The following is a 72,089-nucleotide window of genomic DNA, read 5'->3' as shown; positions in this document are numbered from 1 at the left end:
GTAAATGTCTCCAACCAACTGGAAACATGAGAGAAATTAGCCTTAAGATAATTAGAATTAGTTGAAGGGTTTTAGGGATAAAGATCTATCCTTTAGGGATGTTGAGAGATTTAGGGGTTTGTTGAGGAATTGAAGGGATTGAGCATTTAATTAAAAGATTTTTAAAAATTGTATAAATAGGAAGGGATTTTAAGAGAAAAATACATTGAGTTAGTGGGAGTGAGAGAGTGAGAGGTTTTCTGCTTGGATGCCTTCGGGCAGATTGTAAAAGGGCCAACAATTGGGAAATCAGGCCAAGTAAGGAGACAGATTGTTATGTAAGTGCTATGTGTATTAATGCAGAAATTTATTTTCTGAAGATTAAATCTCATTTCTAAGTTATGGGTTGTGTAATTAAGTTTGGTTGGTGATTGATTGACTGTGTGAGATGGTGCATTAATTTCAAGTGTGAAACTGGGTAAATCGATCACAATTTAGATCGATTCAATACAAGGAGAAATTGGGTGTAAATTGACTTCTGTAATCACTAGTTGAAAGACGCACAATTCTTGTTTTAATTCTGGAACATATATATGGAATTCATTGCATAAAGGGTTATTGAAATTCGATTTGAAGAAATCATTACTGAATCTGATTTTTACAAGAATTGCTGATGTCTGAGGGACGCAGTAAGTTAATCTCTGAACTTTGAAGATATATTGAATTATATGTTGTTGGAATCCAATCTTTGTTTGTGTACAACACTGATAAATCGATATAGAGAAGCATTTTCAAACTTTGGTGCAGAATGCCTGTGTGAGAAAAGAGCATTAATTTTCTGGGTTAAATCAATTTAAAAGCCTGTATAATTTAGCTTCAAAGCAATCCAATTCCGGTTTTGAGAAACAACAGTTTCTGAGCAGCATTGGAAATTTAATGTGTGATGAAAAATTCAGGTATGTACAATGTTGTTTTCTAAATTAAATGAATACGGTCAATTAGGATAGTTTGAGATCGATTAAATCAATCCACAGTTACTGGTTATAAACAGCGCAGCAAGAACATCAATGAAATACGGTTTTGAATTCACTTACACTGTGATACTTGATTGATTGAAACCGTGTGAAAGCCTGAAGTTTTGAATCAAATGTATGGTTATGAATGATGAAATCGATTTTAATATTAACTGAGTTTTGGATCTGAATGTATCATGAAGGCGTTGTGAAAGGTGACTACGCAGAGATTGTCGATGTTGAAGTTCAACAAGAAATTGAAGACACTATTTTTTTTTATATAGAGGCCGAGGTTCTGAAACCACTGGCATGGGAATTGAACGGGTTTTAAAAAAAGGACAGAACCCGTAGCATTGAGATTAAGATCAATCTGTAGGCATTTATTTTTGTTTTACTGATCTATAAATCTGAACGCTGTGATTGCTATAAATGAAAGTTGCAGACTCGTATTTATCAATTGAATGATCGAAGAACGAAGAGCAGTTTGACTGAATTGAAATGTCAGAGGTGCATAGTGAGTTGAAGCGGCTGTAGAGCCAAAGGAAAATGGGTGAGTTAACAGCTAAATGCCGGATTTGAATAATTAGTGCATAATGGGTACAACGGGAAAATGGTTTCATGAAATCGAAATTAGCTTCGATGACGGTTTAATGGCATAGAGAACGGAATTATTGAATTGCATGGTGTTTATGAGGTAAGCCCAATTGCATTAAAACCTGTAGCATATTTATTAAATGGAATGGTTACCACGAGACAAATGTTACTTGTGATTGGTGATAAACAGTGAAGAGCGCATATGAAATCTGGGTGTTTGAATTTAATAGAGATAAGCTCTCATATTATTATGAATTGCCAGGTGGGTAATTTTATTGGAGTATTAATGTGAAGTGTGATTTTAATTACAATTAGAATGCAGATGAAATGGGAATGCTAATGGTTTTTTTGTAACCATTGTTATATTTGTAAAATTAAAGCTTCCGCATGATTGAATTTGCCAATGAATGGACTTTGTTGAAATGATGAAACGGGAAATGCATTTTTGTATGCATAACAGAGTAGAGATTCTGGGTTTGGCGGGGTAACCTGCGTCATTTTTTTGGTATCAGAGCTTGGATCTGTTGAATTGGAAAATGTTTATTTTCTAAATGAGAACTGAAATGTATTTTTGAATGTTTGATGAATGATTGAAAGATCAGATTTTTAAATCTGATATGCAAACTACACAAATGCAGTGAACAGGATGGCAGAAACGAAAGGAGGACAAGATCATGCAAGATCTTAAGAGGTGAGATGATTTTTCTGATTTGAAATTTGTAAATGAAGTTTATGGTTGCAGAGAAGATGATGGCAGTGAACCTGGCATTCAGCTAAAGGCTGAATAAGGAGGACAATTGCAGTGTCCTGAAGAAGAAGGTGAGTTGAAGAGATAGCCTGAGGAGAGCAGAGAGAGTGCTTGAAAGGTTCCAGAGGCAGTGACCCAAGTACTTACCAAAAGACTGAGTGAGGAGAGCTTGGTGAGGTAAGTGTTAGCAGAAGAGATTGCTGTCGTAGAGGCTAGTACAACTCATGGTGAGTGAGAAACTCATGGAGAAGATGATCATGGAGGATCAAAGAAGAGGTTCAGAGGAATGCCACAGAGATGAGATGACTGCAGAATTTCCAGAAAGAGAGATTGCAGTAATAAAGGTACAATTTCAGGTACTAGAAGAATGGCTGCAAGAGCAGGAAAACCATAATAGAGGATGGATCTTTCCACTGAAGGGAAAGAAAGTGAAGTGGTAGAAGCTACAACAGAAAAGAGATCGACAGATAAACATGCGGTTAATGGAAGAGCTAAAGAAGCTCGAGTAGATGATGGATGTACAGCTGAAGTGTACGTAACTCAGAGCAGCTGAATTGGAAGAGGAGGTTTCCATTGATCAAATAGAGGAGGAGATCATTGATGATTTCTTGAATTACTGGGTAGATCCAGATCAGCTGGATAATGTGAACTCTTGTGTTTTTATAGCTGATAGTTGTGATGTCATTACAGGTTTTGTTGAAGGGGATGCACAATCTTGTGAAACTGTCATAAGCATGGAAAAGAATCTCTCGGGAGATAAGTACTTTAAAGAAGAATGCAGTGATGCTTTTGCTATTACAGTACAAGAGGAAGTTCATGTGAATGAAGAAGGTGATCAACTAGAAGAGCTGGTATATGAACCGACGATTAAAGTTGTTGAGACTTGTAGTTTTCAAACTGACAAGTTGTGTATGAATGCAGGGACTGTAAGTGATGGTGATGTTATGCTTCAGCAATGTCACAGAGAAATTGCATTGATAGAATATTTGTTGAAAAATTCAGAGTATGACAAGGAGATGGCAGAAGAAAGAGTTCAGTACAGTGAACGAGTGCAGAAAGATATCATGGAAGCAGATGATGTGAGAGAAAGATTGGTTGACAGTCTTGAGAATTCTTCAGAGGATTCTTTGGGCAAAGAGAATCAGCATACTGATGTGCTGATAGTGGAGGAGAATTCAGAACAGCATACTGAAGTGCTGGGAAAGGAGGACAAGGCACTGATGCCTTCTTATTTTTATTCTAACAAGTGTTTTGTGAATGCAGGTATTGTTGCAGAACATTTGACTCAGCTGAGCAGTCAAATGAAGGAAGAAGAAGTTTTCTGTTCCAGAAGACAAGAGGGTATGGATGATCGGGTGGCAGTCAGAACAGAAACAAGCAAAGAAGCAAGATGTCAGCAAGTGACAGTACAGATAGAGAAAGTAAAAACTGAGCAAGCCGTCTTAGCTCAGCAGGCAACAAGAAATCAACAGCGGGGAGATTTATTAGACCAAGAGATTGAAAGTATCAGAAGACTGATGACGAAAGAATCCCGGAAGAGACCAGCAGTAGCAAGACAAACGAGAAACAACAAAAGAAAGACTGTAGCAGACTTGGAAGGCAGAGCAAGTGGAGCATTACAGCACAAAATATGGAAACCTGGAGGACAACAACAGATAACAACAACAATAAAGCAATTGAAAAGCAAGGAAATATTACAAAATAAAGTTTGGGATCCAAGAGGAAACAATTATCCAGACTTATGACCAAGTGGTCATAAAATTTCTTACATGGGGAGTCTGATGCAGGAGCATCCAGCACAATATTATCATTGTATTTTAGTAGAAATAGGGGTCTCATATTTTTTGAGAATTTATAAATTCCATGTAAATATTAATATTAGTTTTGAGTGATTAATTATGTTTTTAATTAATTATTTCTGAGAATTTGTAAATGTCTCCAACCAACTGGAAACATGAGAGAAATTAGCCTTAAGATAATTAGAATTAGTTGAAGGGTTTTAGGGATAAAGATCTATCCTTTAGGGATGTTGAGAGATTTAGGGGTTTGTTGAGGAATTGAAGGGATTGAGCATTTAATTAAAAGATTTTTAAAAATTGTATAAATAGGAAGGGATTTTGAGAGAAAAATACATTGAGTTAGTGGGAGTGAGAGAGAGAGAGGTTTTCTGCTTGGATGCCTTCGGGCAGATTGTAAAAGGGCAAACAATTGGGAAATCAGGCCAAGTAAGGAGACAGATTGTTATGTAAGTGCTATGTGTATTAATGCAGAAATTTATTTTCTGAAGATTAAATCTCATTTCTAAGTTATGGGTTGTGTAATTAAGTTTGGTTGGTGATTGATTGACTGTGTGAGATGGTGCATTAATTTCAAGTGTGAAACTGGGTAAATCGATCACAATTTAGATTGATTCAATACAAGGAGAAATTGGGTGTAAATTGACTTCTGTAATCACTAGTTGAAAGACGCACAATTCTTGTTTTAATTCTGGAACATATATATGGAATTCATTGCATAAAGGGTTATTGAAATTCGATTTGAAGAAATCATTACTGAATCTGATTTTTACAAGAATTGCTGATGTCTGAGGGACGCAGTAAGTTAATCTCTGAACTTTGAAGATATATTGAATTATATGTTGTTGGAATCCAATCTTTGTTTGTGTACAGCACTGATAAATCGATATAGAGAAGCATTTTCAAACTTTGGTGCAGAATGCCTGTGTGAGAAAAGAGCATTAATTTTCTGGGTTAAATCAATTTAAAAGCCTGTATAATTTAGCTTCAAAGCAATCCAATTCCGATTTTGAGAAACAACAGTTTCTGAGCAGCATTGGAAATTTAATGTGTGATGAAAAATTCAGGTATGTACAATGTTGTTTTCTAAATTAAATGAATACGGTCAATTAGGATAGTTTGAGATCGATTAAATCAATCCACAGTTACTAGTTATAAACAACGCAGCAAGAACATCAATGAAATACGGTTTTGAATTCACTTACACTGTGATACTTGATTGATTGAAACCGTGTGAAAGCCTGAAGTTTTGAATCAAATGTATGGTTATGAATGATGAAATCAATTTTAATATTAACTGGGTTTTGGATCTGAATGTATCATGAAGGCGTTGTGAAAGGTGACTAGCAGAGATTGTCAATGTTGAAGTTCAGCAAGAAATTGAAGACACTGTTTTTTTTTTTATATAGAGGCCGAGGTTCTGAAATCACTGGCATGGGAATTGAACGGGTTTTAAAAAAAGGACAGAACCCATAGCATTGAGATTAAGACCAATCTGTAAGCATTTATTTTTGTTTTACTGATCTATATATCTGAACGTTGTGATTGCTATAAATGAAAGTTGCAGACTGGTATTTATCAATTGAATGATCGAAGAACGAAGAGCAGTTTGACTGAATTGAAATGTCAGAGGTGCATAGTGAGTTGAAGCGGCTGTAGAGCCAAAGGAAAATGGGTGAGTTAATAGCTAAATGCCGGATTTGAATAATTAGTGCATAATGGGTACAACGGGAAAATGGTTTCATGAAATCGAAATTAGCTTCGATGACGGTTTAATGGCATAGAGAACGGAATTATTGAATTGCATTGTGTTTATGAGGTAAGCCCAATTGCATTAAAACCTGTAGCATATTTATTAAATGGAATGGTTACCATGAGACAAATGTTACTTGTGATTGGTGATAAACAGTGAAGAGCGCATATGAAATCTAGGTGTTTGAATTTAATAGAGATAAGCTCTCATATTATTATGAATTGCCAAGTGGGTAATTTTATTGGAGTATCAATGTGAAGTGTGATTTTAATTACAATTAGAATGCAGATGAAATGGGAATGCTAATGGTTTTTTTGTAACCATTGTTATATTTGTAAAATTAAATCTTCCGCATGATTGAATTTGCCAGTCAATGGACTTTGTTGAAATGATGAAACAGGAAATGCATTTTTGTATGCATAACAGAGTAGAGATTCTGGCTTTGGCGGGGTAACCTGCGTCACTTACATTTTAAATGGAGGTCAAGTGACAACTCAAAGATTTCGTGGTGAAAGATTAATGTTTACAAGATTTCAGAGTGTATGTAGTCAGACAAAGATTATCTTTGTTGTAATATGTGTTTTCAATGTTTTTCATGTAAGCATTAAGGGAGGGTATTGGAAGTAAGGCTTCCATGTATTGTTGTGAGTTGTCATTATGAGTTTCCAAGCGTCAATCTACAAATTATTGTTTCATATGTATGAGTTGTAGTCATGATCTAGATGTGTGGAAATCAAAGATTTATATCCTATATATGTGTAATTATTGTGATCAATAAGAGATATCACATTGTGTGTTTTGTGTTGTGTGTAATCACTCTTTGATCTCTCTATTTTTCTAACAGAAAAATACTAGTACTTAATTTTCCATGATGTTTATTCTATAATTTAACTTTATGGTTTCAAAATAAAAGGTCTCCATTGTAACTTTTTATTAAATGATAGTGAGTTTCTATTTTATCTCTAATTTAACATTATATTTTTTAAAAGAAATTATTTTCATATTATTGAATTTTTATAAATAAATTGTGCCAAAATTTTCGTAGAATTTTTTAACAACATAATTAATTATACAATTTTTTATTTTTAAAATATATTCATTAAAATTTTAAAATTAATAAGAAAAAAATAATAGACAATATATTCAAAAATAAAATAGATGAGAGTATGGTTATAGGAAGTCAATAACAATTAATTGCAAATACAAGTTGTTGATTTTTAAATCATTTCAAGAATATTAGTTTTTAGTGATTTATGATTCCTTGATTTTTTTGATTATTGATGGTTTTTAAATTACTATTGGATAAGTGAGAAACTTAATTATTTTATAAAAATTTAGTGTTTTTTAATTGATTGTAAAAAATTTAAAGTACACACACACACACACATATATGAAAATAAATGATAGGGTAGCATGATTTAATAGTTGTTAATAAATTTTATGAAAATCTTCATGTATGTTGGAAAATCATACGTTAAAATAAATTGGTGATATATTATAACAATATATCTTCTTTATAAATTATATAACATTTTCAATATAATTATTGAAAATGAAAAGAAAATTAATTCTAATAATGTTACCAATAAATTATATAACATATTTCAATTCTCTTTTCTAATCATTTAGTAGTAAACCTTCACAAAAATACTCGAACATTTTGATTGTTATTATTGAAAGTGAAAGATAAAATAATTTCAATGGTTGTTAATAATTGTCATAATTATATTTAAAAGAAATGATACAAATCTTTATGTATATTGAAAAATGGATATATTATTTTAAATAGATTACAGTGCCCTCAGTTCCTCCTCATAATAATTTAATAAAAGACTTTGATCACAAAATAAAATAAACAAATATGACATTAAAGTTTATAAAAAAACATCCACAAATAGAATTTAGCTAAAAATAATGTAATCATAAATTATCTTGTCATAATGTGCGAATTAATTCATATCTTTCAAAATTCAATAATTAAACTAAATAACCAAAAACATTAACTATACCACCTTATTAAAAGACAAATTTATTAGAAAACAAGCTTGTTAATAATCTCATGACAAAGTTATTAGAAAACAAGCTTGTTAATAATCTCATTTTTCATATTATACCTTTATTCCATCCGAATCATATATTACTTACTTCAACCTATTATAATAACATGCATCTAAAATTAAGTTGTCTTTGTAATTCGTGTTATGAAATTAGCTCGTTTATGGATTCAATATTTGCAAACATGAAATTTACTTTAATATGTTGTAGCAACCATTCGCCACGTGTCAACACCTATGAGTCACAAAGAGACCAACCTTCGATTTTTTCATGAACATGCTACTTAGGGTACAATGTGAGTTACAAAGAGACAACCTTAGATTTTTTCAAGATATTAACCTGGATAACTCAACTTTGGATGTTGGAGGGAGGTGTGTGTCGAGCGTGGAGAAGCGACCGAAGCTCAACGAACCAGGCCTTTCGAAGCTCTGGCGTCCATGGCCTTGACCAATCGATGATAGGCAGGTATAATCTAAGAACCAATGCATGCTCGATACCCGCCGCAAGTCATCCATGCATACCTACCCTCCAACGTGCCGATACCTGCTGTTTGCTGTCTAAAACTTCTCGTGTTTACAGACTAGTTTCTTTCTTCTCGGTTCAAAGGAAGTATACTTCTCTTTGGCTGGTCTTTCCCAGTTGTTTCGTTTGTTCCTGTCATAGTTTCCATTTCTCTGGTTATTTTCCTCCTGGTTTTCGTTCATGCTGGCGGAATTCATGCTCTCCCCTCGGCACGCGCCTGGTAAGAGGTCAGTATATTAATTTATCTTTTTAATCCTATACAGCTTCTTACGTTGTTTACATTTCTGCGTTTTTCCCATGTATCTGTCAAGGTATATAGTATGGCTTTCTGAAATTTAGTGATGGTTTAGTCTGGGGATACTACGACGAATTATTCTTATGGTTCTGGTCCTTTACAAGTTAATTCTTGAATCAATCCGCTCAACCTGTTTGAGTTTAGTGGTTACTGGGTGTCTCTCTTTTTCCTTGGTTCTGGTCTGGTTCTCCAAAATGCTTTCGGCATTTATCCTTAAACTGAAGAAATCCATAGTATTTTACAAACCGTGCTCTAACATTCGCTTTAGAATAGGGGCATGGTGGTGCATTGTTGAGATTTACTGCTGCTGCTTAGTTTGCCAAGAATCCTCCTCCAGTTAGATGTTTCTTAATCTCATTCTCTGAGCGACCTGAAGCACTTTCAATCTAGTGCCTGTAATGGCTTCCTTCGGATGGCCAGAATGCGGGATCGGAAAATCTTCTCCAGGACTGGAAATCCCGTAATCTATCTTCGGAATGAAAATTCAAATTTCATTGAGTTCTGGATTTTGTCCTTTATATGACGTGTTTTCGTACTTAAGTGTACAGTCAATCTAGGAACATCCCTCTTTAGTCAAATTGCCGGTGCGCTATCGTCATCCCTAGTTATGGTCCCTGGCTAAAAGTTGGCCTATTAATCTGTGCCCGCCTTGATTGTTGGAGCCTTCCTTCCGGAGTCTTCTAAGCGCTAGTCCCAAAGTCTGATCTGATCCATCCTCACTTAATTCCCCTCAATTGGCATTTATCTCATCCAGGTGATATGTTCAGAAATGGATCAGAGGATGATTAATTTCCTGTACAATCCTGATCTGGAATTTAATTAGGTCCCCAGGGGTTATTCTACCAAGGCGTGATTTTCTAGAATTGAATGGACGTTGGGTCGGATGCATCGGCCACGGAGGCCATGGTCCGAGCCACTATCTTGGCTGAAAAGGCACGTGAGGCTTCCACGTTGTCTGCTGGGTGGCAATCCACCCTGGACGACATGATTGTCAAACCTTCGTGGCAAGAGAAGGATGGGCTCCTCTCTATTCATCCATCTCAGAAAGCATATAGCAAAGAGGAGTCCCACCTGAAGGACGAGCGGCTGCGCGAACATGCGAACCATTACAACAAAGCCAGGAACCCTGTCAAAACCACCTCCCCGCCTTCAGCTATCAATTTGGACAGTTCTCATCTTTCTGAAAGAATTGAAAGCCTTCAGGATCTCGCCTTGGTGGGCAGGTGGCATTTCCCGGAAATGGACGATGCCGCTATGAGAAAATGGCTTGAGGACCGGTGGAAACCTCTGATCGGTTATACCCCCATCATCTCCCTCCTCATGAAAGAGTGGTATTGTTTTCATTTCCTGAAGGCCTGTGACTTAGAAGCTGTCTTGAAGGGTCCCTGGGTTTTTGGAAGAAGTTTTCTAGCTCTCTACAGGTGGTATATTGGATTCGACCCGTTAAAAAACACTCCATCAAATAATTTGATTTGGGTTAAACTCCCAAATCTCCCTCTGGAGATGTGGTCCATGGAATCCCTCGCTGTAATAGGCAACTCCATTGGTAGATTTGTTTATGTTGACCCATGGTGTCGTGGAGAAAAAGACAAAAGGATAGCGTGGATTCTCATTGAGAAGGCATATAAGGGGGGTTATCCAGATCATATTGAGATTGCGTGGGGGCACCTGAAAATTAAACAAAGGCTAGATTTTTGGGGCATACCCTTCAGGTGCTCCTCATGCCACAAAACTGGGCATTTAATTAAAAATTGCAGGCGGCATGCGGCCCCAAAACCAAGGTTGTTTCATCGCAGATCCCGGATAGACTCACCCATTCCCTCTATAAAGAAGATCTCTTCGCCTTCAGCCAGCTTATCGGCGACCGAACTTGTGGATGATCAGGCCCTTAAAAATCTGGAACCCACCCTGTCCCTGCGGTTGTCGTCTCAGGATTTTTCTAATGGGCCTGAAGCCAGACCAGTTTCCTCTGCAAAGGCTGCTTGTTCCAATATTAATAGGGCTTCGTCTAATTTCTGCTCGCCCATTCCTGAACCAAGGGATGACAAAGTTGTTCCCTCTCCTGCGCCCTTTCAGATTAAGGATTTTATCATTGGCTCCCACCCCATAGTGATATCATCTTCATCCCCGACGCCGGACAAGAGTCATCTTCTTTCCTCAAAAAGCAAAGAGTCACCAGACAGGTGTCTTCTTCTTTCCTCAAAAGGCAAAGAGCCTTTGGTGGCGGCCACTCCGTTCAATTCCCCTGAGTCATCTCCAGTTAATATGTGTGACAGTGATATAGATTTTTTACTTAGTAGAAAATCTCTCGAGCTGGAGCCTCTGACCATTCATAAACCGAATAACCCTGCTTCTCCCTTCATAAGTCCAAATTCTGCAAGGAATATTACAGTAAGAAAGAAACACAATGGAGGGAGCAGACATTTTAGGGGGAGGACGATTGTTTCAGATAGCGGAGTAAGGAACTTATCACTAATCGATGTTCCCATATATGATATGACTGAATCACAACCTCTTAGAGCAAGCATGGCTGGTGACTCGTCCAAATGACCTTTATTGTATCCATGAATATTAGGGGTTTAGGCGCAAACCCAAAATTCTTGGCGCTAAGGGACATCTTCCACATAGCTCGGCCAAAAATTATTTTAATCCAAGAAACCATGCACAGCAATCAGGTATCCATATCTTACTTTAGGAAAATGCTTCCTTCATGGTATATGGTTGCCTCAGAGGCAAGAGGCCTGTCAGGGGGGCTGGCAGTCTTATGGGATCCTGAATGGATCAGTGCCAAAGCCTACAAGTGTTTTGCTGGTATTCTTATCTCGGCATTTATCAGAGGTCAAAGATTCCAAATTAATATTTTGAACACCTATGCGCCTTATAAGAACAGAATCCCTTTCTGGGAAAAATTGTTTGCCTCGGAAATTTTTGATATTGAATCTCTGATGATTGCAGGTGATCTAAATGTAACTTTAAGCACTGACGAATGCTGGGGTAACTGCAGAAAAAGAGACTCGCTTGCTGACCGTATTAAGCTGGAACTTCTGAATAGAAATCTTGTGGATATTGCTCCTTCGAAAATGATGCCTACGTGGGATAACGGAAGGTCAGGAGAGGCGTATATTGCTAAAAGGATTGATCGGTTCATAATGCATGTTAGCATCATAGACAAAATGGGCATGCCTATTTCATCCATCGGGAACGCCTTTACATCAGATCACAGGCCAATTTTCCTCAGCTGGCGGGAGAAGGGTTTCAGAATGGGTTATCCCTTCAAATTCAATAGAACATGGTTAGAGGACCCAAATTTCAATAAAATCATATCTAATGCATGGAAGGATCTATCCGCAAGAGATTTGTCCCCCCATTTATGACGTTTAGAGACAAGATGTCTGTTTTGAGAAAGGTGGCAAAAGAGTGGCAATATGATAAAAGAAAAAGGGACAGACAGGCGCTTCAAGAAATACAAAAGGAGTTGGACAGGATTTTAGGGTCTATGGATGCAAATTTTTTTCCTCTTAGCATGAAATGCCATATAAGAGATCTTGAAAAGAAAAACAAAATCTTTTGGAACAGGAGGAGGCCTCATGGAGGCTCAAAAGCAGGGCAATATGGCTGAAGGATGGTGACCGGAACACAAGGTTTTTTCATAAATTTGCAAATGCCAGGCGCGAAAAAAACACAATATGGAGAATTAATGATGGCAAGGGTGGTTTTTTCGTATCTCAACATGATATATCGAATGAAGCTGTGAGGCATTTCAAAAACCAGTACAAAAGAAGGGAAGCTTGTGATTTTCAGGACATTCTATGGGGTATTGAATTGGCTCCACAAATGTTCGATGATGAGAAAAACGCGAGCCTATTTCAGCCAATCACAGAGGAGGAGCTCCTTGGAGTTCTTAAAGCTTTCAAAAAGGATAAATGCCCAGGCCCGGATGGCTGGACCATAGAATTTTTTACTCACTTTTTTGATATCATCAAGAAAGACTTGCTGAGGATGGTTGAAGCATCTCGAATCTCTGGAAATATTCATCAGATCACAACATCCACACAGATTGCTCTAATCCCAAAAAAGGCAGAAGCGGAATCTTTCCAAGATTTCAGGCCGATCTCATTATGCAATATATCCTTCAAAATTATCACTAAAATTATTGCTGAAAGAATGAAAACGACTCTGGCCACCTTTCTTTCCAAGGACCAACATGCTTTTTTAAAGGGGCGCAACATTTTGGATGCAGTTGCTATAACAGAGGAAAGTCTTTTTTCATTGATATCAAGAAAAACGGATGCGGCCATTCTAAAAATTGACTTGCAAAGAGCCTACGATTGTTTAGATTGGGGATTCATTAGATGTTTATTGGCAAAGATCGACCTAAAATCAAATTCCATCAACTGGATTATGTAATGTGTTGAAAATGTCCACTACTCGGTCATCATAAATGGAATGCCTTCTCCTTTCTTTCCAGCAGAAAGGGGTCTTCGTTAGGGGTGCCCCCTTTCCCCTCTTTTATTTATATTGGCAATGAATTCTCTCAGCCTTCAGATAAACAAGGCAGTGGCCGAAAATAGATGCAGGCCTGTCATGATTTGCAGGGACATCTATATCTCTCACAACCTCTTTGTTGATGACGTGCTCATCTTTGCTATGCTATGCAGGGTGTCCTGGATATGCCTCAACGATATTCTTAATAGATTCCAGAGGGCTACTGGGTTACAAATTAATAGAGCAAAATCTACCCTTTTCCACAATGATACCAACATGGAAATGGTGAATTGGATCTCTGAACTGCTCGGTATAGAGTCGAGATCGCTAAAGGAGGGTTTGAAATATCTGGGATTTCAACTGAAGGCCAAGGGCTATTCCAAAGCGGATTGGCAATGGGTGATAGAAAGATACTACAAAAAGATTTCGGCGTGGGAATATAAGACTCTTTCCTTGGCAGGTAGAATTATTTTAACGCAGGCAGTCTTAGTGCAATTAGCTGTTTACTGGGCTCATATTTTCTACCTTCCAGCAAGTATCATACACAAAATGAACAGAGTTTCTGCAAATTTTATATGGGGCGGAAAATCTAATCAGAGGAAACTCCATCTGTCCAAAATGGATAAGATCTCTCTACCAAAGAATCTTGGTGGCTGGGGCCTGTTAGACCTACGGATTTTTGGTAAAGTGCTCCTATGCAAAACGCTGTGGAGGGGTATTTATGGTGAAGGGCCGTGGAGTATCACTATTAAAAAGAAATACATGAAAGGTAAAGATTTGGAATTCTGGTACAGGAAGGGATCAATTGGAGCCAAACAAGGATCTGCTATCTGGCTCAGCCTCCGCAAAGTTGAGCAATACTTCTTAGAGAATCTGAGATGGAGTCTTTATTCTGGCAGCAGAATTTTAATTGGAATTGACCCCATTATGGGTGGGCGGGAATGCTTATTCATCCCTGAAAGCCTCTTGTTCTTTTTTTACAGAAATGGCATTTTTACTTGGGACAAATTAATATCAATCTGGCATGGCCCAATTCCTTTATGGAAAGAAGCCCATGATCTTCATCTACCAGAACCTCTGGTTTCTGTATGGAAATCTGTAAAGGATGCTCTTTGTAGTTATGGTTTCCATCGCTCAGGGTCTGCGGATCATCTTATGTGGATTGTGCCAAATGCAAAGCTGCCGGCTCGTGTTAAAGATATTTACACTGATATGATTAAATTAAAGGCATCTAGCTCCTATTCTATATATCCTATGAGTCTCTGGAAGTCGGGATGCCCTCTCAAAATGATTCTTTTCTCGTGGCTGGTCTTCAACAACAGAAATTTGACTTGGGAAAATTTGAGGAAAAGGAACTGGCACGGACCGAGTAGATGTTCTATGTGCGAATCAGCGGAGGAATCCAATTATCATATGTTCTTCCAGTGCAATTCTTCTCTACAAATCTGGTATGAATTGTCTCTGCTTTATGGTTTCCCTCATGTTGTTTTTGTTTCAATCCAGGTAGCTTTTGAATGGTGGTGCGCTCAAAGAGAATCATGGAGATCTCTCTTTATCATTGTCCTATGGTGCACATGGAAATGGAGGAACGCCAAAATCTTCAAAGACTCAAAAGAACCCCTTAAGTCTATCTTGCATCATATTATCTCCATCCACGATGTTGTGCCATTAAAACAACCCAAAATGAGAAAAGGTCGCATAAAAGAGAATGAAAAGCCCTCTCAACAGGGCTCCTTGTGCTTTTTTTGATGGGGCCGAGCAACATAATATTTGTGGCTGTGGTGTCCACATTATTATGGATGAGAAGTTGCAATACTTTATATCATGGAACAATGGGAATGGCTCAAATAGTTTGGTTGAGGCGAGGGCTCTTGCAGGCCTTCTTGCCTTCTGTGTGTTTTTTGATATCCAGGACATTTCAATTTATGGCGACTCAAAAACAATGATTGACCATGTAAAGGGTGCCTGCCACATTAGTAGTCCTCATTTGACTGGGTGGATGGACAGGATTATGTTTTTCTGGGGGCGCATGAAAGATTGCTCCATTCACCACATCTTCCGTTCCCAAAACGTCCAAGCTGACTGTCTGTCAAAGAAGGGGCTGACTTTAGATTCTGGCTCATGGTCCATGATGGTTTCTGATGGAGAGTTCTCTTGCTTCATCCAGGACTTTTCTATTCCTGGGTTATGAGTCTTTTTGGTTTTTAATTCAGCGTCTTTCTCTTCATCTTTTCTGCTTCCTCTAGTATATATCAAGTTTTTCTGGCTGTCCTTATGCACTATCTCTTTTTGTAATATGTGTCTAGCCATCTGATGCTCTTTTATCTGAAGATTGTTAGCTGTGATTATGGACTGATGATGTTGGCTTCCGTATCCTTTGGGAAGTCCTATTCCTACAGGTTTTTTGTCTCATATATGCTGGCATGCTGGCTATTTTTGAGCCCTTATGTACCATCTGAACTTTTATATTGACTCAATATAATACTATGATGCTTTTTCTCTCTGAAAAAAAAAACCTTAGATTTTTTCAAACATGCGACTTAGGGTACAATGTGAGTTACAACGAGGCCAACCTTGGAATTTTTTCATGAACATGTGACTTTGGGTACAATGTGAGTTACAAAGAAACTTTACATTGTCAACTACATTGGAAAATATGTGTAACAATGGTCAACTTATTGACCATCCTAATTAATATGGTTAATCTTTATTTTATAATTAAATATTTAAATTCACTATAATTAGTAATAATTACTTATAGTTAAGTAATTATAACTATGGTTATTTATAATTTATTTAATAATAGTTAATTAAACTGAACCATGAGAAAACTATACTTAATAGCCGTTAAATCATAGCCAACTACAATTAAATATAGGAAGTATGGTTAACCATAGTCAATTATAATCTATCATAAAGAATTTTAATTTAAAATGGATAACCACGGTCACCATAATTAATCATTTTTTAATCATAATATACCCTTCTCAGTCATAACTTTACCATAGTAAACCAAGGTCAAACATACTAAGTCATGATCAATTAATCTTATCCATATATGTTGGATGTGAACTAACACAATCACATTAATAAAATGGTCAAAATACAAAGATCCACATCATTTTCTACTCTTACACCAATCAAAAACATTTAAAAATAAAAATAATACATGTCAATTTATGCATATTGGTTGTCACCTTACACAATCACATTAATAAAATGATTGAAATACACCCATCCACATCATTTTCTATTTTATTTTCCATAAAATGACTTGGATCAACTTATTTCAAGTACTTTATCAAAGTAGTGTGATAGTTAATACTCAACGACAAGTAAATACAAGTTAGACCTAATTAAAACTTTTACAAAAGAAGTTATAATCGCACATATAAATGATGAATGAATGAATGATAGATATTTTAACGTCCACCAGCCTAAAAATAGTCTATGAGACTACCAACTTTTTTTTCCCTTTTGCAACTCAATCCTTTTCTTACACAAATTGATGATGCGCTGACCCAACCTTTTAAGAGTCCCCTCACTGAAAAGACCATGCCAAGGAATTGATGCTAACATACTGCCACCCTGATGTCTTTGAAAGCATCACATTACAAAATGAAATGCTTTTCCGATTCCATTGCCTCAGAAGTGCAAAACGTAAACACCCATTCTTCCCAAGCTTCTTTAGGTGTGTTCCACCATCCTGTTTCACACTGAAGTTGATGTGAGTTAGTTCTTAATTGAGCAATAAGAATCTTTGCTCTCCACAGAATGCTAGCTCCAATGTACTCTTTTTGTTGGAAATCACAAGCGGGGTTGAATTCCTGAACATAATACTTCTTCTTTCTACCCAACTCTTTTCCCCATATACCCTTACTAAACTTCCCCATAACAATATTCTTTAAATACTTGCTATTTGTGGGACATGCATTGAGGTAAATATTCCATTGTTGCATCCATTTGTTGTTTTGTCTCATCCATGATTTCTTTCTTTCACTAATGTCTTCGTTGAAGATAACTTTGGGCCATCTACCTACTCCCATTTGCTCAACTCTTTTTAGATACCTTATAAGAGGCAACATAGCAATTGCTTCAATGGGAGTTGCACCTGTTTCACTCAACATTATCTCATAAGGAACATAATTTTTTATTTTGAACTTGCTCATGATCAAGCCTTTTTGGATTTTCTCAATTTATTTCCATTTTGACACAGGGATGCTGCTAGCCCACAACTCACACTCATATAATATCACTAGACAAACTAGCAGTCCAAAAAGCACTTTAATCATTTTCCGATCTCATAAATATGTCTCTCTACCTCTGTTTTGAAGTGCATATAATGCTTTCCACCCTCCTAAAATTATCTTCTTTTTGCAGTCCTCCCAATTAAGCTTGTTGTTGAAATTGATCCAGAGGCACTTGTATTCATTTACTTCTTCAAGAATGTTGCCTTCAAAGAAGAACCTATGTTGGCTTTGCCTTTTTTTATAGAGAAAATCATTATTTTGGTCTTAATGGTATTGAATTGCATCCCCACTGCTTTACAAAAATGCTCAAAGACATATAAATGCATCTCTAATCTATGAGCCGATCCATGAGCCCATTCAGCAATCAATACAAGATCATCAGCATAAAAAAAAAAGCTTCATCACAAACTCCCCAACCAAATACCATTCCCCCTTACAGATTGATTTAGCCACTCCGTCGTACCCATTACCCACCGAAAAAGCCCTGTATCTCTCCAAATATGGCAGCGTAGCAGGAACGACCGATTATGGATTGAAAAAGCAGTTATTGCAAAAACAATGAAATCTATTACATCAAAAGAGATCCCATCGATCTCCACCCATTCAACACTTGGGCGTTATTACTTACATTTTTTCCCATCATCACCACGATATGCATCAGATCGCCTTCATCGACGCCTCTAATCGCATAACGCTCTCTTATCCAACCCTGCGCCACAATGTGAAAGCCCTCGCTGCCGTACTGCATGCTCTTGGGGTTCGTAAAGGCGACGTGGTGCTCATGATTTCCCCCAATTCCATCGCCATTCCTTGCATTTACCTCGCTATTCTCTCCATTGGAGCACTCCTCACCACCAATCCGATTAGCACATACACAAATATCAAAAAGCAGGTTTCCGATTCGAAACCCAAGCGTATTTCATAGTACATTTCCCCATTTTCATCACCATTCCTTGCATTTACCTCGCTATTCTGTCCATTGGAGCAGTCCGATTAGCAAATAGACAGACCAAAAAGCGGGTTACCGACTGTTCAGAGTCTGGGGGAAAGTCTTTCATAGTCTGCTCGATTTCCGACTGTTCAAGTTCAACAGGTGCCATTCATAGTACATACGTATTCCGCAATTTCCTTTCCTCTTTCTGTTATTAATTTTGATTTTGATTTGGCATGTGTATGTGTTTTAAGTAAAACGGTAATGGAAGGAAGTTATTATTTCTCAGGGTTATGGATTGACAAAGTCTAGCGGGTCAGTATCGTTCACTAAAAAAGATGAAGAAAACAAATATTACAGAACAACAGGCTTGCTTGCACCTAATGTGGAAGCTAAAGTGGTGGATAGTGGGAAAGCTATGTCTCCTAACCATAACGCAAAGCTCTGGTTACGGGGATCTACAATCACGAAAGGTGTGATCATCTCATCTTTTCCTTATAGGCATGAGATTTAATAATTATGAAGCAACTGCATCAACTTTAGACTCGGAAGGAGGGGGTCTATGTTACATTGATGAGGAGGGCTTCCTTCTCATTGTAGACAGAATAAAGGAGTTGATCAGGTACAAAACATTTCAGGGACCATTTAAAGTTCAGTTCGAAACCCGCAATATTAATTTTCTAGGATTTTTTTTTTTTTGGTAGGTTGCATGAGCAGAGTTAGAGGAGTTACTCCTCTCAAACCTAGAGATTAGTGATGCTACTGTTATTCCGTAAGTAGCATTTTCCATTTCTTGCTCTAATGTACCTACAAAGTTATATGGACAACTGGATTTACCACTTACTGAACTAATAAATATCTCTTAAGTTTTATCTAGAATTCAACATTTGGGCTTGTAAAACAGACTTACTCTGCAATATTAGTTGATGTCTGTATTAGTTTGCACATTGAGCCAAACATTCTTGCATACATGTAACTTAGTGAAGCATGCCATTTATATTTAGGTAAATAAAATTTGCACCATTAGTTACAATTCACTATAATTTAAGGAAGTTTTTATATAAAAAATAGATATGAATAAGATTTAAATGAATATACTTACTAGGAGTTACTACCACTATTATTTATGTTTTTTGAGCACTTATGTATGAGTAAAATTGTAGATGTGTAGGCTTATTAGTAGTTATTACCCACTAAAATTTATGGAAGTCCATGTGTCTAAACAAGCAATTAATTTATCCATTTCACATCTCAATTTATTAGTTCATGTGAAAGCAAGAAAATAAAATTTGATTTGACTATTGGCCACTAGTAATTTAGCATTGACAAATGTAAGTTATAAGTTTCTATGCAATTATTCCCAGAGCATAATTTCTAACTTGAGTGGGAAGGACTAAGTTTCCCTACAACACTTTTCTTTTTAAGTTTTAATTATGTGGATAGATGTACCTAGTTTGAAATAGGGATTCCAAAATTTTAATTTAATTATCAATAATTATTTGGTGGATGGTAGGGATCATAGGGGATTCACTCAGTGAACCTCTAACATATCACGTGCGTTCGTGGCATATTAAACAATGCCCTTCATTTGACTACATATTAGAAAATCCCTCTAAAAATCACATTATTTAACCCCCTACCAATATAAACCCAATATAGTTTCCCAATTTAAAAACCTCTACTTTCACTAGATATTGTAGGTATCTATTTTTTCATTAACATTTTTTACACCCCTTTAAATTTTTTGATTAACTTTGAGCTCCATTTTTTATATTTTCCAATATAAAAGCCCTTTACCCCCTATATATCCCCCAATATATTATGTCATTTTTTCCTCAATATATATCCCCCAATATGAAACCACGTGGTATGATATTGTTCTGCTAGTGAAACCCCCATGGTAGGGATTTAACGTCCAAAGAACATTCTATAATAATTTTCGTAGTATTCACAAATATGGTTTTTTGGACATGCGATAGTGATAAGTCATGGTATTGTGATAAATATTATTTACAAGTTAATAATTTCCATAGTAAGGTGGAGCATGTATATATGTTTAACTCATATATTAATTCTTTTTATAATTAATAATAATAATTTAAACTAAAGTCATTTAATTATTTTTTATGGTTTTTTTTTAATCTTAGCAATGTGAAATATATCATGAAGTAAGTGTTTTGATGTTTATCATGGATTGATGCATATCCATATTTAATATCAATTTAATTTATATGGCTAAGCTAGTATTTGGTATAATAGCATGAAACAATCGAGAGATTTCAAATATATATCTTTATTCTCTTTGGTCAATCTCACCAAGGCAACTAAACAATAGGTTTTTTTTTTAACATTTTACAATGTAGTTTTTAAATTATTTAAATAGGCTTCATTGCATTCAAATAGTATGTATTACCCAATACCATGGACTTCTAAGCCACTAATGGTAAGCCCATCAATCATTTAATCAAGATTAAACTAATATTCACTCTTTTAAATTCGATTTAGGATAACCACGTACTATCTCAAAGTTTAGTAACTAGGTATTTGGGAACACACCATGTCCCTTCTTATCTAGGTAAAGTACCGAAAAAAGAGCTTATAACCATATTCCCATTTACATGTGATTAACTTACATGTTTCAATATCCATATACCATATACTCCTTGCATCATTATCCACATGCCATTTTCTCTCTCCACGACTTCCATCTTCAACATTTGTGTTTTCCTTGCTTTGATACCAAATGTTAAAACTAAGAAACACAAACAATAACATAAATCCAATAATTACCCTAGAAAATCTTATTGAAAAACTGATTTTTTGTGTGCAAGAAAGCTACTTTTACCTTGGCCAAGTCAAGCCAACACAAACCACTTAAGACACTTCAAAATGGAGTATCCCAAGATTTTAAGCATGCTTCATTATATCATATCACAAGTCAAGTTTAAAGGGGGAATGTTGGATAATTTTGACTCAATCACAAAGAAATTAAGATAACCTTGATTCTGTTATGATTGGTCTACCATTGGTTGTGTACAAAACCATGGTATTTGTCCAAGGTATATGATATAATTAAGCCTCCTTAAATGCTTGTTGTACTCCATGGTTTTCAAATGTTTTCACTAATACACAAAAACTTCTGCCTTTTTCACATTTGGATATAATATCTATCTGTACTTGCTTTCCTCTTTCTCTCTTTATCATATACAACATGATTTAAAAATACAAAAAATGTTCCTGATCTTCAATGAGACTCATGTAATCTACAAAAAAAAGTTTTTAGAGTTGTAAATACATTTCAAATTACCAAAAAAACTAATAATGACAAAAATAACCTTAACATTCCTTCATATTCTGATGTTCCTGAAGAGTTGAAATGTTCCTTTTTCATAAACAGAGTACTTGATCAAGCCTGATTTAGTGTTGCACCCTTCTTTTGACAATAAAGTTGTTACTTGATTTTGTTCTTTGTAGATGTGAGTGAAAGATACCCTTTTAAAAACCTTATTCAACAACCTTATCCTATCCATCTAGTTAGAGAACGTTAGAGCCTCGTAATCATTTACAAAATTAGCCCATTCGATAATCATTTTGGAGTCTCTGAAGACATCGATCTCATCAATGCCAAGCCACTTGGCGCAAAAAATGATTCCCCACAGAGCAAGAAGCTTTGCTCTATTGTTTGTATCTATGCCATTGTACCATCTAAAAAGATAGTAATCTCCTAGTACAATGTACATCCCACTTCCACATACCTCTGAAGATGAGGCCTCGTGAAAAAAACTAGCAGGGAAGTTTGCCCATATATCCATAAAACTACATCTTCTTTTGGATATCTCTCCTTTTTAGGACCCATCTCCAAAAAGTATGCCAAAATTTTAAGGTGAGTCACCCTCACGTCTAGATCAACTTGGTCAAATATCTATGCATTACTAGCTCTCCTTATGCCCAACATGATATAGAATGGTAGGGATTTTTATTTCTTAAACTCCGAGAACCATTGTGTTAGACAATCCCCAATAGAGGACCTATCCAAGTGACTCTTAAATTAAGCAGCTCAAAAGCTCTGATCCAAACAAAAACCACAAATGGGCACAAAAGAAAGAGATGCTCCACATCTTATGTGGAACCACAACAAATATCACATCTACCTAGAACATGGAAGCCTCATTTGTGCAAATTATCCCATGTTAGAATCTTATTGTGGACCACTAGCTAGATAAAACACTTCAATTTTGTGGTATGTTCCAATTCCAAGAATTTTGGAACCACATGTATATCAGATCCACATTACGTCTCTGATAGATGTGAGAGTATACCTCTTTGACCGATGCCTAAACTTTAGCAATGCTTATGTTCCAAGACATCGAATCCTCCTTTGATGACAATATGACAACTGTTAAACTTAACTACATGGTGTATTCTCCCCATTCAATGGCTAATGGACCTGAAAGTCCAATTTCCTCTGCCTCCCTCCATGATTTCGAAATCGAATTTGGGTCATGGTCCACATATATATCTTTAAAAAATTAGAGGCCTTTATTATAGAGCTGATATAGTAAAGGAAATAAAAAATAATGTTTACCTTCCAAACCTTTAATTATGGACAATCCGATCTCCACCCTCGTCCTTGAGCCCACCTCCCATCTTAAGTTACCAAGAATCCAATGCTTAATTTTCATCATACTTCTCCAGGAAAAGAGAAGTCTCCATTTTCTGTGGTGCCCCCTCTCTCATCCAACTAATCCAATTGTTTGCTCTAGAGATATTTGTCCCTAATAATCTACTGCCATATACCTTCTCTATTTATCTCTCTCCACAGATTCTTTGACAACAAAGCCATATTAAAACCTTTTTAAATCAATGATGCCCCATCCACTCGATTCGACCCATCGTGACAAATCACCGAAGCGAACTAAGTGGATTTTCTTAGAGTGACTTGGACTAGCCCACAGGAAATTTACTATAGTAGAATTGATTATATTAATAATCTATTTTGGTAACTTGTATATATCCGTCCAATAAATGGAAATGTTTTGAAGCACCAATATGATCATAACTAGTCTACTCCCCAAAGATAACCATCTATGAGACCATAATGACAACTTCTTTTCAAATTTCTTAATGATCCATTCCCAGTCCTTATTCTCATAACTGTTTGGTTTAATGAAGAACCCTAGATATATGAACCCTCCTTCCAATGACATTGATTAAAAATATTTTTTTTGGTGATCTCCAACATCTATGGATCCTCATGGTTAGTTGAGATCAATGCAGACTTACCCTTACTTATAATTAAGCCCGATGCTTCCCCAAAACTAGACAGGATATGATGAAAAGAATTCCATTCTGAAATAGAGGATTTTTTTATCACTAGAACATCGTTTGTGAACATCAGATGTGATAGAGAAATTATTCTTGACATCCTGCAACTTGATATGATACCACTATATCTCGCCTTCATAATCCTCCTACTTAATCCATTTATCACAAGCATAAACAAGAGAGGAGATAGGGCACATCTGTATATGAGACGTCTAAATGCCTTGGAGAATTATGATAGAAGACTATTTATAATGACTAAAAATTTCACCAAAGAAATGCAAGCCATGATCCATTCAACCATCAATACTCTGAAACCGATCTTATGAAGGATCGACCTTAAAATTCCCAGCCCACATTGTCGTAGGTTTTAATTAAATCTATCTTCATGAGTCAAGACTCAATCTTACAATATTTAACTGAATGTATACATTCCTAAGTAATGGTGACAACATCATGAATCTGTCTTTGTTCTTAAAAACCAAATTATTTGGCTATAATCTGCTTAAACAACATTGGTTTTATCATATTAGCTATCAGTTTGGAAATCATTTTGTAAACCATATTACAAACAGAAATAAGACGAAAATTGGCAAAGGAAGGGGGATTCGATACCTTAGAAAATTAGAGCTATGAAAGTAGCATTTACTGAGCCCAAAATCAAACAAAGGTAGTGGATTCCTCGACTATTGCTGAAAGTTCCTCTAGCATAATATCCTGAAAATGAATGAAGAGCTCCACATACCAACCATCTGGTCATGGGTTCTTGTCCCTAGCCAATGCTTTTAATACCCCTAATGTCTCTTCTTTAGTGATCGATCTCCTCATGTGTTCCTTATCCTCCTCAATAACTATATTTGGAACGAGGTTTATAATCTCCAATTGTTAGTCAAATTGTACCCCTTCTCTAGCTTTGTATAACTCACTGACAAAGCGAACCCCTTCCCTTTGAATCTCCTTTTGAGAAAAGAAAGAGTTCTCGTCTTTGTCTCTAATATCCAAGATAACATTATGTTTCCTTCTGAATGACACTTGATTATGAAAAAATCTAGTATTCTTGTCTCCTTTAGCTACCCACATCGCCCTACTCTTTATACACCATTCCTCTTCTTGTGTTTTCAAAATTTGATTTTTTCCGTATTCAAGAGAAACAAGCTTCTTTTAAGTGAAGGCAAAGAAATATCCCAGATCCTCAAGTTCCAACAAATACTTTATCATCATATCTATAGAGATCAATTCCTTCACCAATGCCTTCTTCTTGTCCCTAACCCAAATCCTGACAACTTTCTTCAACTTTTCTAGCTTGTACCAAACTATGTCCAAACATGAAACCCCATGCCCAAGAAGTGTAGTCATCCATGTATCTCGAACTGAGTATTCAAAGGCTTTCCCCTTAAGCCAATAATGGTTGAACTTGAAAGGATAACCCTGCTTTGATATTCCTCTGGACCATTCTAAAAAAATCAGAAAGTGGTCGGTAAGTTTCGCTGGGTGAAACCCATGAGATGGAGGTTCAAATCTGATTGAGTATATGGCCTGTTGTGTCTTGGCTAGAAGAGTAGGCGACCCCCGAGCGGACGTCTCGGCTCTTGTTGAGGCATAAGTTAATTACTATTGTGTGCAGCTTGCAGGCTGTTGCACCTAGCCTAGGTTTATAGTGGCAGCCAGTTGGATTTGATCCTGGGCCTGTTCAAGGTAACTCTCACCAGTTACCAATTATCCTAGATTAAAAAAAAAATAATGAAGGGAGGATCCATGAAACCAAGTGTTGCATGTTCCCAACCAAAGCAGAATGAACAAAGAAGCGATCCAATCTTTTCAAAATATCCTCATTCCCTGAATGCTCGTTCCTCCATGTCGGGCCAATTTTTGTGGGTTTGATATGCATTAGTGAGTTTTGTGCGAATAAACCCTTAAAGAATGAACCCAACTTTTTCTCCTTGCTATTTAGTCCCCAAACCTCGTTCTTATCCATAGTGAAGTTTAGGCAACCTACCAATATCAAAGAACTTTGGTCCAACAAATCGCTTCCTTCAATGTGATCCTAGAACCTCTACCTGTCCAGGAAAGGGGCATATATATTGAGAAGATGAAAGCACACATTAGACCCTCTTTGAAAACCTGATAATAAAATGTGTGCATTAGAATTAAAAGCTCTAAAATTAATCATGTTTAGATCCCACATGGTGGCCAGTCCCCCCGAGAGATTAGAGGCACTGGTCACGCACATAAACCAGAGTGGACAAATCTTCAATAAATATTCCCATGTCTTTTGCCTACAAATTATAATCTCTTGCAAGAGAACCACATCCAGATTATAAATCTGGATGATATTACACAAGGATCTTCTTTTATAGGTAGATACCAAACCCCTCACGTTTAAAGACATACCTATCACTTTGGGGGAACCTCCACAGGCACATCCCCTTTAAGGACCCAAGAACCAGTAAATTTGACATCAAAATGCACGACCTTAATGCAAGCAAGATCATTATTAGGCAGAAGGGGATCCTATAATGTCTCCTGAAAAGACGAGAGCAGACTGAAAAAAACCATGCAATAATGAAGCAATTAATTCCATGGCCATCCAATATTTGCCAATATTTAACCATAGTCAAGTAAGTTGAACGATGGGTAAAATGGTCAAACCATCATAAACCATTATCAGGATGGTCACCCATGCACAACATGTGTAATCCTAGTTATTCTTGGTAAAATATTGTCAACATGGCCAACTATAGCTAATTGTGGTCAAACCACGGTCAACCACAATCAACCATAGGTAACATGGTGAACCACAATCAATTATAATCTATCATAAAAAAAATTAGTTTAAAGTGGAAAACCATGGTCACCATAGTTAATCATTTGTTGATCATAATCGACCCTTCTCAACCATAACTTTACCATAACAAACCAATGTTAAATGTAGTAATCCATGATCAACTAATCTTATCCATGTATGTTGGCTATCAACTAACACAACCACATTAATAAAATGGTTAGAATACAAAGATCCATATCATTTCTTACTCTTACACTAATCAATAACATTTAAAAATAATCAATAATGCATATCAAATTATGCACATTGGTTATCAACTAACACAATCTCATTAATAAAATTATTGAAATACATGAAATCCAAATCATTTTCTATTTTATTTTCCATATACAAATTATGTCATAAGATGTTCCTATGGGAAGAACTCCCTAAGATGCCACTCTGCACCACTTTGCATCATTAGATCTATTGTTAGGCGATTAAAAGTTTTTCAGCTGTTGCATTCCACTACTTAACTGTCAACTGACTCTTGATTTAGGTTGTTTAACTAATTTTTATGTTTTTCTTGGTATCTTTTGATTCTTTTCCATTAAAAGCATCTTGTTTTCTTGATAATTTTTTAGATTTGTATATGAAAACGAAACTGACATGACGATATTGAGAAACTCTTGATCTTGCATATTGTTAAAATAAGCTAATTACTCCTGCATGAGGAGTTGGCTAAACTTAAAGAGTCAATTAACTGAGTGTTGAGGGTTGAGTGTTTGAGTGTTGAGTCAAGTCAAGTTAAGTGATAGATGACTTTTAGTGTGTGGTTGCATGTCAAGATATTTTAGGCAAGTCGCTAGTTGGAAAAGGTTAAATACCCTTCACCGGGTTCATTGTAAGCATCATGTTTTGTGTGATCAATAGAAGAGCTGCAACTCGTGGATTTGTGTGTGAATTATTTGTTTTGTATTCTCTGTCTTTCTAACAAATTGGTATCAAAGTGAGGTTTCATGAGCAAAAAAAGAGACAGAGTGTAGTTGCAGTCTGTAGAGTCACAATTTATTTATTTTTGGTTAAGGGAGCCGTGCCTGGCCTCCAGTTTACAGAACACCATATTTGTTGCACAGGCTCAGCGGAAACCATGCTATTGTGAAGATCCTGTGAAAAAAATATAAAGCACAGTTGTAGCTGCTGTAAACCACTGTGTTTTCCTTGAACTATCATTCCGTGTTATAGTACAGTTAGTGTTTTCGGTAACTTAGAGTCAACGGTTTTCATATTTGAAAGTCGAAAGGCATAGTCACTTATGATTTTAAATATTTCTCACGTTATCATATGATTTTTCGAAGAGTGCTTATAAAGGGTATTTTTTTTATAAATATTTTTTATATTAACAAATAATAAAGGGTCTTATTTAAAGGGTTTTTTTATAAAAGGAGGTTTGACAATCTTATAAAAAAGAGAAATTTAGGGTTTTTAGAGAGAAGTTTTGAAGAAAGATGGCTTTCTCAAATTTTCAGCCCCAGTTCCCACTATTTACAAGGAAAGATTATGATGTGTGGGTCATTAATATGGCGACCACGTTGCGGGCTCATGATGTTTGGGATTATGTCTAGCTTGGGTTTTCAGAACCTAAAAATGAAGCAGAAGCACGAGCTCTCACTCATGCAAAGAGGGAACACTGGAAGATAGACAAAAAGAAGAATGCACAAGCGTTCCAAAAGATTATGATCACGTCTTCAAAAAGGAAGCATGGGATACTTTGGTGACAAACTATAAGGGTATGTACAAAATTAATATTGTTAAGTTGCAGAATACTAGGAGAGATTTTGAAAGTTTGCAAATGAAGGAGACAGAGGACATCGATCCTTTCATGAATCAGGTCATAACTGTCGTAAATCAGTTAAAGATTTATGGTGAAGAAATTAAAGATCAAATAGTAGTTGAGAAGGTCCTCAGATATTCGTCTACCAAATTTGATGTTGTGGTAGCAACCATAGAAGAAGCCAAGGATATCGCATCATTGATAGTTGATGAGTTGATGGGATCACTTCTATTGCATGAGGCAAAGATAAACAGAAATAAGGATTTCACTTTAGAGACTGCCTTCAAAAGTCAGGTTTCTATTTCAAGAGATAGAGGTCGAGGCAGAAGTAGATCGAGAGGCAGAGGATGAGGCAGAAGATATGATGGTCAGAGAGATGGACGAGAAGAGCATAAACATGAAAGTGGAAGCAACTACAGAAACTTCAACAATAATCATATATTTGACAAATCAAAGGTGAGATGTTATTATTGCAATAAATTTGGTCATTATGCTCGTGATTGTAGAAAGAAGATAGCTGATCAAGGGAACCATAGAGTTAATGTCACTACAGAAAGTACTAATTCCATGTTCCTAGGTTGCCATACCATGCATGAACCTTTTGCTAGTGTGTGGCTGTTAGACAATGGTTGCAGTATCCACATGACAGACAACAAGAATTTGGTTGCAAATTTCAATTAATCTGTGAAAGCAGAGGTAAAGTTTGGGACTGACAAGACTGTGGAAATAAATGACAAAGGAGTGGTCAACATTCTGACCAAGCAGGGGGAGCCGAAGACAATCTCAGAGGTATATTACGTTCCTAGTCTCAAACATAATTTTGTAAGTGTTGGTCAATTGACACAGAAAGGATATAAAGTTATCTTTCAAGGTCAAAAATGTTTTACATATGACAAGCCCCCAAGCAAGTAGCTGATAGCAAAGGTGTAGATGAAAAGGAACAAAATATTTCCTCTAATTATGAGTTATAATGGTCAGGTGAGTTCTTTTACAGTTCTATGTTCTTATGATTATTGGTTATAGCAATTTCGATTTGGACACTTGCACTTTTCTGGTTTAAGATTGTTGCAGTAGAAACATATGGTCAGAGGATTACCTCCCATCAAAGAACCTGCTTGTACTTATGAGTGTTGAATTTTGGGAAAGAAAGACCTTGAAATTTTTCCAAAGGGAGTTGCATACAAAGCAAAGCAACCTCTTAAGCTAGTGCATATAGACTTGTGTGGACCTATGAGGACACAGTCGATTGGTGGAATTTGTTACTTCCTTACTTTCATTGATGATTATAGTAGAAAGAATTGGGTTTACTTCTTGAAGAAGTCGTCTAAAACTTTTGCAAAGTTCAAGGAATTCAAAGCCTTAGTAGAGAACCAAAGTGATAGACAGATCAACGTATTGAGGTCAAATCATGGTGGAGAATATGACTCAAAGGCATTCCATGATCACTGCAAACAACATGGAATCAAAAGACAATTTACAACCAGGTACACACCGCAGCAGAATGATGTAGCAGAGAAAAAGAACAAGACAATTATGAACATGGTAAGAAGCATGTTGAAAGGCGGAAACTTGTCTAATGAGTTTTGGGCAGAAGCAGTTGCATGTGCTATTTATGTGATCAATAGATCTCCTACAAAGAGTGTGATGAACAGAGTACCAAAACAAGCATGGTCAGGTATGTCTTGTAGCGTATCTCATTTCAGAGTATTTGGATGTGTAGCTTATGCATATGTGCCTAAAGAGCGAAGAAGAAAATTTGATGATAAAAGTGAAAAATGCATATTTACTAGTTATAGTGAGCAATCAAAAGCTTACAAATTGTATAACCCCGTCACAAAGAAGACCATGATTAGCAGAGATGTTGTGTTCAAAGAACAAGAGTCATGGAATGGAATTGTAGACAAAATAGTTGATGCGCAAGTGCCATTGATGGAAGAAGATGATGTAGCAAAAAAGGAGCAACATGAATCACAGGGGAAAACACCATCACAGGTGCTAGAAATAATCCATTTAAATCGAACTGATAAGGCCAAACCCTAGACTGAGTGAATATCTGGAGGTGGATTTGCAATCAATACTGTCACCCGTCCAATCAGAATCAGTGAAGCCAAGGAGATTCAATGCAATGCCTGCTACATAGTGAATCCCGAAGGTGATGGTGCTCTGCACATATCGGAGGATGCGCTTGGCAGCATTCCAATGTAGCTCATGCGGGTCCTGCATGTATCTGGAAACTGCCCCTACAGCATATGAGAGATTTGGTCTGGAGTGGGTGAGGTACAATAAGCTCCCCACTAGTTGTCAATAGAGAGTGCTGTCAACTAATGGAGTGTCACCTCCATCCTCAAGGCGGACCCCAGACAGAAAAGGAGTCGGTGCTGGCTTGCAGTCAGTCATGTGAAATCTCTCGAGGAGATCCCGTGCATACTTAGCCTGAGAGAGTTTGATGCCTGTGGCATCCTGGCTGATCTCAAGACCAAGAAAGAAGTGTAATGGACCCATGTCCGTCATCAAGAACCTATCATGCAAGGCCCTCTTGACTGTAGCAATGGCTGAAACCGAGCTGCCGGTGATCAAGAGATCATCCACATACAAAACTAAGATAAGAAGAGAATCATGTGTCCTGAGCATGTAAACATTCGGATCAGACTTACATCTTTCGAAGTTTTGTGATAAGAGAAAAGAATCCATCTTCGCATACCAAGCTCTCGGGGCCTGCTTAAGGCCGTAGAGAGATTTCTTCAGTCTGCAGACCAAAGATGAATCCTGAATGAAACCATGTGGCTGCTCCATGTAAATCTCCTCTAATAGGTCTCCGTGAAGAAAGGCATTCTTCACATCCATCTGATGTACTTCCCATCCCTGGGTAGCTGCAATGGCAAGTGTAAGGCGTATGGAATCCATCTTTGCTACTGGAGCAAAGGTCTCGTCATAATCAATGCCATGCACTTGTTGGAAGCCTTTAGCTACTAGCCTTGCTTTCCGTCTGGTGATTTTCCCATCTGCAGCACTCTTGGTCCTGTAGACCCATTTGCATCGGACAAGTTTCCTTCCTGAAGGAAGGGGGACCAGATCCCAGGTCTGGTTCTCGAGGAGGGAGTTATACTCCTCCTCCATGGTGGACTCCCAAGATGGATGCCCAGCAGCCTCAGCATAAGACTGTGGATCAGAAGACTGAACCAAATGACAATGCCAGGATGGCGATGGTTCAGCGGCAGTGAGGACAAGAGGACGCTCAATAAACTCTGAGCTAGTCCTTTGTAGATCAGAATTATCCCCCACAAGACCATTTCTAGCAGCTGGGTGGTCTTGTGCATATATCTCACGTAAGCTCCTTGTTCTCTGATTTATGACAGGGGAATTTGATTCACTCCTGGGAGCCCGATCTAGGCTTGGATGTGGATCATCATATGCATGCACTGGATTTGTATCTGAAGACTCTGTCTCTGCATCTACATGCTCTATCGCGGCATCTACATGCTCTATATCTGCATCTGAGTGTACTGAGTCATCATCTCGGACATGAGGTAGATAAAAGGTGTCTGCATGTGGCAATTGAGGTACATGTGAGGAACTTTCCTTAAATTTGACACTTCGCTCAATGATGAGCTTGTCCATAGAGGAAATCAAGAGTCGGTATCCCTTCACACCATCAGGGTATCCAACAAAGATGCACTCAATGCTCTGTGGATCAAGAGCTTTCCTCTTTTCAGAGGGAATCTTGGCCCATGCTCAGGAGTCGAAAACACGGAAGTGGGTGACCTCTGGGTTAGTGCCACTCCAGGCCTCAAAGGGGGTCTGATCCTTGACAATGAGGAGATCTGTTCTGGATGTAATTAGCACAATTAAGTGCTTCAGCCCATAGCTTATGAGGCAGTGACTTAGCATGCAACATGCAGGAAGCCATCTCTTTGAGAGATCGGTTCTTTCTCTCAGCAACTCCGTTCTGCTGCGGAGTGTATGGAACTGTGTACTGTAACTGTATGCCGGACTCAAGGCAAAGGTTCTGAAGTGTTGTGTTAACATATTCCCCCCCATTGTCTGTATGGAGGGCTTTGATCTTTCTCTCTCACTGTGTCTCAACTAGTGCTTTGAAATCTTCAAAGTGCACAAAAACTTTAGATTTGTTCCTGAGAAGATACACCCAAGTATACCGTGAGAAATCATCAATAAATGTAAGCGCATACCTTGCTTGGTGATGGAAGGATGAGGAAAAGGCCCCATGAGATCACTATGGATCAGATCTAGAGGAGAGGATGCTTTGTGAGTCTTGCCAGTGTCAAACTTTTCTCTAGGATGTTTGCCAAGGACACACCCTTCACAAACTCCATTGGAGAAACTGATATTTGGCAAGCCTTCCACCATCTCATGCTTGCTTAGCTGCTGCATATACCTGTAATTTAAGTGATCAAACCTCTCGTGCCAAAGCCTACTACTATCATCAGCATGTGTAAGCAATAAGGAGGATTCAGATTCAATAAATTCAGAAAATGTATACAGTCTGGCTCCATTATTTACCTCACCGGTTGCAATTTTGGAGCTACTATGTAGGTCATATATGTTCACTGCATCTAGAGTGAATTCCACTCTCTTTCCGATGCCGGAATGAGTGATCTGATAAACTGAAAACAGGTTTATCGGAAGTTTTGGAACATGAAGCACATCTTCAAAGCTTCCGTGTAAAAGTTCCACTCTACCTTTTTTGGTGACCTCAATAGGTGAGTCATATCCCATGAGGATGGGAGGTCCTTTGCATGCATCCAAAGAGGAATAGACTTCCTTTGCAGCAGCCATATGATGTAATGCACCATAATCTATAATCCATGCATCAGGGGAAGAATTAATTGCAACTAAAGCATGAAAATTGTTACCTTTCCCGTGTGGCGGATCCTCAGTTTTCTTCTTGGCACCCTGAGGGATGTGGTCCCCAAGGTTGTGCTTCTGAAGGATTTCTGCCATTTGGTCAATTTGTTTCTTTATGCAAGAGGATTTTGGCTGTTTCCTTTCTTCCCTTTCTCATTTGTCGAGCCGAAGGAGTCATTGAAGGGCTTGGTGTACCCTTCTGTCTTTAGATGGGAATGCGCTTTTCCCTTGTCTTTTTGCTGCTGATTTTTCTAATTTGAATCAGATCTGTGATTTTTATTGTGGCTGCCATCATGCACAGCAAGTGCATGCGCTTTTGGAGGTTTGATTTTCCCCATGCCAATGAGTTTATCTTGCTCAAAAGTAAGGGACTCCATGAACTCTTTGAGAGAAGGCATAGTGTAGGATTTACCTGTTGCGAGCCTTACTGAATGAAATGTAGACACAAAGACGGAGTATTCCGATCCGAGCTTTGACATAATAGAGAGAACTTGGCGACTCTCCTCCTTGGATTTGTAAATTCCACAACCCTTGAGTTGCAACAATAGATCATTATATTTGGTGAAGAAGTATTGAATTCTGTCATAGTTCCGTGGATCCAATGATAGCAGCTCCACTTCGAGCAGATGTCCTTTCATCTCATCCTGTTTCCTATAGAGTTCTTCAACCTTTTTCCAAATCTCATTGGGAGTATTGCAGGCAGATAGATGAAACTGCAACTCTGGAGAGATGCATATGCATATGGATTTGTGAGCCTCATCCATACGGTTGAGGTACTTGGATTTCTCTATGGCTGAAGTGGGTTCCACTTCTGCAGCGATGGTAATCTGTACAACCCTTTTTGATGAAGGTATTGAGCGATTTGGTCCTTCCATTCGTGATAGTTGTACGGTGTTAGGATCGATGCTTTGGGAAACTCCATTTTTCTATCGATCTTCGATCTCCAAGCTGTAATACCTGCAAAATAAAGCACTGGTGCACCTTTTATCTAGCAACCTGTGGGCTCTCATACCATGTAAATGTGTTAGAAAACCTACACAGATGAATCTAACTAGTAAAGGTTGAACACACAGCTTTGCAGAGCAAAAACATTAAAAGAAAATCGAAAGAACAAAAGAATGATTCATTAGAAAATAGGTTACAATGCTCATGATATAGCATTACTGGGTGAAGATCCCAAGGTAATGCACCATAGTGGTGATCCAATGAGAAGACTCAACACCTACAAGTAGTTCCGGAGAGAACTAGCTAGTTGCGGAGTGAAAGAAGGAGCAAATGAGAGAGTAAATCATGCAAAAGAACTAATCAATTGTGGAGTTAAAGAAGGAGCAAATCAGGGAGTAAATCATGCAGAAGAACTAACCAGTGGCGGAGTTAAAGAAGGAGCAAATTAAAGAGTAAACCATGCAGAAGGAATCTTGCATGTAGTCCCATGCTCTAACTAAGAGTCCGCATGTAGGTGTGTAGTACTTCCAACAGTTATTATTTTGCAGGGCTATGGATTCACAGAGTCTAGCGGTTCGATAGCCATGACTATAACAGATAAAGAAAACAAACATTATGGAACGGCAAGCTTGCTTGCAGCTAATGTAGAAGCTAAAGTGGTGGACACAGCCACTGGCAAAGCTATGCCTCCCAACCATAAAGGCGAGCTCTGGTTTCGAGGACCTACAATCATGAAAGGTGTGATCATCTAATCTTTTCCTTATAAACATGATATTTTTCACAAATTTGCAGGCCTCTTTATATTTTAGTCACTTTTCCAATTTTTTGATTTGGAGAGAATGTTTTGGATAGCACCCCATTCACGTGGACCTCAATGAACTAAATCTCAAACTTCATAAGCAGCAAATTCAGAGTTCCATAGCCACAGTGAGAACATGGGGTGCCCAGTAAGCATGCTGTACCCGAAGATCAAAATCACATCAAAATATCTATGACGATTCCATTTAAAATCCTTAATTTGTCTTGTGAAATTTTATGGGTGTATGTTCTGGGTAATCCTTAATTTGTCTTGTGAAATTTTATGGGTGTATGTTCTGTACCCAGAACCATCTGACGAACAAAAATAGTATTCCCCAGCAAAAGAATCTATATTTCGGGAAAGTTGTGCATGCAAGCAGTCTGATATTTATCCATCCCTTCCTCCCGAACAATAGGTTCTCAGTATGATGCCATAGCACTCTGAACGATATATTGATTTTCCCAGCGTTTTGGCTAGAAAGGATGCTACAATTTCACCCCAGTGGAATCTGGGAAAAAATAAATAAATAAATTCAATTTTAGAGTGTTTGGATTACTTTTTTTAACGGTGGAAAGAGATCTGTCACCAGAACCCCTCGCACCTAAAATCCTGAAAGTTGAGAAGTGTAACATGGATTTCCAAAAAAACTTATATTATTAAAATTTCCATTATTTTCCAACAAAATTGTGCCTCCCTCCTTAGATTACAGCAAAAATTTATAAGTTTTAACTTTTTAGCTGTTTCATGCAGGTTATTTTGGTAATGATGAAGCAACTGCATCAACTTTAGACTCGGAAGGATGGCTGAAAACAGGGGATCTATGTTACATTGATGAGGAGGGCTTCCTTTTCATTGTACACAGAATACAGGAGTTGATTACCAGCAGAGTTAGAGGAGTTGCTCCTCTCAAACCTAGAGAGGAGTTGCTCCTCTCAAACCTAGAGATTGGTGATGCTGCTGTAATTCCGTGAGTAGCATTTTATATTTCTTGATTTGATATACCTTCAAAGTTCTACATATAGCTGGATTTACCACTTATTGGTTTGATTAGCCGGATTTACGACTTATTAAGCTCATAAATATTTTTAAAGTTTTATCTAGTATTCAGCATTTGGGCTTATAACACAGAGTTTCTCTGCAACATTAGTTAGTTGATATCTCTATTCGTTTATACATTGAGCCAAAGATAATTGAATACATGTTACATACTGAAGCATGCAGCTCTCTGTCTTTTGGGTTTGTATGGTAGGTATCCTGATGATGAAGCAGGTGAAATACCAATGGCATATATTGTCAGGAATTCTGACAGCAATCTATCCGAATAAGATGTATTTTTTTTGGTTGCAAAACAGGTAAATGAAGCACAGAGATATTTTGTTTGTCAACTTGCCTGCTCTCAACCTAAAACTTTGGTTTCTTTTGTTGGAGATCTGTTAATTTCCAAGCGAAAATATCATTTGAGTGCAGGTTTCGCCATACAAGAGGATACGTCGAGTAGCATTTGTCAATTCAATTCCCAAGTCCCCCACCGGAAAAATCTTAAGAAAAGATTTGATTCATCGGGCTCTGTCCACCTCCAGATTGTGGCTCCAATTTAATCTTTGTGAGGCAATCAACTGCTAGTTTTTTATTTGAATAACATTCTTTTTATTTAAACAACATATTTCAAAAGTGTGTCTAGTTGGTATAATCTCACAATTGATAATGAAACAGTTATTATTAATATTTAAATTGGAAGATTTTGATAATGTATTATTGGTTTAAAATATTTTTGGTATATTTTTGTTTTTAGGTCAAATAGCATTGTGTTGTGCAAAGATTGCAATAATAATAATGGATTTTGCATAATATTATTTAAAATTTTGTGGATTTGGATACTTAACTCGCATGATTATTCGTAAATTTAAAGCAATAAGACACATCTTTATGTATTTCTTAACTTTTTGCTTTTAATATCAAATATAAGTTTCATTAATATATATTTTTTAATTTAGATATGATATAAATTAATATATATTTTCTAATTTATCAAAAAAAATTGTTAATGTCTAAGCAACAAAAAAAAATTATATGTATATTTAAAATGAAAAATATCATTTCTTAAATCATTAGTATCTAATCACACTTCTCAAAACATATTTTAATATGTGAAAAAGTAATAATATATTTACTTATTTAATTTAGTATTGTTGCAATATAGATCTTATATAAACTAATGGTTTCTAACCCCTCATTAAAAGTTCATATAAACTAATGGTTTCTAACCTCTAATTAAAGTCTACAATAACCAGTAAAAATATCTTAATACACGCCGACCATCTTCCATTGTCTCATATTCTAATATAGTTATTAAAATATTAAAAGACCAAAGATTAATTTAACGATGAATGGGTATTTCAGGACCCCTCACATGACATCCTTCCACATACCTCCATTACATTTACTTTGGCTAAAAAAAACCCAAAAGATATGTATTTTCCATTAAAAAATTTCTAAACTTTTGAAAAACATAACCTTCTTAATTCACTTGTATTCCCTTGCAATTCTGGTCTTTTTGCCGCTAGGCGATCCCAAGAGGCCATGCTAGTCATAGCTTGGCTTAACGGTTCGGAACAATTTAAGGAACAATGATGTGTTACTTACTGTGCACGTGTGGAGGATCATGCACCTGTCGATTTGTGCTATTCAGCTAGTGCCAATCAGCAAAGGGAAGTGGCGAATGCCTGAAAACATCTTTGGAGAGAAGTTGTTCGATGGCTTTGATAATATACTATGTGAATTTTATTTCCCTTTACCCTAGGACAATGGAATAAACCGATATATTCATTTAATATCAGAAGATTAATCAAATATAACTAAATACACTAAAAACAAAGTTTCATTTTAGGATATTTTAATACGGAGTTGTTTTTAGCGCCATTTTTTGGACTTTCCGCTTTGAAATATGAAGTGAAATTTTGATTTGCCTTATTTAAATTGATTTTTTTTGTTGTATATGGATTTAGCATTCTAAAAATCTTGAGGGCACTTTGACTGGGCAAGGGTTACCAATCAAGCTTGTAATTTCAATAAATTCTTGCGGATTTTAGAGAAATTAGACCGGGAAAACCCACCAGAAAAGCTTCCAAAAAATCACACTAAAGACAACTCAAGCTTGTAATTTCAATAAATTCCTACCGGATTTTAGAGAAATTAGACCGGAAAAACCTACTAGAAAAGCTTCCAAAAAATCGCACTAAAAACAACTTATTTCAATACAAGCTGATTTAAAAGAATACATTTTAAAGTATTAAATAAAATAATTCATTTAATAAAGTTTCATTTACAATAATTTAAGTGAAAACAATATGAAATCGAGTTGTTTTTAGTGCTACTTTTTGGAAGATTTTTTGGTGGGTTTTTTCTGTGCTAATTTCTTTAAAATCCGACAGAAATTTAGAGAATCACAAATTTGATGAGTAACCTTGTACAATCGAAATGCCCTAAAGATTTTTGGAGGTACTGGATCCATATATACAACCAAATAAAAATTTCACCTCAAATTTTTACTAATTCAAACACTGAAAAATCTAAAAAATCAATCTAAAAACAAAATACAAAATATATTTAATATACTCTATATAAAATAAACTTATTAGACACATACTTATTAGGCTAATGTCTCTAGAAATCTCGTCTCGATAATTCTGACACAAAATCAGTCCAATGAGATCCACCTTTTTATCTTACATTTTTTTTAATGAAAACAAACATATTGTCAAACGTATTTATAAAATTAAAAGCGCATATTTTTAATGGGAATACAACTATTTATAAAATTAAGAGCGCCCTTTTATAATATTTTTTAATGGGAACAAACCTACTTATAAAATTAGAAGTGTTCATTGCGAATTGAAATTTCAGACTAGAAAATACATTCGAAGTGTTTTCCGGCCAAAAACATAACTAGCATTTGCACCAAATGTTGCAAAGGGAACGCCGTAAGGCATAAATTGAATTATGCAAATACAAAAAAAAAATACTTTGATAAAGAATAAAAATATATTGAATGCTCACATCAATGTCCCATTAACTGGAACCACTTAGTAGAACATATCTATGAACATTAGAATTACACACAATGATCAGGAAATTTCTCATATAGAAACAATACCTTCCACAACTACCTTTTCTCACATCCACATTTTAAATTAGACATATCTATCAACATTAGGATTACATACCATGACCAGGAAATTTCCCATATACAAACAACACCTTCCACAACAACCTTTTCTCACATCCACATTTTAAAAAATGGCTTGGAACATGATTGGAATATCCCATATTGCCTTTTTCATTATGTAGATAAATCTTTCCCATATACAAACAACACCTTCCACAACAACCTTTTCTCAAATCCACATTTTAAAAAATGCCTTGGAACGTGATTGGAATATCCCATATTGCCTTTTTCATTATGTAAATAAATTTTCCACATTACTATTTTCATCATGAAGATTGTTAGTTCATTGTTGTAAAGTGCGAGTGTGTTAAATTCAATACTACAAGTTCAACAAGTGAAAAACATTTCTTAATTAGCGTAATATGCATTTTTCTCTCACCGTGTATTTTTCAGCCATTCATTACAAAACTTGCATCAAATAACACAAGTAACAAATTAACATGTATTTTGTCTTCATTATTTTCATCACGGAGCCAAGAAACACGAAATCCTAGAGTGGGTGTTCGTTATATCCAAATTGTTGCAATGGATGTGACCTGCCATCAAAAAGAGCATTCCCATCCTTAGATGAACCCCATTCTTCTTCACTTGACCACTTGATTTTATTCAATTCCCATCATTTTTTCTCCATTCATTTGCCCCATCTTACCCCATTCTTCTTCAGTTGACCACTTGATTTTATTCAATTCCCATCATTTTTTCTCCATTCATTTGCCCCATCTTCTTATCTATCAAAGGACTGCCCTGGTCCTTCAAAGCATTACCACTAGTAACAAGGAGATCATCAGAAAACACACTTTACAACTTTGAATAGGGCTGAGACATATCACATACAAGAGTCTTCAAGCTGCAATATTTTGTTCAAATAATGCATGCTAAGATCATTTTTCTTAAAATTCAATTTATAGTAGATTGTAATTTAATATTTAAAATAATTATTTAAAAAAATGTAGTAAACTAACAAAAAAACGTATGCAATAATGTGGCAAAATTATATAGAGTAAGTTATGTATGAGTGGGTACTATGAGATATTAAGTGTAATAAAAAGTAATTGAATGGTGTTTCTCACAAATTTGGAAATTATAATAATTGTTATTTTATTTTTTAATTATTAATAATTATAATACATTTAATATAGATGAAATATTATTAATTAAACAGAAATCGAAATAAACAACTTCTAAAAACACCATTTTGCACTTTCAATTATATTTTAAATTATCCCACATGGATGTCAACGATATGTCATGTACTTGCTCACTATTTTTTTTATTGATATCATTAATAAACAACTTTTAAGAACACCATTTAGCACTTTCAATTATATTTTAAATTATCCCACATGGATGTCAACGATATTTCATGTAATTGTTTTGTTTTATTAATGATAATGACCATAAAAGTACATCGAAGCATATTCAATGCACCTTAGTTGGAACTTGCAAATTGTGATAGTTGTCCAGACTTCAAAGATACAGAATATACGGATATATGGAATGTAATGCAGGGCATCTTGTCACGCTTTGAAAATATTTAACGAGTGCTCGCTTTTATTACGTTCATTTTTAACATACTGTCCACACATGCAATTGCGAAACTTGGCAAACAAGACGCCAAGATAAGATTATCGCATACACAGTTCTTGTATTGATATTAAAACTGCTCCCATGAATGTCATTGCTCTCCGACAGCATGACCTCTCCCCGCATCAATCGTGATGTAATACAAGACTATGTGTATCTCGAAAGTCATTAAATTATTCCTTACGTCTGCCACTATCCAAAAATCACTAACGAATTTATTAGTGTTGATCCACTCCTAAATATAACCTCCAACTCCTCTTTTCTTCTTTCCATTTTTATCAAATTGATTGATGCGCACATTTATGCCAGAATTACACATCCAATAGAATGGATCGGAACTGGTTGCTAAATGTATTCCATATAAAGGCAACTAACTGCATACGAGAAAGATTAAAAGGGATATTACAATTTAAAGAACCTTCTCCCTAAAGGGCACTTTTCCTTCAGCTATATGGACTTCTAGTAAGATTGAAAGAAATGGTTTCACAAGATGCAGCACATGAAACCCACCACTTGGCATTTTCCCTTCTCCAAAGAACTGTTGTCATGTAATAACATAGTTACCATGTGATGCCAGATCCCTCTCAAAAAAATACCCAAGGAGATTACATTCTATAACTATTGTAGTATTTACTATTAATAAAAGTAACTACAAGAATATAAACCCTAGTTGATTTATGATAAAAAGAGTTGTCACACCCCAAACAAAAGTTGGAGTACTGCGACACCCAGAAACAAAAAAAAACTAGTGATATCTACCAAACCCAAAACAAAACCTTGGCCATCTCAGAGAGGCACTTTTGAGCAAATGGAAAATGCTCAAGAAAACAAAACTCTCATTACCGACGTGAAAATCACCATCGAAATCCTCTCTTAGGCATTAGCAAGTAATGCACATGCAAGGGGGTAAGAGTACAATAATGCAATACCTACCTTACAAATTTGAGCCCAAAAAACTACTGATCCACTGCAAGGGAATTAATGATCTGCAATAGATGCACCTCTGCCTTCAAAATACCAGCTGCCTAACCTGAAAATCTGAAGAAAAACCTTGTTCACGGAGCAAAATATTATCGATATAATAAGTTAAGTCGGTTGACGATTCGTAAGGAAGATAGTTGACAGTTATTGCAGGATCCAACGACCCAGTAACAATTGTCACGGCTGGAATTCCTCAATTCAAATCAACAAGTAATGATTACCCATTTGTCTAACAACAAAATCGAATGGCACATATTTTGACACGAAAGCAGTTTGGGGAGTTCATTTCAGAGGGAAATGCCTGATTCTAGTATATGATGGTTACATGTGATTTATGATGTTGATCTATGATGGTTGTGTTTTGAGCTAACCATATGTGATATGTTTATACATGATGTTTTGATCAAATAGTTAGTTTGACTTGTTGTGACATGAAGTAAACTTGATTGCAAATGTACCTTATTGACGAGCAACCAATGACATATGATTTGAAGTTATTTCAATTTATTTTGAATCTAATGGAATTTATGTGTTTAGTACGGGAAGCACGGAAATCCCTGGTTGGGTGGTTAAAATCAAATACAAGAACTAGCAACAACAACAAAGAAATTGGAACATGCAGCAGCATGCTGGTAAAGTATTCAGGAGCAGGTCCATTGTGGGATAGTATTCAAGTATTGATTATTATAACCCATGATGTGTATAGGGTCTAGAATGTAGCCTGAAATAACATGAATTCATGAATCAGAGTGAGCACTCTTGTCGTGAACTACCTAAGCGTGAAGTATATGGATTTCATATTGAACTTCTCAAGGGATGGATGAATGAACGATAGACACTACAAACTAAGCCTAAGACTAGTTTTGAGATTTTCTATGGGGGCCACAACCATCAAATCCCCATCATGAGGGAATACATTTTCATGACATGGTGATGGGGAGAAGAAGGGTTGCAATAGGAGTAGACATGAGAGGTAGGAGAAGGGAAGGAGACTATAGGACAAAGGAAAATCAATACAGAGTGATCACGATTATGGAATTTAGAAATAGGGTTGGAGAATAGAGGCAAGTGAAGCATAGAGAGGAATAGGAACCAAAACCATAAAATAGAGAACTCTCCTTGAGAGGCGGAGAGGTCGTGAAGCCTCCACACATGATAAAACCGACCATAGGAACAAAACCGACTACCTTACGGCGTAATTATAGTAAAGTTATTAATATCTTATAATGCTTTTAATCAAAATTAACTATATTCATTTAACTTTTTTTATTATTATATATTAATTTGGAATGAGCGAGAGGATAATTTCTCTGTTTTGCAAGAATTTCTGAGACTTGGAAAATTTTATTTTTCTTTTATGTTTTTCAGGTTGGTTTTAAAGTCTGGCTGATGGCACCTATATCAGTCGGAGTATATCAATATATCATGATTGTTATGTAAATAAATATAGTGAGAGTCTTATTGATCATGTTACATTGTTTCACTTCTTTTCGGATTGCCTATACAAGTCCTCGGGAGTGAAAAGAATGATCAGAGTACCTGCTGCCAGTGCGAATTTGGCGGACATTCCATCGGATGAATTCTCTTGGGTAAAATTGACGCAGATGACCATATTAGGCCATCCATATCCAATGTATATTGCTGTTACATTCTTTCATTTTTTTTTGGTTGTCTATATTGATACTCTTTCCGCTTTAATTGGCCTATTTGATTAACTTATATTTTATTGCTTCGATCTTGCAAAAGTTATTACAGGTGCAGAACAATGGGTTGTCCTGCAAGAAAGCACACAGAACGAGCCCTAGACGATCGAAACATATTTATTGTATACTACGATGGTAAACACAACCATTCTCTTTCTGTATCTGAAACACAGGCCCTGAAATTAGCTGTTGAATATAGTCCAGAGGATGTGGCTTAATAGTTAGGTAAAATCAGGTACTTTTCATGATAATACTATGTACGCCCTTAAAATTGCTTTAGAAGAAATTTCTTCAAGTGGAAAAAAATTAGTCTTAAAAGGACCTTGTGAAATTTTCTACATCCAGATCTCCACGGACCTTGTGAAATCAAGTACTTTTCATGATCAAATACTATGTACGCCCTCAATCCATCAAGATTGATAAGTTTGGAGTTTCTGAACGATTTATCTTTTCTACAGATTCTTTGCACAATATCATTAATGTTCAAAGCCAAAGAAAAGCGAGGCTAAATTTGCAATGATTGAAGAATATTAGCATTTATTATACCAAGCTATCTGCTTGCGGTGGTCAAATTTATTACAGCGCCTGGCCCTTGCCTCCAACGTTTTGTCTTTTAAGTGATTTTCTATGTGATGATCAGATCAATGCATCACTGTTCGATTTTTTAAAAGTTAACCCCTCTTTTGAAAAAAAGAAAGAAAGCCGAAGCACTTATAGTTGTTCTCGTTTTCGTTTTTATGGAGAATCGGTTAGATATCGACCATAGTCTTACCTGCTGCCACTTTTTGAGTTCAATATAGTCCAGAGGATGTGGCTTAATAGTTAGGTCAAATCAGGTACTTTTCATGATCAATACTATGTACGCCCTTAAAATTGCTTTAGAAGAAATTTCTTCAAGTGGAAAAAAAAATAGTCTTAAAAGGACCTTGTGAAATTTTCTGCATCCAGATCTCCACGGACCTTGTGAAATCAGGTACTTTTCATGATCAAATACTATGTACGCCCTCAATCCATCAAGATCGATAAGTCTGGAGTTTCTGAACGATTTATCTTTTCTACAGATTCTTTGCACTATATCATTAATGTTCAAAGCCAAAGAAAAGCGAGGCTAAATTTGCAATGATCGAAGAATATTAGCATTTATTATACCAAGCTATCTGCTTGCGGTGGTCAAATTTATTACAGCGCCTGGCCCTTGCCTCCAACGTTTTGTCTTTTAAGTGATTTTCTATGTGACGATTAGATCAATGCATCACTGTTCGATTTTTTAAAAGTTAACCTCTCTTTTGAAAAAAAGAAAGAAAGCCAAAGCACTTATAGTTGTTCTCGTTTTCGTTTTTATGGAGAATCGGTTAGATATCGACCATATGTGTCATACATGTCTTACCTGCTGCCACTTTTTGAGGTTGATTTTCATTGACAGCGTTCAATGCAGATTTGGAAGGCTGTTGTTCCTATATCTCTTCAATTTTGCAGCTAGTAATCTTAGAGGTTCTTTTGTTACTCGAGCTATTGGAGCTGGCAAGCTTCATAATGTCTTCAACCTGCCCAGAGAATGGCAATGTACTCAGTCGGAAATAAAGTAAAAGGCAGAAAGATGAGAGAATCATATCGTTTTATGAAAATTTACACAAATTTTCTTGATGTATTATATGAGTTGCTCGGATCAAAATAAGACCTTCTCAGTTAGTCAGAGTATATCATTATATCATGATTGTTATGTAAATAAATATAGTGAGAGTCTTATTGATCATGTTACATTGTTTCACTTCTTTTCGGATTGCCTATACAGGTCCTCGGGAGTGAAAAGAATGATCAGAGTACCTGCTGCCAGTGCGAATTTGGCGGACATTCCATCGGATGAATTCTCTTGGGTAAAATTGACGCAGATGGCCATATTAGGCCATCCATATCCAATGTATATTGCTGTTACATTCTTTCATTTTTTTTTGGTTGTCTATACTGATACTCTTTCCGCTTTAATTGGCCTCTTTGATTAACTGATATTTTATTGCTTCGATCTTGCAGAAGCTATTACAGGTGCAGAACAGTGGGTTGTCCTGCAAGAAAGCACACAGAACGAGCCCTAGACGATCGAAACATATTTATTGTATACTACGATGGTAAACACAACCATTCTCTTTCTGTATCTGAAACACAGGCCCTGAAATTAGCTGTTGAATATAGTCCAGAGGATGTGGCTTAATAGTTAGGTAAAATCAGGTACTTTTCGTGATCAATACTATGTACGCCCTTAAAATTGCTTTAGAAGAAATTTCTTCAAGTGGAAAAAAAATTAGTCTTAAAAGGACCTTGTGAAATTTTCTGCATCCAGATCTCCACGGACCTTGTGAAATCAGGTACTTTTCATGATCAAATACTATGTACGCCCTCAATCCATCAAGATCGATAAGTCTGGAGTTTCTGAACGATTTATCTTTTCTACAGATTCTTTGCACTATATCATTAATGTTCAAAGCCAAAGAAAAGCGAGGCTAAATTTGCAATGATCGAAGAATATTAGCATTTATTATACCAAGCTATCTGCTTGCGGTGGTCAAATTTATTACAGCGCATGGCCCTTGCCTCCAACGTTTTGTCTTTTAAGTGATTTTCTATGTGATGATCAGATCAATGCATCACTGTTCGATTTTTTAAAAGTTAACCCCTCTTTTGAAAAAAAGAAAAAAAGCCGAAGCACTTATAGTTGTTCTCGTTTTCGTTTTTATGGAGAATCGGTTAGATATCGACCATATGTGTCATACATGTCTTACCTGCTGCCACTTTTTGAGGTTGATTTTCATTGACAACGTTCAATGCAGATTTGGAAGGCTGTTGTTCCTATATCTCTTCAATTTTGCGGCTGGTAATCGTAGAGGTTCTTTTGTTACTCGAGCTATTGGAGCTGGCAAGCTTCATAATGTCTTCAACCTGCCCAGAGAATGGCAATGTACTCAGTCTGAAATAGAGTAAAAGGCAGAAAGATGAGAGAATCATATCGTTTTATGAAAATTTACACAAATTTTTTTGATGTATTATATGAGTTGCTCGGATCAAAATAAGACCTTCTCAGCAGGAATATCGTAAACATTGACCACTCCGTTATAGAACTCCGTTATTGAAAATAGTGAGTTGAGATGTGGATAGTTTCTCCGGCACTTCTGCTGCAACTAACCGGTTGAAAATAGTGCCATAAATATATAGTTAGCCTTCTGAACGTTTAAATTGTTGTAAATTGAATGAATTCCATCGAAATCCTCTCTCAGGAATTTGCAAGTCATGCACATGCAAGGGGGTAAGAGTAGAATAATACGATATCTACCTTACAAATTTGAGCCCGGAAAACCACTGATCCGCTGCAGGGGATTAATGATCTGCTGCGCCTCTTCCTTCGAAATACCAACTGCATAACCTGAAAATATGAAGAAAACCCTTGTTCATGCAGCAAAATATTATCGATAGAATAAATTAAGTCGGTTGACGATTCGTAAGGAAGATAGTGGACAGTTATTGCAGGATTGAACGAACAGTCGCAGTTATTGCAGGATCTAACGAACAGTCGCAGTTATTGCAGGATCTAACGAACAGTCGCGGCTGGCCTTGCTCAATTCAAATCAACGAATAAGGATTACCTAATCGGCTAACACCAAAATCCAATGGCACATATCTTGACACGAAAGCAATTTGGGGAGTTAATCTCAGAGGGAAACGCCTTACGGCGTAATTAATCACGTTGTCTCAAATTGCAAATACAATTTGGCAATATAAAATCCAAAATACAATTTGGCAAAATAAGATCCAATTTTCCTGTGAGATAAAATGATAAGAAAACATTCAGAAACTGTAAAATTTTGCGTCCCGCCCGGTTAAAAATGGTGAGCAGGAGATGGTGGTGGAGGAGGAGAGAACTGCTTATACCGTGCTTCAGTTTGTCCTTGGAGCACGCGGCTGGCCTTGCTCAATTCAAATCAACGAATAAGGATTACCTAATCGGCTAACACCAAAATCCAATGGCACATATCTTGACACGAAAGCAATTTGGGGAGTTAATCTCAGAGGGAAACGCCTTACGGCGTAATTAATCACGTTGTCTCAAATTGCAAATACAATTTGGCAATATAAAATCCAAAATACAATTTGGCAAAATAAGATCCAATTTTCCTGTGAGATAAAATGATAAGAAAACATTCAGAAACTGTAAAATTTTGCGTCCCGCCCGGTTAAAAATGGTGAGCAGGAGATGGTGGTGGAGGAGGAGAGAACTGCTTATACCGTGCTTCAGTTTGTCCTTGGAGCACGCGATGCACTACGCTCGTATATTATACCTTGTCAGATGAACTTTGGAGTTTTCTTATTTCATACTCAATATTCGCTGAGAGTGCAGTAACCTATTCCATAATATATATATATATATATATATATATATGATCAGCGATCACATGCACTGTGCAAAGATGAGGTGAATAGCAATTAAACTATCATCCTCGTGTTCTGATCACACTGCAGGGGAAAGGAAAATAAAGTATAGAATTCAGTCTCACCTTCTGTTTCACCAAGAAAGTTAGATTCGGGTTCCATAATTACATCTAACCCAACCCCAGTACAAATAGACTTAATTTTTGTAATTAGTGTCTGTATGCACATTACAAATCAATCATCTCCAGTCTACCTCCATATCACAGAAATTAATGTATGAGTGGGCTGCTAAACACACAAACTGTAGATCTACTGATTCTAGAGAGGATATAGGCACCACACACAAACACGTAAATTCCGTCTACTTTCTCTGTAGGTCGACTCAGTCAACTGACAACAAATATCTCCATATTAACCCCAACTTGTCACGAAACGCTGAAGAATTTCGCAGCTGCACCTGCAAGCATCCCCCATTCTCACCAGATTAATCTTAATATAATTCTAAACATGCAGTAAGATTTTTATTTTATGTGGATAGACTAGTAATTTTCCAATAAAGAGTATTTTATCAAATAAAATAGTTTCGGCCAACGCCCTTCTAGAGGTAAAAATAATACGTCGTCTCAGTCAACTCTAACTGGGAAGTTAGAAGGTAACCGCCTACGTTGAAGTCTGAAGAAGGGGAAGAAACCAAAAAAAATCATACAAATCACCATAATGTTTTTAAACTAGTTTTTATATATTTTAATTTATGGCTTTTTGCTTAAAATTTGAATTAATAGGATGACGGTTAAATGTTCTCGGAAAAAAAGGATGACGGTTAAATGTGTCGTATATAAATTTAAGTGATTTTTAATTTTTTTATTATAAGGTTTTGAATTAGTTTTATATATATTTTTATTTTCAGTTTTTACAGTTGAAAGATGTTCTTATATTCTTTTAATCTCTTTTATATTTATGAATAGAGTTTTCAATCATATATATATATATTTTAGAATTTATAAATAGAATTTTAGATAATATTTATATATATTTGTAAATTTATATTTATTTAAAGTTTAGTCTAATGTATAGAAGAAAGTTTTTTCACATAATTTTAAGTTTGTTTGTTATTTAAAATACAGTTTTGAATGCATAAATGTATTTGCCATCCTGGAAAAAATTTTGGGCACTGGAATTATATAAATTAAACACTTTAAACTAGAATTTTTAAAAACCAGTCAAATTAAAATTAACTAAAAAATTAATCATAAAAAATCATTTTATTTATAAATTAAACTACACCTTTATTTAATCTAATTTGATCATAAATTTATTATTAAAATTTTCAATAATAAAATATCTACACATTTAAATTTATTTGAAGATTGAAAATTTTTAAGAATTTGTTATTTACGTAACTAAATTTATGATTTTGTTTTCAAATTTATCTAATCTAATTATGAATTTAATAACAATTTAATTTTAAATTTATAAATATATTTTTAGATTTACTTAATTTAATTTGATAATAATTTGATAGCCACTCATGATCTTTCTGAAAAGTGAAATGCCTGATTGTTCTGTCTTCTCTTTCCTGACTATTCTTATGAAAAATCATTATTGTTAATTCTTATACCATTAAACAGTTCATGATTATTCTCTCCGGTACCCAACCTAACTCATTTTCACCCCCTACAAATGCAACTCATATAACTCTACACTATCAAGATCTCTCATGAGCGCTTGAGCACAGGTACAATGTGTTTACGCAACATCATCTGGTGCTTGGTTTTTGAAGTTTAGTAAGAAATGAAAATATTTCACGTTCATTGGTATCAATAACTTAGTTGAGTACTCTACGTAAATTACAGTTCGTTTGGAGCGTGCTTTGACTACAGCGCAATTTAGAAATTGCGTTGCTCTTGCTGCAAATTAAACTCCCGGAAGTTGGGGAGGGTTTCAGTTAAAAACAGGATAAAATAAAAGTAACCCTAATGCGAAAATAAATAAATGCGAGGGAATTAAGTACCTGGTTTGCTATAACTGTAGCCTAATCAGCAGAGAATGGTACAATAGTTCTCCCATGTCTCCAAATCGGCAACGTTGATGACCTGTTACTGCTGCTGCGGGCACACACCTCATGGAGACATAACTGTACTCACGCACGGTTTCGCTCGCCCACGATTTAACACATAACAACTCTGACTTTCCACACTAAATCTTTTATATGTACAAGACAAGCATGGGCTGCAGAGCGAATGCTCAGAATCTGGGATAGGATAGGATCCACTCCTTGTAGGCATTAATGGCTGTCGTGCTATTGGCCTGGTTGTTCATCGTCGTTGTTGTCTTCTTGGTGGATTGAATTCGGATTTGGATTTGGATTTGGATTTTGAGTGTGTTCAAAGTAATGATTCAGCTGGGATCGTCCGGGATTGTAGGAATTGAGAGGCGATGCATAAATTCCCATATGGCCCTCACCTCCAAGGCCCAAACCCAGACCAAGGTGCTGATCATGCGGTGAAGGACCCAGAAACGAGCTCTGCAATTCCATCCCTGCTAGATTGATTCTGCTCGGCATCAGGGACGGGATTGTCAGCACGGGGGAAGACGACATACCGACAAAAACCGAGCCCCCACCACCGGCCCCGCTCGCGCCCGCGCCTCCGCCGCTGGCGAGGCGAATCGATGTAGTCGTGCACATTGATCTGTACATGGCATCCGATGCCGTCGTCCATATCTCTGTTGTTTAGCCGGTGTCAGATCCGTGTTAACGGGAAGCCTCCATACAGTGCTGGGTTTGGGCGTCCACATGGCGGCCCTGGCAGGTACCAGGTTCGAATCGCCATAATGAAAGGGCTTTAAAGCAGTACCTACCCCGTGTTCGGCCTTTCTCTGCAACTCTCCTAGAAAACGCTCTTGATGAAATGGCTGCCCTCCAAGTGCCAAATCTGGAGTGTTATTGCAGGGGATTAATGATCTGTTGCGCCTCTGCCTTCGAAATACCAACTGCATAACCTGAAAATATGAAGAAAACCCTTGTTCATGCAGCAAAATATTATCGATAGAATAAATTAAGTCGGTTCACGGTTCGTTTGGAAGATAGGATCGAACGAACAGTCGCAGTTCGTGCACATTGATCTGTACATGGCATCCGATGCCGTCGTCCATATCTGTTGTTTAGCCGGTGTCAGATCCGTGTTAACGGGAAGCATCCATACAGTGCTGGGTTTGGGCGTCCACATGGCGGCCCCGGCAGGTACCAGGTTCGAATCGCCGTAATGAAAGGGCTTTAAAGCAGTACCTACCCCGTGTTCGGCCTTTCTCTGCAACTCTCCTAGAAAACGCTCTTGATGAAATGGCTGCCCTCCAAGTGCCAAATCTGGAGTGTTATTGCAGGGGATTAATGATCTGCTGCGCCTCTGCCTTCGAAATACCAACTGCATAACCTGAAAATATGAAGAAAACCCTTGTTCATGCAGCAAAATATTATCGATAGAATAAATTAAGTCGGTTCACGGTTCGTTTGGAAGATAGGATCGAACGAACAGTCGCAGTTATTGGAGGATGGAACGAACAGTCGCCGCTGGCCTTGCTCAATTCAAATCAACGGATAAGGATTACCTAATCGTCTAACACCAAAATCCAATGGCACATATCTTGACACGAAAGCAATTTGGGGAGTTAATCTCAGAGGGAAACGCCTTACGGCGTAATTATTTGTTTGAAGATGCATTCAGATTTCACCGCCGCCCGACACACCAATATAAAAGAAACCAATAATTATAAACTTTGGAAATGCTCGGAATGTGAAAGTATGGTTCAATGTAAGTGGAAGGAATCTACAGCCAAAGTCCCAAAATTTGAATGACGAAAAAGTAAGCAAAATGTGTTTATAATATGAATGGCATAATTTGAATGACGAAAAAGTAAGCAAAATGTGTTTATAATATGAATGGCATGACATGTGTGGTACATTCAATGTATTAACCGTACAAAATTCCATGCCAAGGTCAAACATATCTTTTTCGATATAACATGTTTTTTAATTTATTTCTAAGTTGACATGTGAATGAAAAATTATAAAAATCAATAAATATTTATATTTATTTTTTGTTTTTTAAATATTATTTATAATTTTATAAAAGTAGTCATTGTATGTGTATGAACCAATAGAAATAGACATTTAAATTTAGAAAATTTCAAAATCTATTTTTAATTTTCAAAATATTAAATTTAATATTTATTTTTATTTAAGAATTTAAGAACTAATTGAAAGTCAAATATTGTTTAAATTTATTTAAAAATTTAAAAATTAATTGAAAATCAAATATTTTTGAGTAAAAAAAGGCATTTGTCAAAGGAACGACAATCGCTAAATGCTTTCATCTATTGGCAAGCCATGTGTTCTCTGAGATAGTTGGTTATCTACGGGTTTTGATGAGAGTGGACTTCGTCATTTCCTCGACCTAGTGATTTTGGTTAAACAGTGGGTATGGAGTCGTAATGTTATTACTGTACTTTGAAGTCTGCGGTAGCTTGTTCCCTATATTTTAATGTAGCATATGAGTTGTTTGATAATTATGTACATAGATGTAATGAAATATGCACTGTATCTTTAACATGAAAATAAATGCTTTGCTATTGTGCGTATATAAAATGCATCATGAATTTCCAAATATTATAGACAGGATAAAAAGAAAGATGCCCTAGGTTAATGAAGACTTCTTTTGTAGAAAGGTTGTTTTTAGTTTAAAAGAAAGATTTTTTTATTTCATTAGAAAAGTATGCGTTCTTTTACATATGGAAAATAAAGTACATTTACATAGTTCTTTCACAATATATCTCATTCAACCATTACAAAAAATCAAAACAAGTTCTACAAAAAATGTCTAACATCAACAACTATTATCCTATCATCCTCTGATCCTTTGTCTATTATTCAACATATAGATAAAATAAAAAAGCCAAGTGTTTTCATTACAAAATATCATAAAATAGGAAAATCTAAGAAGTAGGGATGGTGCCAGTGGCAGTTATGGAATCGTGATTGTATTTGGCATAGTGAATGACCAGAGGTGATGATGTAACTCATCTTTCGAGAGCAAGTCAACAAAGGTATTTTTCTCCCTATGTTTGAAGTCGATGAGTTGAAAAGATCTTATCAGAATGCGGATGCGCTTCATCCAATATGCCAGTAGAGGAGGTTGAAAGCATGAGAGACCCTTGATCCAGTCTATGGAGCCTTTAGAATCTCTGTATACCTGAAGTATATTGATGTTAAGCCAACTAGCAGTGAATAGTAACCCCCATAATGTGATGATTTCCGCCCTGTTATTGGTACCTCTACCACCATCCCACTAGAAATGGTGATAGTTTCCAGGTTCAGTGACAATGAGGACACCACATCCGCATTGACCATTATTACATACCCCATCAAAGAAATTGGGCAGGAGCATATGCGAGATGTCTTGTAAATGATATGCCACGGATTTATAACATGTTTCATGGGACCTATTTCAGAGAAATATGACACAATCCCTAGGACAAAGTGCCTTATGTCTACCTGCTTGTGCTCAAATATCTTATGGTTCCTACAACGCCAAATGCCCCAAATGATAAAGAAGGGCAAGGTGCCAAATTCTTGTTGAGACACAAACCAATGTTTGAAACATGCCATCATAGAATGTTGATTCCAGTCACCATCAATCTATAGAGCTTGTAATACCGAATTCCAAATTTCAGTGGCAACAAGACAACTCAATAAAAGATGAGTAACATCCTCTGAATGTTGCATACACAGAATGCAAATACTTGGCCCGATGAATCCTCTACGAGATAAAATCTCCCAAGTGAGAATTTTATCATGCAAGGCTAGCCAACCGAAGCATTTGAGCTTTAGAGGAAAGTCCCATTTCCAAGACTTGTGATACCAAGAATATTCCACCGTTGCATTGGCAGAGATAGTTATGAATTTATAGATGTCACTAGCTGCAATCTGACTCTTATGTAATTGACCAACCCAACTCATATTATCCATCTCATCCGAGATAAATATGCCTGCAGCCTCAATTTGCCTAATATATAAGGTCCATTATGTAGGAAAACATCTAGACAGATCAATGTCTTTTGCCCGGAGCCAAGATTGTGTATTAGGAGAAAAAGCTTGATATGAAACAATATGAGAGAATAGATGAATACCTCTTCCATGCAAGTGTTGAAGAAGCGGTATAGATAGTGAATGCACCCCTTGTAATCCTCTGAAAATATCCAATCCAACCACTATCCTACTGCCATTGCTAACCTCCCAACAAAGTCCCGCAAATATCCAGTGCTTGTGCCTCATCATACTATGCCAAAGATGGGAGGATGAAGTGGAAATTTTCACACCATCTTTTATCCAAACTTCAAAATCCTAGTAAGCCAAGTATTTTCCTTTGATAATCAGCAACCATATACCCATGCCTAATAGTCCTCTCCAAAGACTTTTGCATATGAGAGCCCGATTAAAAGAGAGAGTATCCAATATCCCCCATCCCCCTTTGTCGACAACTTTGGCTAGATGTGTCAATCTAGCGAGATGGATCTTACAAGAGGGATCTTTACCGGACCATAGGAATCTAGCCAGTATCGCGTCGATTTTGTGTATAATTTCCATTGACAACATATATAAGTGCATCTAGTAAACAGATAAAGACTGTAAAATTGATATGATCAATATGAGCCTACCCCTGATAGAGAGCCACCTGAATGTCCAGTGCTTTAATTTGTGGTCAAATTTATTAATGATCCAGCTCCAGTCCACATTTTTATATTGGTTCTTCTTGATATGAAAACCCAAGTATTGAAAGCCGGAATCCAATAACCGGGTAGTGATGTCGAATAAACCACACATTTGATCAATCTCACCCCTTGTAACATGTGCAGACATCAATTTAGATTTGCTTGAATTCTTAATGAGTCTAGAGGCAGATCCAAATGAGGATAAAATGTGATGGAAATGTGACCATTCTAAAAAATTAGACTCACTGCCAAACATAAGGTCGCCAACGAATATAAAATGGGTGACACTAATCTGTCTAGTCATCTTGATGCCCTTAATCAAACCTTTGTCCCTGAAATCCATAATCTTTCTACTGAGAGCTTCCATTATAAGTAAAAATAGTATGGGGAAAAGAGTGCAGCCCTGCCTTAATCCCCTATAAGCTCTAAAAAAAGTAGTTGGGAGACCATTAATAATTATAGCGAAATTGGTGGAAGACACACAAAGCCATAATATAGTTGACATTTTGTACATTAAGACCAATTTTGAAGAGGATCGATCTCAAAAATTCCCAGTGGACGCTGTCAAAATCCTTACTGATATCAATCTTCATGAGACAAGTAGAGTGTCTCTTGACCTTAATAGAATGAAGACATTCCTGTGCTATGGCCACTGCGTCTTATATTTGTTGTGCCTCTAAGAACCCAAATTGCTCCAGTGAAATGTGGTCAGTGAGATAGGTTTTAAACCTAATAAAAATAATCTTAGAGATCAATATATAAACGAAGTTGCAGAGGGAGATGGGTCAAAAGTCAAGAAAGGAATCCAAGCTCTTCTTTTTGGGGATTAATGCAATGAAGGTAGCATTAATGGCACCCGATATACATCCCTTAACCCTGGATTCTTCCACTACTTTTATTAGATCCGGAGACATAAGCTCAAATAAATGGATGAATAACTCGACCCCCAAGCTGTCTGGTCTAGGAACTTTGTCCTTGGCATAGGCATGAAGAACACTATGGATTTCCTCAATTGAGACAGGTGTTTCCAAAATATCATTTTCGGACTCCTGTACCATCACAGGCAAAAGATTGATAAAGTTCATTTGGGCTCAAAAAGGGTGATATCTTTCAGAGAATAATGCTTTGAAATTTTGGTATGCAGCCTGCACAATATCAGATTGTCAAGTGTATATAGTACCCCCTTCTCCTTGGATACTCCATATACCATTTTCCTTCCACCTCATGGAGGCAAATTTGTGAAAAAATTTTGTGTTCTTGTCTCCAGATTCTACCCAGATTGTCCGAATTTTAAGTCTCTAAGCCACTTCTTGTGCCTTATAAATCACTCTCTTCTTGGCTTCCATTTCTAGGATCTGATTCTTGCGTGCTTCAGAAGTAAATAAGGGGTCATATAGATAAGAAAGGTCTCTTAGAGTGGCTTCTATGGGTCCAAGGTCCGGGATTCTGCAAGCTTTTATTTTTTAACCCACTTCTGAACCTCCCATTTTAAACAAGGTTGTAGTGTATTGCATATATTATCCATTAGGCACGACATTGTTATTTGTTTTTTCCAAACCCAATGCACAATTTCATTAAAATCCTTATGCACAAACCACAAATGATTGAATTTAAAAGGAAGAGCCTTGCGACTAGTATCCCCTACCCAGGAGAGGATAATCGAGAGATGATCTGATACAAAAGAAGGAATAATCGAAGATTTGAGATCTTCCAGACCAATAGCTAATTGGTCCTTTACCAAGAATCTATCCAAATGTTTAGAGATATAATCAATCCCGATTCGGCCATTCTTCCATGAAGGGACGATCTTGGGTGGAGTAATGTCTCGGAGAGACAGAGAGTAGAAAAGAGATTTAAAATATGTCTCCATGGTATCAGACTTCGCCTTGAGTCCCTAAATTTCATTACATTCCATAGTGAAGCTAAGATCTCCAACCACGAAAAGTGAAGGTAGGTCCATCAATCCAATCTCCATAACCCTATCCCAAAATAACCATCTTCCTATGTATGGCACATAATAGTTGATGATACAAAGACGAGAGGTTGATCCCCGAGAGTGACCAGTTAACAGGATACTTGCAAGAGTCATGTAAATCATGAGCTTAAGACTATTAGGCTTCCAAGCCACTGCTAATCCACCAGAAATTCTACTTGAGCTAGTAGCACAAACTAGCCACACGAGGCAAATTTTAAGAAGGATTTCCAATGATATCTCCCTGGAGATCATAGTTTCTTGCAGGAGAATCAAGTCTGGTTGATGTCTGAGAATGAGGCCTTTCGATGATTGTGATTTATTCTTAGCCCCCTGCCCCCCAATGTTGAAAGAGAGAATGATCATCAGGAAACCAATGGTTTGGGTTCGTCCACTCTAAGTCGAGAGAGGGAAGAGGATGAGGTCGATAATTCCCTAGGTTTAGGGACATAGCCATTCAAAGATGCAGCCGGATATAAACAAGAAGAAATATTCTTAAATTTGCTAGTTTTCTTCTTCCACGGAAGGGAGGATTTTGTAACAGCTAGGGTGGAAGAGGAGGATCCTTTGCCCAACCCGTCCCTTAGATGAAAAACATATTTTTTTATGGAAAAAGGTTTCATACCAAAAGAATCTGAAAAAGATAATGCTTCTAGTTCATGGTTCGAAGAGATGGGGGATGCATGGGAGGAAAAAATGAATTGGAGAATCGATGGGGAGGGAGGGCCCGCGAGGAAAAGGGACAGGGGGGTGACGAGGGAACTGGTGGTTCTAGATCTGGAATTGGAGGAGGAGTAAATACAAGGACATCTATAGTGGGGGAGGGTATGGATAGGCAGTCTTATGGAACCCTATCTAGATTAATAGTAGGAGATGAAGGGGGAGAGGATAAGATAGGAGTAGATGGAATAGTAGAACCAGAAGAGGATAAAATAAGGGAAGATGATAAAGTAGTACCTGGAATCAACAAAGGCTGTGCAGTGTTCTCCTAATCCTCGATAAGAATGTTTCGAGTGCGCCTCCAAATAGTGTGACTGCTAACAATTTTGCGATTCGGGCAAGAATAGAGAAGATGACCCGTTGAGTGGCAAGCTAGACATCTATACGGGATGCCCCAGTGATCAGTACTAAGACTGAGAGAGTAAGAATCCTAGGATAAATCCAACGTAGATAACAATCCACCTCCTAAATCTACCTTGACAAGCACTCAGACAACTTTTTTATCCATCTGGCCTATGCAACCCTCGTCCCAAAAATAGAAACTGCCTATAAAATGCAATGTCAATAATCGCCGAGCGTTTCCAAAGTTCAAGGGGAAGGCCCAACAATTTGGCCCATACAATCTTACGGCGAGGCGTTGCCGTATGAGGATTAAAGCCAACCTACCAACGTTGCAACAAGAGGAAGCCTCTTCCCTTAACCGAGGGCAGAGCATGGATGAGATCAACGTCCTCTGGGATAAGAAAATGAAAGCACACCCATCCATTGTGCAGAATCCTAATCCTTGGTCGATATCTAAGCTTGGGAACCCAGAACAAAGTCATCCAACTATTAATTTTATAACCAGTAAAGTGCATGAATTGCCAACGACCGAGCAGAGCATGAAGCTTCAATCTTTCAAAACTACCCCAAAAAAACTCAGGCCGCAAAGCCAAGGGTTTCAGAATATTACTTGCCTTCAGGGCTTTGTGGTGTTTTCCGCCACCTTTTTTGCGAGAAATTTTGCTTGGGAGCCCTTCACAGAATCCTCAGGAAAACCGTCGGAAAGAAAACCAGTCCCATAATCCCATATTGCTTCACTTTACAGATCAAGACAAGCTTGATTTTCGACGTCTATGGTGATGGCGAGGAGGACCTCGAAGCCTGGAGAGGAAGGTAGCTGCGTGATGGGAAGACGTCGCCGGACGGGGACAACAGTTACAGATGGAAAGAAGGAAAAAAACGTACCATCTCATCAGAGTTCATAAAGGAGAAAATTGACAACAAGAATCTAACGGATAGTAAGAGTCCCAGCTGCTAGATGTCAATAAGATGAAATGATATGTAATGACTGAAGGACTCCAGAATTCCCATGTAAATGCAGGGTAAATGCGATGGTAACGAAGATATCGACTCGTTAGATATTCATAAAGGTAGAAACTGGCACCATAGGTCCGACGGCAGGGAAGGATCACAACATCCAGATGTCAGGTAGGTGATAGGGAAGGGAGGTACTGATGTGGACTTTAGGTCCCAGGATAATACGAGAAGAAAGCGTCCTAAGAAATATGACCTCATCGATAAATGATCAAGACGAGCCTATCACAATATTCCAATGCAGTAAGTCCAAGATATGGGAGAATTCAAATTGACCCCGCCAAGAGCATTAGAAGGCAACTGAAAACCACCACACCCGAAAACCGTCAGTCTTATAATTCCCCCAGGAGGACCAGACTCTGATAGTTGATGTGATTTCTGCTGAACCCAAAAGTTCTAATCCATAAGCTAAAAACTGCCAGTCCTGTTGGGAATTTTTGATGGGGAAAATACCAAAAACCAAATAAACAAACACACAGAGACAATGCTCTGTTTCTTTTGCTCCAAGATCTTTTGTGCACACAGAAGACTTAAAAGAAATTTCACTGAGAGACAGAGTATTTCACTACCATTAAAGCATTCTATTCATTAAAACCTGATGCAAAGATTTACCACTGTAAAATCCCTTTTTATATTCACTGGTGTGAAAAACAACTTACTGCTGTAATAAAAAGATTTACATAAGTTTACTGCTGTGAAAAGAAATTTACACAGAGTTACAAAAATCGCTCCACCATTTCCTTTCTGCACTGCTGTGCAAAACCACACATGGTTTTTGCTATTCCAAAAATTACATCACCTGGTTCTTCTCATTTTACACACTGCTGTGTGATTTTCTTTTACTGCTCCATCATTCTTTTTCACTGCTGTGTAGAATAATTTTTTGTTCCTCCCGTGTGCAATACATAACATTTTTTTTTTTTTCTATTTAATACATGCCGTATATAAATATATATAAAAACATATATTATAACATGCCCATGCTCATATTAAAAGAGCCTCACCAAAATCTTGTACCAATCATTAAATTCTTTTACCTACGGCGGTCAACCATAAACCTTTTACTCCACGCAAAACATTGAATTGATGTGGGTTCGTATGCAGCTCCAGGTGATCAACGGCGGAGAACACGGGAGCAAATCCAACGGTGGAGAACAATATCGGAAGACCAACAAGTGCTGAAAGTTAACCTCCGAGATTCTTACGTTGCGTTACGTCAGGGGTCAACCACACGTCAGCTCCATATTTTCTCGGAGCTCCTTCCCGGATTATTCCTTCGTCGGCAAATAGCTCCGAGAAAATCCGGTGAACGGTTTCTGGCTTGGTTCACGGTTTTTCTTGGTCTGCGTTGAAATTAGATTTCAACACTCCCCTTTAATTTCAACAGCTGGGCATTCAGTCATACCCAGACACTTTCTCAAAAATTCAAAGCTCTTCTGATCAAGTGGCTTTGTCAAGATGTCTGCTACCTGCTCTTGAGTCCTGCAATGTTCTAGGACAATTTCTCCATTGTTCACCAATTCTCTGATGTAGTGAAACCTTGTATCAATGTGTTTCGTTCTCTTATGAAACACTGAATTCTTTGACAATGCAATAGCTGAGCTATTGTCACAAAAGATCACTGTCGCTTTTGCCTGCTCTTGGCCTAAGCTTCTCAACATTCTTCTCATCCACACTGCCTGACATGCTGCTGCTGTAGCTGCCACATATTCAGCCTCTGCTGTAGACAATGCTACAATGGACTGCTTCTTAGAAGCCCATGAAATGGCTCCTGAACCCATATTAAAAACATAACCGGAAGTGCTCTTCCGATCATCTACACTTCCAGCCCAATCGCTGTCTGTGTATCCAACCAAATCTGAATGTTCTGAGGCATGATATAAAATTCCAAACATTTTGGTGCCTTTGACATACCTCAAAATTCTCTTTGCTGCCTGCCAATGTGCCTCCTTTGGCCTCTCCATGAACCTGGAAATTAAACTAACAGCATACATTAAATCAGGCCTAGTAGCTGTTAAGTACATGAGGCTGCCTACAATACTTTTATACAAGCTAGGATCAAAATCCTTGCTGCTGTCCTCTCTGCTGAGCTTTAATCCCATTACTGTGGGAGTGATGGCTGCCTTGCATTCTTGCATGTTAAATCTGTCCAAAACTTGATTTACATATCTTGCTTGAGATATAAAAATTCCTTTTTCATTTTGATCTACTTCTATGCCTAAGAAGTATCTCAAGAAACCCATGTCAGTCATTTCAAATTCATCCTTCATGACTGATTTAAAATTTTTAATGAGCTGATCATCATTACCTGTGAAAATCACATCATCAACATACAAAACAACAATTAAAATCTTACCATCCTTTTCTTTGATGTAGACTGTGGGTTCTCCTTCACATTTGTCAAATTCATTATCCAATAGATATGAATCTATCCTGCTGTACCATGCTCTTGGCGCTTGCTTCAGCCCATAAAGAGCTTTCTTCAATTTGCACACTTTGTGCTCTTCACCTTTCTTCTCATATCCAAGAGGTTGTTCCACATAGACCTCTTCCATTAACACTCCATTTAGGAATGCTGACTTCACGTCCATTTGGTAGACTTTCCATTTGTTTTGTGCTGCCATGGACAACACTGCTCTCACGGTTTCCATTCTTGCAACCGGGGCGAAAGTCTCCTCATAATCTCTCCCATACTGCTGCTTGTAGCCTTTGACAACCAGCCTTGCCTTGTGCCTTTCAATCTTGCCTTCAGCATTGCTCTTGGTCTTGTAGACCCATTTCACACCAATGACTTCTTTGCCTTCTGGTAACTCAACCAAATCCCATGTTTTGTTTCTCTCTATGGCATTCATCTCCTCATCCATAGCTTCTATCCATTTCCTATCTTTAATTGCTTCTTCAAAATGAATAGGATCATCAACATGACAATACAAGGCAAATAAGGAATTCATTCCTTCTTCATAAATTTCACTTAGATTTCTAAACTTCTTACCTCGTTCACTTGGTGTGCAAGTGCTTGAAGATGCACTTGAATTTCCTCCTTGTGGTGTGCTTGGAGAAGCACTCTCATTGATCCTCAATGGTGTCCCTTGCTGTCCTTGTGCTGGTGCTGCTGTTTGGGGATTCATTTCAGCCACCTCCTCTTCATCTTCATCATGAGACAAACAGTGTTTAACATTAACTGTCTTCTCTATGCTTCCATCCCAAGCTTCCTCTTCAATGAATTGAACATCCCTGCTGACAAAGAACTTCTTGGTAGATGGAATGTATAGCCTGCAGGCTTTGGATTCATCACTGTATCCAATGAAGATGCATTTCTCCCCTTTGTTGTCCAACTTCCTCCTTAGCTGATCTGGAATGTGTGCATAGGCCACACACCCAAAAACTCTCATGTGGGTGACTCCTTGCTTTCTCCCACTCCATGCCTCTTCTGGCACTTTGTTCATGACTGCTTTTGTAGGACACCTGTTCAATATATAAACTGCACAATGTACAGCTTCAGCCCAATACTCATTTGGCAAATGCTTTGCCTTCAACATGCTCCTTGCCATCTCCATGATGGTTCTGTTCTTCCTTTCAGCAACTCCATTTTGCTGTGGAGTGTACCTTGCTGTAAACTGTTTATGTATTCCATTTTCTCTACAAAATCTTAGGAATTCCTTGGAGATATATTCACCTCCTCTATCAGTTCTCAAAACTTTAATGTGCAGCCCGCTTTGGTTTTCAACAAATGCTTTGAAGTTTTGGAATTTCTCAAAGACTTCACTTTTGTTCTTGAGGAAATATATCCAAGTCTTTCTTGTAAAATCATCAATGAATGTCAAGAAATATAGGCTGCCTGCTAATGATGGAGCTTGCATTGGTCCACACAAATCTGAGTGGATAATCTCTAAGGGTGTCTTTGCCCTTATACTCTTCCCTGATGGAAAACTTTCTCTATGTTGTTTTCCCAAAATGCAGCCTTCACATAGGCTGTCCGGTTTCTCTATCAATGGTAATCCTCTTACCATTCCTTTCCTACTCAACAAGTTTAGACCTCCAAAATTGAGATGACCAAATCTCAAGTGCCACAACCAATTTTCATCCTTTGGCACGCTTTGGAAGGCCTCTTCGGTGACTGCTGCCATTTCCCTTTTGTTCTTCATGTCTGCCCTGATCCGAAGAGGGAACATCCTGTTCCTTGTCATCTTCACTTCAGCAATGCATCTTTTTCTGGGTGGTATATCCATGATGGTGCACACATCATTTTTAAAGAAAACATTGTACCCCTTATGGACAAGCTGTCCAATACTCAAGAGATTACATCTCATTCCGGGGACATAGTATACATCTGCTATGGTTTTCCTTTCTCCTTGCTTTGAAAGTATTTTTATTTCTCCTTTTCCCATAACAGACACTTTACTATCAGTTCCTAGTGTGACCTCTGATTTCACATTTTTATCTAGGGCAGAAAAGAAGGCTATGTTTCCGGTCATATGGTTGCTGCAACCTGAGTCTAAAAACCATATGTCCTCACTATGTGTTTCAGCCATGTTACAAGCTAACAGGACATTTTCTTGACTGCTGTTTTCTCTTGTAACATTTGCATTTTGTCTGCTGTTCATATCATGCTGTTTCTTTCTACAATCACTAGCATAATGTCCATACTTTTTGCAATAATAGCATTGAACATTAGATTTATCATACCTTTGTCCTTGAGCATGATGTTGTCCTCCTTGTTGGCTGCTGCCTTGGCCTTGGTTCTGATTTGGATTGTTGCCTCTTCCTTGTGCATTTGATGAGTTGTTCCTTCCACCTCTATTCTGGCTTCTGCCTCTTCCTCTTTTGTTTCCTCTGCCTTGACCTCTGCCTCTTCCAAAGGACATCTGGGTCTTGAAGGCTTGCTCAAGAGATGAGTTTTCATTCCTACTCAACCTCTGCTCATGTGTTATCAGTGATGCATGCAGCTCATCAACTGAATAGCTTGAGAGATCCTTTGTCTCTTCAATGGTGGTGACTATGGCATCAAACCTTGAGGGTAAGACCCTCAATATTTTCTCCACAATTCTTCTGTCTTCAATGGTTTCTCCATGAGTTCTCATTTGTGTGATTACACCAATCACATGAGTGAAGAATGAGTCAATGTTATCTGACTCCTTCATGTTCAAGTTCTCAAAATCCTTTCTCAGCAATTGTAGCTTTGCTGTCTTCACTCTCTCCATGCCTTGATAGGCTGTCTTGAGGGTTTGCCATGCTTCATTGGCTGTCTTAGCTGCTGCTAACCTTGGAAACATACTCTGGTCTACTGCTAGATACAACAACACACGGGCTTTTGAATCTTTCTTCCTATTGTTCTTCAGCAGATCCTTCTCTCCTTGAGTTAATGCATTGAACTCAGTTTCATCTGCTGGTTCTTCAAAGCCTTCTTCAACTATTTCCCATAAATCTTGGGAAGCAAGCAGAGCTGTCATAGTTATTGACCAGTAGTCATAGTTCTTCCCATTAAACTGTGGGAGCTGGGTGTTAAACAAACCCATACCAGTGCTTGTGCTGGCCATTCCTTGACTGTGTATTTAAAACACTGACTGTCTCTTCAATAACAAACAAGATAGCTATGAAGAATACCTGAATCCTTTGTTGTCTGAGTCTTCTGTCTGCCTGAGAAGTTTTGCTGCAGCAACAACCTTCTCCCTTCAGCTTCTTTGTCTCCTTCAAAGAGCCTAAGCCTGCTCCGATACCACTGTTGGGTATTTTTGATGGGGAAAATACCAAAAACCAAATAAACAAACACACAGAGACAATGCTCTGTTTCTTTTGCTCCAAGATCTTTTGTGCACACAGAAGACTTAAAAGAAATTTCACTGAGAGACAGAGTATTTCACTACCATTAAAGCATTCTATTCATTAAAACCTGATGCAAAGATTTACCACTGTAAAATCCCTTTTTATATTCACTGGTGTGAAAAACAACTTACTGCTGTAATAAAAAGATTTACATAAGTTTACTGTTGTGAAAAGAAATTTACACAGAGTTACAAAAATCGCTCCACCATTTCCTTTCTGCACTGCTGTGCAAAACCACACATGGTTTTTGCTATTCCAAAAATTACATCACCTGGTTCTTCTCATTTTACACACTGCTGTGTGATTTTCTTTTACTGCTCCATCATTCTTTTTCACTGCTGTGTAGAATAATTTTTTGTTCCTCCCGTGTGCAATACATAACATTTTTTTTTTTTTCCTATTTAATATATGCCGTATATAAATATATATAAAAACATATATTATAACATGCCCATGCTCATATTAAAAGAGCCTCACCAAAATCTTGTACCAATCATTAAATTCTTTTACCTACGGCGGTCAACCATAAACCTTTTACTCCACGCAAAACATTGAATTGATGTGGGTTCGTATGCAGCTCCAGGTGATCAACGGCGGAGAACACGGGAGCAAATCCAACGGTGGAGAACAATATCGGAAGACCAACAAGTGCTGAAAGTTAACCTCCGAGATTCTTACGTTGCGTTACGTCAGGGGTCAACCACGCGTCAGCTCCATATTTTCTCGGAGCTCCTTCCCGGATTATTCCTTCGTCGGCAAATAGCTCCGAGAAAATCCGGTGAACGGTTTCTGGCTTGGTTCACGGTTTTTCTTGGTCTGCGTTGAAATTAGATTTCAACGAGTCCCGATAGTCGCCAGTCACAGGATCCCCCGGAGGATCCAACTCCAAGAATTAATGAAGAATCCTGCAAGTAGTGTAGCATAGAGTTAATAAGCAGGTGTCAAAAATGATACCCCCTGAGCCATTATATATTTATAAGTTCTTCTGTCGGTCGTTTCGATTCTTGATGTCAATCACATTGACTGAATTAATCCATGCTCTTGGTTGCACCCTGTTCAAATAAAATCGTTAATATTACGAAACCCGGTGCTCGATTCTGAGATGCTGGTATCTTGTTTATAAAGATCGGTCCTAATCACCAGCTCCGGCCTCGACGTTCGCATGTGAGGTTTCAAATCACGGTCTTCAACTTCTTCTCTATAAGCTTACACAATCAGTAAAATGTTGAAAAATAGAACGCACACATCCGTAGCTTCCCCTTATTTCATTGTGGTATCACCTTAGTCTTGAATAATAACAATACAATCCCTTCAGTAAGCCTAGTATTCATGCATATTGTCCTGCTCATAAATCTCCGAATGAATAGAGGAAAGGCGGACTTGCAAAAACGTATAAGGTTATCGACTAGCTCTCTAAATACAGACATTCAGACTTATTCCTCTGTTCCTCCATGTTCAAGAAAAACTCCATGTCATATTTATCTTTTTAATTAAATTAATTAATTAAAAAAAGGACATATCATCAAGTGTCACATGAAATGAATTATGGTTTTTTGCACATATTATATTGATAAACCATGGTAGTGTAACATAACCTATTTACAAGTTAACAATTTCCATGGTAAACTAGAGAATGTATATATGTTTAATTCATATATTAATTCTTTATAATAATAATAATTATACTAATTATTATTATTATTTAAAATAAATTCATTAATTAGTTAATTTTTATGATTTTTTTAATCTTAACAATGTAAGATGTATCATAAAGTATTTTGATGTTTATCATGGATTGATGTCTATCCACGTTTAATAGCCATCTAATTTATATAGCTATATTAATATTTAGTATATAAATTAGGGTCAATCTCACCAAAGCACCTAAATAATAGGTTTTTAAAGGCATTTTACAATGAATTTTTGAATTCTTTAAATAGATTTCATTGCATCCAAATACTATGGTTACTCAATACCATGAACTCTTAAGCCACTAATGGTAAGCTCATCAATAATTCAATCAAATATTAAACTAATATTTCCTCTTTTAAATTTGACTTGTGATGACCACCTACCCCTTCAAAAATTATTAACTAGCTATTTAGGAGCACAACATGCCCCTTATTATCTAGGTAAAGTGCCAAAAAAAGGGTTTATAACCATATACCCCTTTACATGTGTTTAAGTTATATGTTTCAATATCCACATACCATTTGTGCCCTACATCATTAACGACATACCATTTGCTTTCTCCATGGCTCTCATCTTAAAAATATATTTCCCTTTCTCTAAAACTAAATGTTACAGCTAGGAAACACAAAGAAGCACATAAATCCAATAATTGCCCCAAAATCTCTTATTGGAAAATTGACCTTTGTGCACAAGAAATATCCATTAACCTTGGCCAAGTCATTCCAACACGAACCACTTAGGACACCTCAAAATGGAGTACACTAAACTTGTAAACATACTTCATTACATCATATCACAATTCAACTTTAAAGTGGGGAATGTTGGATAATTTTGAATTGATCATAGATAAATTAAGATAACATTGATTTCATCAATTATATGTCTATCATTGGTGGGTTACATACCCACGGTATATGATGTAATGAAGCATCCTTAAAGGCTTGGTGTACTATATTGTGATATGACTTAAGTTGTTAGTGTTGGGTTGAATTAACGAGTGTGGTCAAATTGACAAAGGTTAATGAAGACTTCTTTTGCACATAGGTTGTTTTTCCCATTTCTGATTTTCAGATTAAAATTTATTTTTCCATGTATGTATATATATATATATATATATATATATATATATAATTGTTATTGTTCACTTTTATAGTGTATATCTTGTTGTGTTATTTATTAATCTTAGTTTTAACATTTGGTATTAGACCCTAGTAGGCCTATATTCTCTAGTAAGATTGTCCTAGGAATTTCATGGAAGAAAAATCAAAGCTTAATACAACTAGACTCTCTCACAATAGTAATATAGTATTGGGATTCATCAAGGCAAAGAATATGCCATTATTGGAAAATAGAACACTAACATCTAAACATACAAAGACCAAGTGAAAGGATGAAGATGGAGGTCGAATGAAATGGAGAATAAGTTTTTTGACACAATGAGACATGCATAAGAAACAAAAACAAGCACATAGAAATCATTATTTTCCTTGGAAACCCTTACCTAATAAAATCAATACTTGAATAAATATATATTATTTCCTGTTCAAGTCGACGAAACACTGGGTTGCTTATAGAATTTTATAGTGGATTTCTTCAAGCCTTTGAATAGGGTTTATCACATTAAAAACCTAGGTAAATACCATGGGATTGTAAACCACCACTTTTAGGCCCATCGTTCATTGAATTAAGGTTATCTTAATTACTCGATCATCGAGCCTAGATTAATCAAGCATTCCTTCTTTTAAATTTTGACTTGGGATAAACACCTAGCCCACTCAATATTTATTAATCATGAATACATTATGTCCCCCTAATTCTATCACTTAAGTCTACCTCTAGACTTTACATTGGTGATTCAACAAACCGCAAGTACACGTGCTTATAAAAAGTCTTACAACTATATGCCTATTGATGTTTCATTTAAAAATTTGTTGTCAACAAATTTATTCTTTATTTCATTCCACCTCCATATGCTTCCATTCACTAGGCCTCTATATTTTTAGATTCTTATGCTCCACTTGCCAATGGTGACATATTCTCTCTCTTGTTGGATCCCAATACCATTCTACTCTCATGAGAGAGTCTATGTCTACCAAGATTTATCCATCATCTAGGAAATTCTTAGGTCACTATTGCAAAAGAGTCCAGTTATATCATGTTTTCATACCAAATGTTAAAACTAAGAGAGAAAAATAACACAAAAAATAGGGACAATAAACACAAACAACAAGCATGCACATAAATGGACATAGGAGATTCACTATGAAAATCCAAACTAGGAAAGCCAACTTTTGTGTGGAATAAGTCTTTGTTAACTTTGGTTATGTGGCCATGCTATCCAAGAAAGAGAAACACTTACCACTTGCATCTCACAATGGAGTATGACAAACCTTCAATAGGATTCATCACATCATATACCATGGGAAAATACCATGGGATCATAAAAAATCAACCATAAACTCATCATTCATGGGATCATGTTATCTTAATTACTCTATGACCAACATAAGATTAATCCACCATTTTCTCTTTTAAACTTGGATGTAGATTAGGAAGAGTGGTCATCTCTCCTGTAATGCTATTTGTATCATCAAGCAACACTGAGGCGTCACATCCATGTAAAATCCAATTACAATAATTCGTTGTTATAAATTTGATTTGTAAAACCAGATGTTTTTTCAAATCTACAATGTAATGTTACAATCACATAATCCATTAATTATTAGCATGTTTGTTATGTTTCCGGGAACTCTTACTATATAAAAAAATTTAAAAGCACAAATAAAAATAAATGCAACACAAAACCATAGAATATTTAAAAGAAAAAACAAAAGTAAGTTAGGTAGGAACCATTACATAGAGACACGGCATAAGAAGGGCCTTGTTTTTTATGATGTTTTCCTAATTCGAGTTTCTCGGAGTGTCTTATCCAAAGTTGGTATTACAGATGGGGTATGATGTACTTTCATGCGAAGGGACAACTAACATTGGATGGGATGGTCTCCTTTCCCCAAGTGTGGATGCACTCATTTGTGTGAGCATGGAGGTTGAGCACATTGCTAGTGTTCATCTCGATTTCTCACTTTCTTGCCACCCACCTAGTTTTGAAATAGAATCTGTTATTTCCCCGGAGTTGGAGGTAGTTGTGTGTCATAAGTTTGTCATTTCGGGATCACACCAAGTGCCAAGGGATCAAGGTCACAAGTCTAAATTTGTACGCTCTTCTAAGGATAGTCAAAATCTCATATTCGATGTTGATTTGTTTTGGGATCTGGTTACTAGGCTTCAACAATGGACGATTATAGGCCGACGGGAATTTTCCTTATGAATGACATGCAAATGAAGGAAGTGGTTGAACACTATTGGTTCCCCGTTATTAATTACAAGCCAAAAGTTAGTGTTCTTTTGAGTGGCTGATTTGCTTCCCTTTTCTCCATTAGGAGGATGTGGAGAAAATTGTAGCTCTGGCTTAGGTTTGAGGTCATATTTTTCTTTATTGCATCCCCAGTTTGTGGGTTTTAACCCATTCAAAGAGGTTCCATAGTGAAGATTGTTGTGGGCAAGTTTTCCTGGGCTCCCCTTGGAGTGGTGGACATGGATGACTATCATGGAAATTGGAACACAATAGGGATTTTTTTTTTACCTGGAGGAAAGCAACCTAGGTGGGTGGGACAAGAGAATTGCTTGGGTTTTAATTGAAGCATACTTCTCTGGTGGATTACTTGTAGAATTAGACCTAGGATGGGGTGCTTCCTCTTTTTGACAATGTTTAAATTTTCGAGGAATCTATTTTTGCTGCTTGGGATGCCATGAGATGGGGCATCTACTTGTAGATTTCTCGAGATGTGTTGATACTGATCAATGTCAACATCTTCATTCGAGAAGCACATGGATTCAAAAACAACCTAAGAATTCTTTCATGAAAGTTCCAACATATGGGATAGAGGAGCCTGCTTTGCAAAATGTACCAGGTATTATACACGATGTTGTTTTTTCTCCTTCTAAATATTCATCTGTCATTGTTCTTGAATTGTTGGGGGATTTTTCTATAAATGAATCTTTGGATGATGTGGTAAATATTGCACATGTTAACTTCCCATGATCCGAGTTGAGGAATCTTGGGTGTCTTCTCTTTTTTCTTTCCCTCTATACACATGATTGAGTTCGATGGTCTCATTGACTATATGCAAGGATTTTTTATTGTTGGATCTTGCCTCGGAGCAGGGGGATGGGCACATCAGTTCTCCAAAAGAAAATCCTTCTTAAGCAAACTGATTTGGATCCGATTTGGGGACTACCTCTCTTACTAATTTTGTGGGTAGTGAAATAGGGTTTTTTAAGAACAATTGGATCCCATCAAAGGATTCCTGGATTTATGTCTATCCACATTTACTAGTCATTTAATTTATACAACTACATTAATATTTGGTAAAATAGAATCATAATAATATAAAAATTTCATCTATATATATATATATACTTAGTTGCTTACTTCTCTTTGGTAAATCTCACTAAACCACCTAAATAATAGGTTTTTTAAGGCATTTCACAATGAAGCTTTTCAATTCTTTAAATCGATTTCATTGCATGCAAATACTATGGTTACTCAATACCATGAACTATTAAGCCACTAATGTTAAGCACATCAATCATTCAGTCAAAGATTAAACTAATATTTCCTCTTTTAAATTTGACTTGTGATGACCACCTACCCCCTGAAAATTTATTAACTAGGTATTTGGGAACACAACATGCCCATTATCTAAGTAAAGTGCAAAAAAGGGGCTTATAACCATATACCCCTTTACATGTGTTTAATTTACATGTTTCAATATCCACATACCATTTGTGCCCTGCATGATTATCGACATACCATTTGCTTTCTCCATGGCACTTATCTTCAAAATCTGTATTTCCATTGTTTCGAAACAAAATGTTAAACCTAAGAAACACAAAGAAGCATATAAATCCAATAATTATGCTGAAATATCTTATTGTAAAATCAACCTTTTTGCACAAGAAATCTCCATTAACGTTGGCCATGTCATGCCAACACCAACCACTTAGGACACCTCAAAGTGGATTACACTAAACTTGTAAACATACTTCATTACCTCATATCACAAGTCAAGTTTAAAGTGGGGAATGTTGGATAATTTTGACTTGATCATAGAGAAATTAAGATAACTTTGATTTCGTCAATGATATGTCTATCATTGGTGGTGTACATACCCATGGTATATGATGTAATGAAGCATATTTAAAGGCTTGGTGTACTATATTATGAGATGAATTAAGTTGTTAGTGTTGGTCGAATTGACAAAGGTTAATGGAGACTTCTTTTGCACATAGGTTGTTTTTCCCATTTCTGATTTTTAGATTAAAATTTATTTGTCCATTTATACACATAATTGTTATTGTCATTTTTATAGTGTATAGCTTGTTGTGTTATTTATTTCTCTTAGTTTTAACATTTGGTATTAGACCCTAGAAGGTCTAGTAAGAGTGTCCTAGGAATTTCATGGAAGAAAAATCAAAGCCTAATGCACCTAAAATCTCTCACAGTAGTAATCTAGTATTGGGATTCATCAAGGAAGCAAATATGTCATTATTGGAAAATAGAGCACTAATATCTAAGCATAAAAAGACCAAGTGAAATGAGGAAGATGGAGGTCGAACAAAATGGAGACCACATTTTTGACACAATGAGACGTGCATAAGAAACAAAAACAAGCACATAGAAATCAATATTTTCCTTGGAAACTCTTACCTAAGAAAATCAATACCTGAATACATATATATTATTTCTTGGCCAAGTCGACCAAACACTGTGTTGCTTATAGCATTTTACAATGGAGTTTTTCAAGCCTTTGAATATGGTTTATCACATTAAATACCTAGGTA

At 36.8% G+C, this 72,089-nt stretch overlaps 1 protein-coding gene and 1 pseudogene across 2 annotated transcripts; one reads left to right on the top strand and one right to left on the bottom strand.

Moving 5' to 3' along the window:
• The first annotated feature begins 34,832 nt into the window (after positions 1-34,832).
• LOC149144891 (putative CoA ligase CCL5) lies at positions 34,833-45,441 on the top strand (annotated as a pseudogene).
• A 1,322-nt stretch (positions 45,442-46,763) lies between these two features.
• Positions 46,764-51,378, bottom strand: LOC149144890 (uncharacterized). 2 transcript variants are annotated; one of them, XM_089449887.1, is made up of 2 exons: positions 49,869-51,378; positions 46,764-46,853 (listed from the first exon to the last, which is right to left on the bottom strand). In XM_089449887.1, the coding sequence occupies exon 1, from the start codon at positions 50,852-50,854 to the stop codon at positions 50,435-50,437; it is 420 nt and encodes a 139-aa protein (XP_089306013.1). In that variant the 5' UTR covers positions 50,855-51,378; the 3' UTR covers positions 46,764-46,853; positions 49,869-50,434. Both variants share the same exon structure in this region, with proteins under 2 accessions (XP_089306013.1, XP_089306014.1).
• Between the last annotated feature and the right edge of the window lie 20,711 nt (positions 51,379-72,089).

The sequence above is a fragment of the Pinus tabuliformis genome, chromosome X (assembly GCF_031772625.1).
Source record: "Pinus tabuliformis cultivar Carrire ecotype Pingquan chromosome X, CPIR1, whole genome shotgun sequence".
Classification (NCBI taxonomy): Eukaryota; Viridiplantae; Streptophyta; class Pinopsida; order Pinales; family Pinaceae; genus Pinus; species Pinus tabuliformis.
Note: the sequence above shows the minus strand (reverse complement) of the source record. Positions and strands in the feature narration are given on the sequence as shown.

Excerpts from the sequence above, each read along its gene's own strand:
- LOC149144890 (XM_089449887.1), bottom strand. The coding sequence starts at position 50,854 with ATGCAGTTGGTATTTCGAAGGCAGAGGCGCAACAGATCATTAATCCCC.